The sequence below is a fragment of the Cupressus sempervirens genome, chromosome 10 (assembly GCF_028749045.1).
Source record: "Cupressus sempervirens isolate cs-2001-9-10 chromosome 10, ASM2874904v1, whole genome shotgun sequence".
NCBI lineage: Eukaryota > Viridiplantae > Streptophyta > Pinopsida > Cupressales > Cupressaceae > Cupressus > Cupressus sempervirens.
The window spans coordinates 394,686,047-394,758,135 of NC_143127.1; the positions used below are offsets into that span (position 1 = coordinate 394,686,047).

The following is a 72,089-nucleotide window of genomic DNA, read 5'->3' on the forward strand; positions in this document are numbered from 1 at the left end:
CAAGTGTAATTTGCAGTGAAGTTTTCAAAGGAGATTTTATCTGTCTAATGAGTGAACATGGCATCCACCAGCAACAACAACAAGGCAAAGAAAGGTTCTGAGATGTTGGTGCATGGTGTTGAGTGGAAGGCTCCAAACTTCAAGCTAGTGCCAACAATTGTGGAATCACTTGACCCTAATGGAGCTCAGTCTCAAATTTTGCCAAAGGTACTTCTCATAAATGACATTTGTACTCATTTTAAATGTGTTATGCAAGAAATTAGAACCCTAGAAATGGATAGTACCCTAGCTGAATTATGTGTGAATGGAACCCTAAAACCCAAGCATAAACATTTAGAGGAGAAAGATTTGACCCACATTCTGCACCTGCCAATGAACTTCCAAATTAAGTGGATTAGGTATATTTTGAGCTAAGTGCACAATGGTTAGTTGTGGTTAGAGTAGCCCATCCTAATAACAAAGAAGATGATTCATAGAATCATGGGTCTCCCCATGCTTAACAAGGTTAAGGTTAACAAAACTCTAGGTCAGGATGAGCTACAGAAGAAAACCCTAGCCGAGTGGGATGGTAGAGGACTAAAGATTAACAATGTATCTGACGTGGAACTTAAGTTTGGTATTCATATCATTGCCCATAAGATATATAGCTCCAGTAGATTGAATAGTGTGTTGTGTGAGGCTGTGGACTTAGCTTACAAAGTTGTGAAGAAGAATTTGGAGTATGATTTGGTAGATTTGATGTTGAAACAACTTAACAAGAACATGGAAAGCATAAGGACATCAAAGAATAATCCATGCAAATTTGGTTCTTTGTTAACCTATTTTTTCTTTTATGTACAAAAGTTTTTCTCATCAAAAGGATCGGTGGTATGGAGAAAGGATACCCTAGTTTTGTACCAAATCAATGAGTTTATTGTAGAAATGAGTGAAAATTTTGATAGTATTATGGACAACTATTTTGAAGCTTTCAAGGAGAAAATGAACAATAGATTTTGGATTCCACCTAAACTAGTTGAAGACTACAAGGATGATATTTATTTCATGGTGATTGTGACAGGATATATATTCAGGCAGTTAGGCCTAGAATTGTATGGGTGAAACCTCTTCCTTATGAGATTAATATTGATGAAACCAAGGAGATAATTGAAGTGCTAGTGAATGAGCCAGTAGATCCAAAGTTACCCATCTTTGGAACATATGATGATGCAAAGCAAAGAATAGAGGTTGAGATCAAGCTACCTCAGGCAGTAAGAAAATGTAAGAGGAAGATAGCAAAGCTAGAAACTGCAAGTGCTCCTCTTATGCTTACCAAGGGCAAAGGAGAAGATGAGGAAGAATCTGAGCATGAAGATGAAGAATTTGAAAAGGAGGAAGAAACTATAAGAAAGAAAGGCAAGGTAATTGTCACCAAGCCCCCCAAGGCCTCCACAGCTATGTTCACAAGAACATCCAAGAAGAAAGGAGATAGTGAACTTGTGCTTGTTAAGCCTCCTCCCACTTTTCAAGAAAGACTTAATCAATTAAGAGTAGGTGTTGGAATCAATAACTTCAAAGCACTAAATATGAAACCAAGTCTCCAACAGAACAAAAGGAGGTTGAAGATCTGATCATGGAAAAGTTCAGAAGATGGAAATTCTCTCCTAATCAATTTGCTTCACAAATCCCTATAGTCTTGTTAGACAAAGTCAAGGTTAGATGGGAAGCAGCTATGCAGAAAACAAAAGATATATTTGAGAAAACTTTGAGAAAGTTGCTACCAAATATTACTAATGCTAAGGTTAAGGAAGCAATGAAGAAAAATGAAGAGAAGATGATGATTAGATTTCATACTTGTTTAGTTTTGGTGAAGGAAACTGAGCATGTAGTCAAGCATGCTACACATATGTGGGAAAATGTTTATCATTTTCATAAACCTAGTGAGGATCTAGTTGAAATAAATGATGATGATGATGATAGTGACAATGAAGAAGATAACACACCATGTGTCACTTTTGATGCTAAGGATTATCAAGCATTGAAGGATGGTGAAGAAGAGAAAGAGGAAGAAGCTGACTAGGAAGATAAGGAAGGAGATGAAGAGAATGATCGAATGAGGATAGCCAGACAAGTTATAGCCTTCCTTCCTCACTCTCCACCAAGTTATTGCAACCATCACAGATATCATCTACTCAATCACTATTTTCTCTCTCTCAACTCTAGGCATCACTAATGGAAGTGTCTACCACTTCATCCACCGAGCTCCAGATCTCTTCTTCTTCAGCACTTGAGTCAGGAATATCAGCACTGAGTACAAGTTCTACAATTTTGTCAACTTCAATTTTGCATGCTCCTGTAAGTAGTTCATTTGTAAATACTTCTATCAGTGCTCCTATTGTATGTACTTTAGTTAGTGTTCCACCTATTATTACTTCAATTTTGGGTAGCACCTCAATTTTGGATTCTGTTAGCACTCCTATCAGTATTCCTTCAGTAGGCCCTATTCAAGTTTTCACAACAAACCCTACTATTTCTACAATTGTTTTTGATTCTGAGTCCAAGGTAGTAATGTCAAAAGTAGAACCAAGGACACCCCTAAACCTTCTGCTTACTAGAAAAGAAATTGATGAAGATATAGACTTGGACAAAGAGATTGTAATTCCTAAGTTGGATCTTGATAATGCTATTGTGAAAAAAATGAGATTGGTTAGCCAACTTCTAGAACAAAAGGCTAGACAGAAGTAGCTTAGAGAGGAAAGGGATAGAGAGTTCAAAACAATTGAGAGTGCAAAGAATATTTTGACAGAGGTTGTAGGAGTGGATGTTGATTCATCTCAACATATTTTATTACAGTTGGAGGAAGCAATGAATAAATTCAATGAGGACACAACTGGTCAAGAAAAGTTGTTAGAAAAAGCTGAGAAAAAGTTTGACATTAAGGTGCTTGAGCACATTGATATTCATTAGGTAGAGCTTTCCTCAATTTTTAGAAATCTTGAAAATTCTTTTACCAATGTAACATCTCTTTTTGCAAAAATTTGTGGTATTACTGAGTACACTAAAGAAACAAATGAAAAACTAAATAAAATTGATGAGGATTTGAAGGCTAGTGCCCAAAAGTTGCAGCTTGACCCCAGTTCAAGCTCTATACATCACATAAAGGTCAAATTTTTGTTAGATATGTAAGCAGAATTGTTAGGAGAGGAAGCAAGGATCGGGTCTACATTAATAGACATCCAAAACTTGATCTTGCCAATCATGGACACAATGCAAAAACATATTGCATATTCAAAAACATTGATCCATGATAGCAATTTTTCTATTGCAGACCATATGATTGAACTTTCAACAAAATTTTGCAAGAAAAATGGGATAAGACATTAGCTCTTATTCTCAAGGTACACTCTAAGTTTCTCTCACATTTTAGTGTCTTTGTATAAGTATGATGTGAATAAATGTCTCGCATTATTGTCAAAAAGGGGGAGAGAAAGAGATATTTGTGGAGAAACATATGTACAATACATAATAATAAAGAGAGACTTGTATATACAGTATGGTACTAGTCCTTATATAATATGTACATTGCATGGGGGAGATATGTACAAACGTATATACAGTAGAATTACAAAGACAAATTTTTGAAAATAAAAATAAAAAATCAGCATGACACTATACATATATTTTTGCTAATAAGTGTTTTTGTCACTAATGCCAAAGGGGGAGATTGTTGGCATTAAGTAATGTTTGTCATTAGTGAAAACACTTATTCATAATTTTGTATGGTTATCAAGTTCATCACTCAATCTCTAGTGTTTACCAAGCATTCAGTGGTTGCCAAGTAAGTTCAGTAGTTAAGCAATTCATACCGAGAATTCCAGAAGCTACCCAGTGAAAACAAACAGTGTGCAGTCCAATAGTTATCACCGAGGTGTTAATGGTTACCAAGCTTCACAGTATTTACCAAGTCATTAATTACTATGATGTGAAGCCAATATCTATTGAGTGGTGGAATAAGTGGTATTTACCGAGTGCAAGCAAGGTAAACATAGTATTTAGTTTCCACCAAGTTACACTATATCTACCAAGTCTCCAGTGTTCACCAAGTTCTAAGCTACATTGTGTGATTAGTATGGACTGAGCCTCTACTTCTACTGAATGCATGACAATGCCGAGTAATGCATTGGATACCAACTATTAGAAGGTCACCAAGTCAGCTATTTAGAACTTGAATTTCTACATTTGGCCCAACTTGGTAATATTTGTGTTAAGTTATGTTTTGGCCAACCTTGCAAATATGAGAATTGGAATGGTATATATGTAATGCATTATATCATACCTAATGCATATGTGTGTGTATGATGAGGTATATTTAGAGAAGAGTGAATGTGAATCAGTAGCAAAGTAGAGTATTCAGCAAGGTCTATAAGGAGCACTCAAGTTACATCTATCACAAGAGGTGATCAACATTTCAAGGATCTAATTAGCAATCAAGTTGTAAGTAAGATCTACTGTTTCATCCTAATAAGTGAATCAAATTCAAATCCTTTAGTAGGGTAGACTTAACAGTCTTTCTTTAAGTCTCTTAACAAAGTGCATACTTCATTGTATGTTTGTAAAACCTCTAACAAGGTGGACCTACCAGTCATAATTTCTCCTAACAGGGCACATCATTAGAAGTGATCATTGTAAGCCTTAATTGGCCAACTTTATACTACAGTATTGAAATTTTGTGAGTATCATTCGCACCCTAGCTTTACTTTCTATTTGGAAGGTTACTGGGTCACCAAATATTGTTTTCATGTGCTACGAATGTTTATCTTTCAATTTCTCATGCATGCAGTAGTTTAGATGATTAAATGGTGAATGGATAATGTTGATTAAGTGCTGATTTTGATAAAAGTTTTGAGGTTACTAATTCATCCCTCCCCTCTTAGTAACCTAGCTAGTCTTGATTATTTCCAACATACATATATGTGTGTCTATATATATCTATGTGTGTGTGTGTGTGTGTGTGTGTGTGTGTGTGTGTGTGTGTGTGTGTGTGTGTGTAATATTTAACATGACAAAAAAAATGTAGTTACAAAAGGTGCATTGAATCCTTCACAAAAGACAATAATATTAATAGATAAAAAAAGAAAATTATTTACCATTCTATTAATTATTTCAACATTGTATTTTTATGGTTTTAATTTTACTTTCAATGATTTCCACTTGATGGGATGTAGTGAGAGAGCTATTGTTGTCATCGGTAGAAACTTTCTTACAATTAGAGGAAGTAGAAAAGGGGTATTTCCTTTTATACACATGGAGAATCTCATGATTGTCAAAACCTACTTTCTCATGATCAAAGGAAGCATTTCTATAATGAACTATTTTCAAACCCGCCATAAAAAGTAGGGAAACATGGGTTTTTGGTACGATCATACAAACTATGTTTTCAAGATGATAAGAAGTATAATGGAAAGGAAATGCACTTATTCTATCTAAAATGATTGAGCATAACAAAAATTTAACAAAAATATTGCAAAATTTACCTTATAGGATGAGATAGTGTATAATTACCTTGAGAATATCTCCCCACAAACTCTTGAGATAGCCTCTATCAAAATTCACATCGATATTCATTTTTACTTTGTGTCTTTCACTAAGCTCAAAAATGGTTTCCAGAATTTCATTGGAATGATTTATTTCTCTGTAAATATGCATGCCCTCCACTAGTGTTCTTAAGACCATTGAAATTAAATTTTCATAAATCTTTAATTCTACACCCTACACTCTTAGAGTACCCTCTTTTAACCCTTCAATAAATGTTTACAAAACCTAGGTGTCCCTACCATGAATCCTTTCCGTATGGGAGTTGTTAATCCCCCTTGTGTTCATTAAAATAATCTTTATTTGAAGAATGAAGTTGATCTATAAAGTCCCTTCTCATCAATACTTCTTTGTGTAGACTCAACTAGATATCAAAGATGTTTTTCTTATCTCATGTTTGAATCATAATAGGTCATTTTTCAAGTTTAGACTCCAAGAAACATTATTCTTTTTTATAATCTCTAATTTTAACACCAATGAAGGAATTATGAGGAGAGGTCTTCCATATAGTCTTTGGATTTACCTCTATAAATGACTCCTTTACAACCTCTCTAGGATAGCTAAACTCCATTTTTAAAACCACATCCCTATTAAAATATAATTCTATGAGATATTGGTTGCATTAAGTATCATCCATAAAGGTAGGGGATTCCACTACAATAGGAACTTTTGAGACTTGATTCATATGGGGAATCTCTTAGCCTAAAGTATAAGAAATATCCACCACCAAATTTATTTTAGGGACACTAAGAGCCTCTAAATTAAAAGGAAGAGGATTTAATCTAGGAAAATCAAAACTAGAAGGAGGGATAAGATCTACTACATTGGGTACCAAATCATTGATAGGTGTATTCCTCCAAAATTTCTTAAAAGCTTTAGCCTTAGCCCAATGACCTAATATCTTTTAGTGGAAGTAAAAAAGTGGAATATATTCAAATTAAAGAGCTCTTGAGCACAACCTCCTAATTTAGAGTTAATATAGACTCCCATAGGTGTGTTTTATTTCTTCTTAACATTGGCACAAATGTGAGAATACACAAGATTTCTTTTAGAAGTAGTTATGGTATCCATAGAGACAAGCTTTCCTAAATAGGTTTCCATCCCTAAAAGGTTCCTTCCTCCCAAATTTTAAGGTGAAGACCCAATAACCTAACCCAAACTAGAGAAGCATCACTCACCAAATCTTTAGCATGACACTTTGGTTCCCACTCTTTTAGGGAAAGAGTGAAACAACGCAACATTTATATTCTTCCAAAAACAACATCATCTAAACTCTCTTCACATGTAAAGGAAAAAGACAAAAATCCTTTAGCCATGAAAACAACATCAACCTTGCCCTTATTCCATTTTCTATTTGCCCATACACAAATTTTTTAATGTTTAGATAAGGATGAACAAATTTTCCAATAACAAAATAATTCATTGAAGAAATGCCCTTATCCATAATACATTATGAGACTAAAATAGAGAAGGATCCTTAAGTGAGATCCACATAATGAAAAACTGGAGAAAATGTTTTATCTTTAAGTTGAGCTCCAAAGAGTTCCAATCACTTCCAGTTTTGTCAACATAACGAGAACCCTCTAGAGAAGGAGTAATATTACTGGGGCTCTCCTACACCAATTCCAAAACCACCGAGGAAGAAAGTGAAACCTTTGTAACAGAAAGGGGGATAATATGGCATCCACTACCTTGATGGAATTTTATTTATTTGTAGTAGGGTCAAAATATCTCCTCATCATCACCAACACTTACACAAGGACCCCAACCTTCATCCATGTAGATTATAGATATTCATGCCTTTGAAAATTTTGATCTCCCAACACCAATGGCAAGACCAGTCAATGCTTCCTCTATTACTTATGTTATAATAACATGACATGTGTTATTGATAGGAAAATTCCTAATTTTCAATTGGGAAAAATAAATAGCAATGAGTATGTGCATTTTGAATTGAACCCCCACAAAATTATTGTAAAAATAATCACTTCAAAAAAAAAAGTAGTGGTCATTAGCCCCTTCCCTTTGTGACTCAATTTTATATATTTTCTTGTCCAACATAACATAATCCAATTCAAAAGAAAGAAAAAAGTTGGATTCAAAATTTTATCATCGTATCTTTATGAGATATTATAATGCAACTCATTTATTGAAATTTATAATCCTAATACTAAGCAATACTTTATAAGTAAATCTAGAGTATTATTCCTACTCTCCCTCAAAGTTCAAAGTTCAAGTGGAAGTTCAAACTCCATTAACAACTTAACTTCAATTTGTTTAAGCTCAACTTCATGAATTCTCCTCATAACACAAATTCAACAATAATTTAAGTCCGACTTCAAGTAAATATTCTTCAAAAAAATATTAAATCAAATTTCTAGAAAAAATATTATTATAAATCAGATTGTTTATATTATTTTGTTATGTCCAATTGAATTTGAAAGAAATAATGATATTATAAATGAACATATAAAAGTAATTATAAAAAATATATATAAATTTTATTACAAATAAAAAAATGAAAATATATGATTGATTTCGAATGAATTTACAAGATAAGATATCTACAAAACATAGAAAATCATATTAATTGTCAACATAGTAAAGAAAATATATGGAATAGAATTTTTTTTTAAGGTCTCTCAAGCTAAAGTCTAATATGAATTTAAAATGAAAATATATGATTGATTTCAAATGAATTTATTAAGCTAAGAGGCTTTCTATAGTCGCAACAATCTTCAATGTAAACATTTTCCATTTTGAAAAAAAATTGACGTTCATTTACAGGTCAGAAAAATAAAATAGAAATAGACTAAATATAATTAAAATTGTCAAAATTACAAAGAGGAAATGGAAGTGAAAATGAGGCAGATCAAGAGTCTCGATGATGAAAATTATGAGACTATGAAAATAAGTGCCTCGAGAAGGATATCTCTAGGCTTATTATATATATATAAGCTAGTAAGATAAGATATCTGCAAAACATAGAAAATAAAATTTATTGTTCATGTAGCTAAGAAAATTTATGAAATAGATTTTTATTTTTTTTTAAAGGCTCTCGAGTCAAAGTCTAATATGACTTTAAAATGAAAATATATGATTAATTTCAAATGAATTTATAAGATAAGATATCTGCAAAACATAGAAAACATTATTAATTATCAACGTAGTTATATATATATATATATATATATATATATATATATATATATATATATATATATTAGAAATATATTTTTATTAAAACTCCCAAACGAAAGTCTAATACGAATTTTTATGAAGAAATCTCTAAGACTATACAACATGAGAAAAATCAACCTCTTACTTTCTGTCTTTATTGATAGATATTTAACAGAGTAAATAATATTATTTTGAAATAAGCTGTATTTTATACGGGAAAATAAATTTAAGAAAACACAAAAAGTATTTATATACATTTACTTTGAATGAGTTTGAAGCACATGTTAAAAGAACATCCAATCATGTAAATGCAAGCTAGATGCACTTAACATACATGCCTTCATAGATAACATTGTGAAGCCTATATCGATCGAACTTCTATGATCCTGTATATCATAGTTCCAACCTATAGCTGTCTTACAATGAAAGAGAGCTGAACGTGTAACAATTATCATGCATAATCTCAGCTAAAGTAGTACTTATCTTTTCATGCAGTGGAATCTACTTTCCTTCGTTTAATATGACATAAATTTAATTGGATTTCTAGCTTTTTAGTAGAGAATACAACATTATAATTTGTCATAACAATCTTATACTTTATATAAATGTTCACAATCTATTTTAGCCTCCATTTCACTATATTTCCAAGCGATGGAAATCTGATGAACATTTTTCTTCAAGAGACCCGCTTAGAATCATCTCCATATATTCTTTATAAACGATTTCTCTATAAGCAAGCTTACAACCATTCAGCATGAGAAGCTCAGGAGCAGGCCTGATAATGGTGTCCATAGATGGACCATACGTTGTCACTACAGATATCCGATTTGCTCTTCCATTAACGATCGCCTGGTGCTCTACGCTCTTGTATTTCCCATTGCTCAGTACCTGTTCCAAATTTCATCACAGAAAACACCATTTAGAAAGACAAAGAAACCCCTGATGATGATCTAAATAAAGGAAATAGTGAAAAAGTAATATTGTTGATAGCATCATTCAAATTCTATGTGGAGTATTATGATCGTCTAGTCTGTATCTACAATATTAAAACTTTCACAAGCTTTGTGTTCCTTCGAGACTATTGGGCTCCTCGTATGGAGTACTCTACTAAATGCTAATGCATGTTGAGGATGAAATGCCCAATTTGCAAATATCTCACCTTATTTGGATCAAGCTAAAAATTCTCAAGGTAAAAATGAGAAATTGATTACCTGGAGTACATCGCCGAGATTGATAACAAGAGCAAGGGGAATAGGTTTGACTGTAATCCAGCAGTCTTCACGGAGGACCTGTAAACCAGTGATGTCATCCTGCATCAATGACGTTATCCAACCAGGGTCTGTGTGACTCCCTACACCAAGAGTGGACTCGGGCTCTGGACATCTCGGATAGTAATTGCACACCATAGTCTGAGAATACTCTCCAAATGCTTCTTCAATATACTTTTTTGGGAGTCCAAGGCTTTGAGATATTGCACCACAAATCTTCCGTACCAACCCATGCATCTCGGTACAGAAATTTAAGTTCCCTTTCCTACAAAGATGCAATGATTGTCAAGAGTCCTATTCATTCTTGTTCTTATAAGAAATAGTTTCTACTAAACCATTATTCATAAAACATAAAGAAACAAATTTCCTTACAAACATACAATTAATCATATTTTAAAAATTAAGATCAATAATAAAATAAAATAAAATAAATGTATGCTTTAATATAATATTAAATGCCTCTTCCAATGATTGATATATCGTTACCTAAATGAGGAGGGAGTGCTGGGCCAGAAAGATATGGCGTCATCCAGAGGATGACAGTTGTAACGAATGAAATCTCTCCAGCTATGAATTTTATCCTTCTGCAAGTTGAAGCTTGATGCATAGCGAAAATTTGACATTGTATCCAACGTAAAGTACTTCATTTTCTCTTCATCTGGTAACTCAAAAAACTCACGAGCTGCCTCCATCATTTCATTCATTGTGGACGGCGCAATTCCATGATTCACCACCTGCAATAACTTTTTATTCAATAAATATAGATTTTGACATATATGTTTGTCTGTGATGTCTTGCGTGAATAGTGCATGATCAGCAATATATCTAGTGTTTTTGTCTGTTAAATGCAAGGAAAAAACATGTTTAGTTATTAGGAGATATAATTTCTATAAAGATATTTTCATGTTCTTTTGAAACAGTGTGTTAACTCTGCAAATCTGTGAGGGAAGATTTCAATTGAGAGATTGTCATCCATTTGATTGAATAAAATATTAATGCGTGTCAAAGACAATATCTTTTTATTGCTGTAATTCTTTCTTGTTGCCGTTTGTGTTGAATATAAGATTATTTTTCTGCTAATAGTTTAATTATATATTATGATTCTTCATTAGAATGAATAAGTCTAGGAATATAAGATTGCTTTTAGAATGAATAAACAGGCAAAGAGACGTGGATTTAAAATTAGTAAACAAAATAAGAGAATCTACGCTTAAGATGACATTCCATAATCAAGAGGAAAAGCAAGCGAAATGAGTTTAGTTCATGATAAATAAACAAAATAAGAAAATTGTATTACTAAATACAATCTGATATTTTGATAAAGAAAAATGATTAAACAATCTAATTCAAAAATTTACAGAATAACGTTATAAACTATTGAACAATTCAAAATGAGCAAGAAAATGGACTTAGATTCGAGATGAGTAAGCTGGATAAGAGAAGAAAAAATAAGCAAATGAAAAGCATTGAATTCACGATAAATTAACAAGACCAGAAAATTGTATGAAATGAAAAATGATCAAAAAATCTATGCCAGAAATATGCAAACTATTATAAGTGTGAAGATTTCAAATTTTTATATTCATGTTGCCCAAAGCTAATGGCTGCCCAGACAGTAGAGCATAAAAATGAAGAGAGAAGAGAGAGCAGAAGATGATGAAGTTGTATGCCTGAAAGCAGCCCCATTCATGACAAGCTCGAGCGATGGCCTCCACAAGATTGTGAGAGAGACCAAAAGGACTACTGATATCCGCATCCACTCCATCGTGGAGATCAATAACTGGTATGGTCTCCTGCTCTTCATCCTCTGAAACATTTGGACGCTCTTGGAGGGTTCTTACAAAACGTTGAGGAACTCGATCCAACCCTTTTTCTATCATGCCTTTCACTCCCATAAACTCCCCCACACAATTGGCACTCTCCATCTCTTGAACGATTAAGAAGATCAAAACAATGAAGAAATAATATATTCAGAAGAAAGATCCACATAAGTAGATTCTTAATATTTGTCGGATACAGAGAATAAATAATAAAATAAACAGTGGTATTCTGAGCCTTAAAGGCATGCGCGTTTTTGCATGTCCTCGATGGTGATTGTCTACCAGTCAGTTTGACTAATGAATGTACTAGGACGGTATAAGGCGTGAAGGTAATGGACCCAAAGATTATTTATCGTAGGCTCATGTTTTTCGATGGAACTACGTGTCACATATACTCTTTTATTTTTATTTTTATTTTTATTTATGGAGGGTTTAGATCTGCAAGGCAGCCCAACGAGCTACCAAACAGCAAAGGCCACCACATAGACTTTTTGGGAATCTGATACGGGCCCACTCGTGCTTGAAACCTCTTCGGTTTAGAGCCAAGGATATTTTCGGTCTTAGAAAATATCTCAAATCACTTTGAATAGTTGTTTATTTGTCAATTTTGGGTCTTACAAAATATCTCAAATCACTTTGAATAGTTGTTTATTTGTGAAGTCTCATTCTTTAAAATTTTTTCTCTCAAATCTATGTGGTTAAATACGATACCTATCACACATGTCTTTCTTGGTCAATGTGTTTGAAAAGGTCACAAAGAGAAGTAAGACCTATAATTGTGCACAAAGTCACATTTATTGGGTTGTTGATGTGGCATCATATAATTTGTACAATTTTCAAATTTAGTAGAATATTTTTAAGGATATGTATTGAAATGCCAATTCATGTGCACCACTAGTACACTAGTTGTATTCAACCATCATCATACTATAGGACCCATTCTCTTAGTTTATGAAAGTTAAACTTTGCATTAATCACTTTCAACAACCAAGTTGTGGAGGCTTGTCCATCATTAGTTGTCACCTTTGTAAAGCTCAAATGTCTTAATGCTATATGCACCTACACATTCTAAATGTATAATTACCAAAAAATAATGGACACCTTCGCACAAGCTAAAATGTGTTAATGCATATACACCTAGAAATTCTAAATGTATAATTACCAAATGTTGCGTGATGGTTTTTTATTACCATTGTATATGTGATGGGATGAAAAAATTCCAATATTCTGCAGGTGTTAATTGAATAGCCATTTTTCATGAATAGCCATTTCCATTAATAAATAGTTTAAGTTACACTATTCACAAAAACAAGCAACGGATACAAAAACACCCCTCAAGTGTCATACAAACAATGCTCAAAAAACCTATATTGATAGAACTACAAGCAAAGCAACTAGAAAAGTGGATGAGGGAAATAGTGGAGGATCTATGTCGTCCTTATGAGCCATATATCAAAGAGGTCAAGAATGTCCTTTAGGAGGGACCTCCCTTCCCTAACAACAATATCATCTTCTTTCTCAATCTCCTTCCTAGTTAAGGATATTGAAAAGTGGTGTAGAAGCACCTAGGCTAACTCCTTAGATTTGTTGTTTTTTTTGACTTGTATTGACCCTAGCCAAGTCATTTAAGTTTTTCTTGGACCTTAGAAGGTCAAGTGAGTTGTTACTAGGTGGATTTGACCATGTTCAAACCACTCTAGGTGTTTTAGCTTAGTTTTGTTGTTTAGTGTTTTAGGTGGCAAGGTAGGGTAATGAGTCTTACACCTTAGAAATGGTAGAGAAGTTGGATTTGAGGTTACTATGTCCTCTTGGATGTTCTTCCATCGTTTTGCATAGATTGGAGGTCATGGTTCATCATTTGGCTAAATAGTGCAAAAGTTGTCCATTTCTTACAAAAGATGTGAACTTGGGTCTATATGGTCAAAAGTTGCAACTTGATGGCCTAGATGATAATTCATGCCTAGAAATCATAATTAGGCCATACTGGAATTGCTTAAAGAGTTCCAAATTCAAGGCTCAAAAATTGCAAAAATGAAAAAGTTGTCAGCAACTTTGAAAACTTGCATGACATCATTTGTGCAAGATTTAGACATATCGTGGATTAGAGGTTAGTGGTTATTCCAACTTCCTAAACCCTCTTTGAAAAGATATAAAACCACAAAATAAACACATTCCAAGGGTTGGGAGTTGTAAGCAATTAAGTTTTTTCAAGAAAGACTATGGAATACAATTGCTAGTTACAGTTTTGTCTTTCTTAATTGCTAGAATCAAATAATTGGATTGAAAGATAAGTTTTTCTTTGGATTCTTAAAATTTATGTGATTATAGTGCTTTTTTAAAAAGAATTTAAGTTTTTTAGAGTGCATTTGTTCATAGTTTTAAAATCTTTTGTAGTTTGCAAGTTCATTGGTTCAGTTTTGACAAGTTTTGGAAGAATGGCTCCCCCATAAAACCTCATTGTAAAATCATCATGGTTCTTGGGGATATGGAAGTAGAGCCTTTGCACAGTGTACATATCCAAGAAGAGGCCTGAGAAAGCAAGGCATATATTTTTAATGTGATGCCCTAGGCAAACCTTTGATGCATGGCTAGGTGGTCATAGAGCTAGCAAGTGGATTTGAGTAGATTGAATGCATCAGATGGTTCAATATGTGAGTTGTAGATGGAGAAGAGATGTGTAAGAAAGCCCCATGTGAAAGGGAAATTTTTCATTATCAATTTTTCTAAGGTTTTCAACAGACCCTAGTGAATGCTGACAAGAAGGCCTAAAACCCTTGATTTTAGGTACCTGTGTAGGAAGGAGGTGTGCAGATGAATTGGGAACTTGAAACCAAAAAAAATCTTTAAGCTCTCCCAAAAGGGTATCCAGATAGTGAATCAGATTGCCATTTTGTTAAGGTCAATTCGATAGTACAATAAAAAAAAACTAGTTTAGAGGCCTAATTCAACTAGGTTTGATTAAGCCAATTTAGTCTAAATTGGTGAAATCGGTAAAGAAGATTATGGATTTTGCGACCAGGAGCATAAGTGAGGTCCAAAACCCCTAGGATGAATCTATCACTCCTTGTAGAAGGTGGAAGGATTAAGCTTGGTGAAAATGGGAGATTGAATAGCTTGTTGAAGTGACTCAATGGTGAATGCAAGTGGAAAACTCATTGGTGTAATTGGATGGGAAGGTGTAGAGGATAAATTAGCAATCCTCTAAGATTAGGGTGAAAAGGGGGAACCCTAGTAGGCTAGGAGTGTATCCAAGTAGTTTCATAGTGAAGGTAAGCGCTAGTGGAAGCCATCATAGCACATCAAAAAGACACACATGAAAGCCATGCAAATGAGTTGGGCTAATTGGTATCATCTTTGGTGTCTAGATAGCTAGTTCCACCACTGGTAGAAGGGCTTGCACCCCCTACATTCCACTTGGAAGTATATCAACTACATCACAAAGAGGTGGATCAATAGCACTAAAATTATATTTTCCACGAAAATAGTGGCAAGGCAATTTAGAACATTGGGTCTGGGAGCAACACACTAAGGAATTATGGTTACACTACCTACCATAGGGTGAAGATTGGTCATGCTAGATTGATGGGTGTAGAAAAAAATTTAGCAACCATATAAGGGGCATTACTCTAATGCTACTTGATCTCCTTCAACTGGGACACCTCAAGTGCAAGTTTTTTTTGGCTTGTGCTTGAATTGGAAGCATCACATTATTATAAATACTTACTTCAATAAAGAGAGAAATGTAAACATTGATAGATCTATGGGAAAAAGATAATAGAAACCCTATATCTTTCTATGAAGTAAATAGTGTTATCATTTTGGAAGTGTACCATAGTCATGTGCATTTAAAGGTAGTCCAAGGAAAATCCCTAAAAAGTATCATATGTTGAAAGAAGACTCATGCTAAAAAGGGTGAAAAGGGTTATGAATCTATGTCCACAATTGTTGATATCTTATGCAATAATAAAAGAGGTATAAAAGTCTCTGATTGCCCACAAAATAGGTAGCAACATTTTGGTGTGCCCAAAAGCCCCAAGAAAGATTCCAATAAAAAACCTTGGAAAATAACACGCCAAGAAAAGGAGCTAGCTTAATCTAAACAATAGCATCTAGTATAGTGTGAAATTTTTGATGCTATAAAGGTTGAGAAAATTGCAAGTTCTATCTACTATTCAAGGATGTTCATATAGAAAATTTTAGAATCAGTCAATAATAGCCTAATTATAAAAATATTTATTAGGAAATCACCATCATGGCTTGTTTAAGTGGATGCCTAGATTATGAAGCATATTTAGAGATAATAGAGATCTATGATAGGATCAATTGTTTTTTGATAATCCTAGTACAATGCAATAGCTTGCAAGTAAATATAATATACTGTTCCTCCTCTCTCTAAAACTTCAAGTGGTAGTTCAAACTCTATTACCAACTTAATATTGATTTCTCTAAGATCAACTTCACTTATTTCTCCAAATAACACAAATTCAACAATTGTTTAAGTCAGAGTTTAAGTAAATATTCTTGAGAAAATATATGAAGATTAAATTAAATTTATCAAAAGAAATTATAAATAAGGTTGTTTATATTATTTTGTTATGTTGAGTTCAATTTGAATAGTCGTCTTACAATTAAAGAAAATAATATAATATAAGAATTGATATTATAAAGTAAAATATACAAATAATCATATATATATATATATATATATATATATATATATATATATATATATATATATATATATATATATATCATAATGAAAATAATTTAGCAATTTCAAATGAATTTATAAGATAAGATATCTGTAAAATAGAAACAAAAGTATTAATTTGTAGATTAAGGCATTTTTGTAAGGGCATATGCGAGTAACTATGGTAAGATCTCAAGCAATGAAGTAGAGGCTATGGGTCTATTTTGGGATTTGGAGATTGTTATTAATTTGGGCATTTCGAAATTGGTAATCAAGGACGATTATCTTCTTGTCATTGAGGCCATTAAAGGGGTAAGAAGGATGAGTTTGTGTGCCACAGGGATAATTAGAGATTCTCAGATCTTAATAAATTTGTTGCCACCACTATCCAACATGTATATTGTGAAGGTATTCATGTTGTTAATAGCCTGGTGGCGTGTGAACATGGTTTTATTAATCGACAGGTTTGGGAAAGGGAGTACGATCTTTTGATGATAATCGTATTGCAAGTGCAAAAAGATTAACATTAATTATTAATTGTTATGATGGGGTTTTTGAATTTATGGCATGTGAGTTGTAGGGTTAATTTGGCGCCTAGCTTGGCAGATGGTTATATTTTTGGAATTTTGAATTGGGTTGTCATTTCAATAAGTATGTTAATTACTCTTGATTATGGAAAGGACATATTTAGAGTGCAAGGTGGGATATGGAGCGATCTTTTACAATCCTAAAGGATAGGACCTTCCAATTTTTGAAGGCCTAGTATTCCTCGTTTATAAGATGGCTACGAAAGGGGAATGAAGTAGCACGTGGGGAATATACTTTATTTCTTTTTAACCTATGATATAACAAGTGTTACCATAGTATTAAGAACCTAAATATTATAGTTATTTATCGTCACTTGAGAAAAAGGTGGTTTACTTGGTTTTCTTACCATTTCCTCTAGTTTCCCTAGTCTCTTAATCATGGATATGTTAGAAATCTCTAAAGATTTGGTGGTTGAGCTTGGTGACGACACAACCATGGAGAAAAACACTTTATATATTGAGCCACCAAGGATCAATGAGGAATCCATTCAGAAGGACAAATCCACTTGAACCTACCTCCGAGAAGGGGGTTTGATTCTAGTTATGGAGTGCATTGAAGGCCACGATGAAAGGGTGTCCATTAAAATTTTTGACTCTTGGAGGGAATGATGGGTGACTATTACTGGCGTGTCATTTGAATTTAGTGCAGAGTTCATTGCGAATGCCATGGGGCTATCCCTGGAAGGGAATTACTAGAGAAAACAAACTAGGGTTGTGGATGAAGCAACTATGAGTAAGTTCCTTTGATTGGGGGAGGAACTAGAATGGTCTCGTGGCTAATTTATTCGTAAAAAACTTGTAGAGCCTTGGGACATGGCCTGTTATGCTATCATGAAGTACATTACTCTTGAAGACATGTTTAAGGTCTCGTATTATTACCACTATCCCATCCTCAATCACTTTAGGAATAGGGAAAGATAGTATCTAGAATGTGCATAAGAAAAGAGATGAGGGTAAAAGCTATACCATTGAGCATCGAGCTCTTATGTTTCGTCTATATAGTTTTCATAAGGCCCTTAACCCTCAAGTTCAAAATCTAGTCCCCTCGCCTCCTAAATATTATGTTACTCCCCAAGCTTCTTCCCATTCTAGCCATACTTAGGATGAAAAGGGTCCTTGCTCCATCCCTAAGGAAATTAAGATTGAGCTCTTGGATGTGGATAGTGCTACAATTACAAGTAAGAAGAAAATCCTTAGGAACCATAAGAGATTGAGAGGAAAGAATCCCTCTAATCTATCAAGTCAATAGGTATCTATTAGCTCAGATTCTACTAAGAATATTGAGAAGAAGGGCCACCATAGAACTAAAAGGAAGGCCACTAGTAGAAAATATGGAGAATTGGATGATGAGGATATGACCAATGAAGACAAGGTTCATGATATCCTTGCAAGTGGTCAAGACAATGTTATGCCTTACCATTTGTCGACCACTTAAAATTTATTTTTAAAACTAAAGCCAGAACCCGTTAGTCTAAGGTGGGGGGTGAAATTGGTGATCAGGGGACTGTCATTTCCCCTATTTTAAACCTAAAAATTGATACCCAAAATCTGAATGTTGCTAAGAATGGGTGGAATCAATCCAATGAACCTATGGGAGGAGATATTCAAAAGGGTGATAGATCCTTGCCTCAGAAAACTTTTGACGATGGATCCAAGATGGAGGAATCTATCACTACTTTAATCAAGGAGAATGAGGACTCTGAGGATAAGTTTGATAGGGTGGCACATTTCTTTCTTCCTGTTATGCATCCAACAACCACCACCCTCCAACTTTTGTTGGTTGGTAAGGAGGAGATCAATGATGCTAAATACATGGAGACTACTTGTTTTCTCTATGGTTTCCCAGTGGATGACTAGTTGTAACTTCTGTGAGAGATCTTGGAAAAAGATAAGAAGGAAACTTAGCTCCTGGTTCCTTGTTTTTATGGTAAGAAATTATTGTATAGCCCATGTGACCTGTTATGTGAATGCTTGTTGGACTTGGCCTATGCCCAGATGGTTATTTGATATGTAATTTTGTTATTCTAATAACTATAAACTACAATAGATATAGATATAGAAATACTTTAGTTTGGGGGTTTTTGATATTAAGGAAGGGGGTAGGTTAATCTGTTGGTAATGAGTTACAGTTAATGTTTAGCTGAATTTTTTGTCTTTGAGCTAACCCCAATTTTGACTACTTTTATTATCCAAAATAATAATAATTATCAATGTAGTTCCAAAATATATTAATTATCAAGGTAGATAAAAAAATATAAAATACATATATATTTAAAAAATTGCCTCTAAAGTAAAATCTAATAAGAATCTAGAAAATCATGAAAAAAACTCCAACATTATACCACATGAGAAAAATCAACCTCTTGGTCTTACATCTCGCTTAATAAACAAAAGTTTGAGAGAGTTGTGATGAACCTCCTTATAGCAATATCGTGAGAATGCTCGAAATAACAGAATACAAAGTGATAGCAGAACTCAGAATGAATCTACTGATCGCAGGCCACTTTGAGGGGGTAACCTCCTTTGAGCAAGCTCAATACAATAAATTTGTCCGTGCCCATCAAGGGCCTCAACCTATTCTTATATACTGAGTACGATCTAGAAAATTAATACTACCTATGCATGTGGGATAATAAAATATACTCACGGGACGACTTACAAAGCATATGCGTCCAACAACACTACTCTAACAAAATAAACAGAAGGAACACACAGGTTCCTAACATCCCCTCTCCCTTAGAAAAAAGCTTTGTCCTCAAAGCTTAAGGTGTGGAAATTGTTGTTGAATCTGAAGAAGGGGTTCCCAGGTAGCATCCTCTGGTTGCATGCCATGCCACTGAATCAAGACCTCAGAGATGGAGCGAGAGCGAAGCTGGCGAGTGCGCTGGTCAATGATTGCCACCAGCTCCAGGATAATGGATCCTTCCGTATCCATTTCAGGGAGAGTAGTTTGTGCTCTGACAGTGGTACCCAGAACTTTCTTTAGACAAGAAACATGAAAGACTGGATGAATGCGGGAAGAAGGAGGAAGTTCTAGTTTATAAGCAACTGAACCAATCTTCTGCAGAACCTTATAAGGCCCATAAAATTTTGGGGCCAGCTTATGACGCCCTTTCAGCTTTAGGGAGGATTGTTTGTATGGCTGTAGACGAAGAAAAACCATATCCCCAACTTGAAATGAGCGCTTAGAACGGTGTTGATCTGCTTGCTGTTTCATCCGATTACGGGCCATGTGAAGATTATCCTGTAAGGTACGAAGAATCTGATCCCTGCTGCGGAGAACTATGTCAACTGCCTGGACTGGTGAGCTGTTGGGAGTGTAGGGAAGGAGCACTGGAGGTGCCTGACCATAGACTGCTTCATATGGAGTCATTTTAGAGGCAGTGTGGTAAGAGGTATTGTACCACCATTCAGCTAAAGGGAGCCACTTGGCCCACTGATGTTGCTGTTCGGAAGTGAAGCAACGAAGATAAGTTTCCAAGCATTTATTGACAATTTCAGTTTGACCATCAGTTTGTGGGTGATAGCCCGAACTCATCTTCAGTTTGGTGCCAGTTTTCTGAAACAGTTCAGTCCAAAAATGACTGGTAAAAGTTGCATCACGATCAGAGACAATGGAAGAAGGGAGTCCATGAAGACGAAATATCTGGTCCATGAAGATTTGTGCAACAGAGGAGGCAGTATAGGGGTGGCTGAGGGCACAAAAATGACTATATTTCGAGAGACGATCAACCACAACCAAGATCACTGTCTTGCCACCGGATTTAGGAAGCCCTTCAATGAAATCCATAGAAATATCAGTCCAAATCTGTGTAGGGATGGGCAATGGTTCGAGCAAGCCAGGAAGGAGGGTCGTTTCACCCTTGTGGCGTTGGCAAGTATCACATTCAGCCACCATCTGTTGAATCGTCTGTTTCATCCCTTTCCAAAAGAAGTTTCTCCTTGCTCGCTCATAAGTTTTGAGGAAGCCTGAGTGCCCTGCAGAAGGAGAAGCATGGAGTTCATAAAAAATAGCCTGATGTAGAGCTGGGTTCTGAGGAAGCACTAGCCGACCCTTGTATCGAAGAGAAGCACCATCCCAAGAGTAATGTGGTATAGCAGAAGGATTATTGGCTAGCTGGTGAATGATTTGAGATAAAGAAGAGTCACTGTCATAGCCCTGCTGAACAGACGCTAACCAATTGGGAATGGGCATAGAAATAGCGGAAAGGGAAGCTTGATTATCAAATGTGCGAGAAAGAGCATCTGCCACAATATTCTCCTTACCCTTCTTGTAGGTGATCTCATAATCATACCCCATGAGTTTGCTGACCCATTTCTGTTGTGTAGGAGAGGATACCCGTTGTTCCAGGAAGTATTTTAGACTTTGGTGATCGGTTCTGATGCAAAAATGACTCCCTAAGAGGTATGGCCGCCACTTCTGTACAGCATGCAAAATAGCCATCATTTCTTTTTCATAAGTAGAGAGGGCTAGATTCTTACCAGAGAGGGCTTGGCTAGTGAACGCAATAGGATGGTCATCTTGCAGGAGAACAGCACCCAATCCATTGCCGCAAGCATCACTCTCAATAGTGAAGGGTTTGGAAAAATCTGGCATTGCGAGAACAGGTGTACTGCACATAGCCTATTTCAGTTGTTCAAATGCAGTCTCAGAAACAGGGGTCCAGGAGAAGGCATCCTTTTTTAACAGAGCTGTCAATGGTGCTGCAATTTTCCCGTAATCTTTGACAAACTTGCGGTAGTAGCCAGTCAACCCCAAAAAACCCCGAAGGCTCTTGAGAGTTTTAGGATGCGGCCAAGTTTTCATGGCATCTATTTTTGTAGAATCCACCCGCACTCCATGGTGTGCAACAATATGCCCGAGATACTCCACTTCCTCCTGGCCAAACACACATTTAGATAGTTTTGCACAGAGTTGATGATTAGAGAGAAGTTGCAAGACAAGCTCCAGATGATGGAGATGCTCAGCCCAAGTTTTGCTATATATGAGGATATCATCAAAGAAGACCAGAATGAATTTCTGGAGGTATGGTCGAAATATGTTATTCATCACTGCCTGAAATGTTGAAGGAGCATTCGTGAGGCCAAAGGGCATGACTAAAAATTCATAGTGACCATCATGTGTGCGGAAGGCAGTTTTAGGTATATCCTCCTCATTAACCCGAATTTGATGATACCTAGAACGAAGATCTAACTTGGAGAAAAAATGAGCCCCATGAAGTTCATCAAGAAGTTCATCAACAACTGGAATGGGAAACTTGTCCTTTATAGTGAGATGATTAAGTGCGCGGAAATCAATGCAGAGTCGCCATGACCCATCTTTTTTGCGAACAAGCAGAACTGGAGAAGAAAAGGAACTGGTACTAGGGCGAATAATACCTTGCTTCAGTAAGTCACGGACAAGTATCTCGATTTCGGTCTTCTGATGAAATGGGTAGCGGTAGGGCCTGATGTTGGGCGGAACACTGCCAGGAAGGAGCTGAATACGGTGGTCCTCTGGACGAGAAGGAGGTAATCCCACAGGTTCAGCAAATACACCAGAATACTTGTCCAAAATGTGTTGGAGATCGGCAGGAGTGCTAGAGACTGCTGATGGCTGCATCTGAATGGAATGGAGTTGAGCGATGACACCATGTGAATTCTTCTTAAGAAGTTTTTCCATACGGTGTGAACTGATGATGCTGAGAGACCCTGGTTGTAAGCCTTTCAAAGTGTGTTGGTGCCCCTCGGCTGAAAACTGCATCCAAAGTTCAGCAAAATCCCAGAGAATGGGGCCAAGAGTGCGTAACCATTGGGCACCCAAAACCACATCACAACCACCTAAGGGTAAGGCAAACATGTCAGAGCGCATGTTATAATCGCCAATAGAGAGACGCACATTGCGACATTTCCCTTTACAAGGTAAAGTGCCCCCATTGGCAATCATGACTTCAAAGCTAGAGCAGGGATGGATAAAGCAATCAGCCTGTTTGGCTATTCGTGGATCAATGAAGTTATGAGTGCTACCAGAATCAATGAGTATAGTAAGAGGGATCTTCTTGAAGAAACCCTGGACCCGCATGGTTTGTGGAGTAGTGACTCCTGCCAAAGCATGGACAGATATCTCTGGTGGAGCTTCTGGTGAAGGAGGTTCAGGCTGGTGAGGCTCAACCTCATCATCCACTGTTTCCTGAGCATCTACATATTCTTCCAGTTCCGGTGGAGAATCCACATCCAAGAGATAGAGCTTTTGCTGAACACATCTATGGCCCCGAGACCATTTCTCATCACAATTATAACAAAGTCCTTTGTCTCGCCTGACTCGCATCTCTGTTTCAGACAAGTGCTTGATCGAAGTAGTTCTGGGAGCTGGTATGACTGGAGGGTTGTGAGAACCTGTATTTCTGAATGGAACAAAATTAGATCTGGAGCGTTGTAGAGCACTAATCTTGTCTTCCGCTAACTTAGCCAACCCAAGGGCTTCCATCATTGTAGTAGGTCGAAACATTTTGACTTCTGAGCGAAGTGCATCCTTCAGACCACTGACAAAACAACTACGGAAGAATTCATCAGACAAGCTCAGATAGGAAATGGGTGTTCGACGGGTGGTGGGAGACTATCTGGGGACAAGGGAAACAGAAAAATGAGGGTTTCAAGGGTAGGGAGGCAAAATGAGGCGAACAGTCCAAGAGGGATAAGGGAGCAAAATGAGGAATTGAATCTTGTGGCGCAGTTTGGTGGCGATTGGATGAGAGGTGAAAAAGATAGGGCAAACCCTAAAATTAGATAAATGAGGGATTTAGGGCTTTGATATGTAAAATTTGGGGTTGGGTCGCCAAGGAAGGAAGTATGCGAAATGATATTGCAGACGTTCTGCGGAAGTATGAGCAGAAACAGAAAGCAAACAAGGAAGCTACGACTAAAAAACAGAAAAAATTTTACTCTTTTTTTTTTTTTTTTTTTTTGAACAGTCGACTTAGAAAAATTCACTCACAGACAGAACAACTGAAAAGAGTTATTGCAATAACAAGAGATATTAGAAGTGAGAGGAACCTGAAGGCCACGACAGAAAAAAAAAATTTGATGTAATTTCCACCCAGCGAGCCCAAGAGAGTGCTCTGATACCAGATGTGATGAACCTCCTTATAGCAATATCGTGAGAATGCTCGAAATAACAGAATACAAAGTGATAGCAGAACTCAGAATGAATCTACTGATCGCAGGCCACTTCGAGGGGGTAACCTCCTTTGAGCAAGCTCAATACAATAAATTCGTCCGTGCCCATCAAGGGCCTCAACCTATTCTTATATACTGAGTACGATCTAGAAAAGTAATACTACCTATGCATGTGGGATAATAAAATATACTCACGGGACGACTTACAAAGCATATGCGTCCAACAACACTACTCTAACAAAATAAACAGAAGGAACACACAAGTTCCTAACAAGAGTAAACAATATTATTTTGATATAAGTTGTTGCATTCTGAAAAGGAAAAGAAATTTAAGAAAAGACAAAAAGCATTTATGTACATCTATTTGAATGAGTTCAAAGCACATGTTACAAGAACAGTCAATCAAGTAAATGCAAGCTAAATGCTCTTAGCATACATGCCTTCATAGATAACATTATGAAGCTTATATCAATAGAACTTTTATTATCCTGCATATCATAGTTCCAACTTATAGTCATACATTCAAATAGTTATTGAACATGTAACATTTATCAAGCATCATCTCAGCTGAAGTATTACATATTATTTTACAAGAGGGACTATTATTCCTCAATTTATATAATATAAGCTAAAAATGGATTTCTATCTTTTTTAAAGAGAATACAACACTATAATTTGTCAAAACAAATTATATATAGATATATGTTCACAATCTATTTCAGCCTCCATTTCATTGTATTTCCAAGCGATGGAAATCAGATGAACGTTTCTCTTCAAGAGACCCACTTAGAATCATTTTCATATATTCTTTATAAATGATTTCTCTATAAGCAGGCTTACAACCATTCAACAGAAGCTCAAGAGCAGGCCTGATAGTGGCATCCATAGATGGACCATACGACGTTGCCACAGATATCCAATTTTCTCTTCCATTAACGATGGCCCGATGCTCTACACTCTTGTATTTTTCGTTACTCAGTACCTATTCCAAATTTCATCACAATTAGCACTCCTCCTTAGCTGAAAGACAAAGAAAACCCTAATGTTTGTGTAGATTAAGGAAATAAATAGTGAGTGAAAAAATTAATATTATTTGATATCATCATCCAAATTCTATGTGGACTATAATGATCGTCCACTCCATATTTCCAATATTGAAACTTTCACAAGCTTTGTGTTCCTCATTATATGGAGTATTCTAGTTAATGCTGAGGATTATATTCCCAATTTGTAAATATCTCGCTCAAGTTTTACTACCGAGAAGAATAGAAATTAATTACCTGGAGTACATCACCGAGATTGATGACAAGAGCATGGGGAATAGGCTTGACTATGATCCAGCGATCTTCATGGAGAACCTGTAAACCACTGACGTCATCTTGCATCAATGAAGTTAGCCAACCTGGGTCTGTGTGACTCCCTACACCAAGAGTGGACTCAGGCTCTGGACATTTGGGATAGTAATTGCACACCATAATCTAAGAATACTATGTAAACACTTCTTCAATATACTTTTCTGAGAGCCCAAGGCTTTGTAAAATCGCATCAAAAAGCTTCCTTACCACTCCATGCATCTGATAACAAAAATTCACATTCGATTTCCTGCAAAGTGAGAATAATGTGTTCTTATTTCTGTTCAGTAGCCAAGAATATAATTGATCATATAGTTCGACATTTTTAAATTTAAATAATAAATAATAATAATAATCTTAGAGAAAAGTATTGATCACCTGATGTCATATTATTGTTTTGGAGAGGATAATTTTAACTTATAAATATGTAGATATTAGTCATGTCTTAATTATAATAGGTATCAAGATAAGAATGGCTAGAGATTGGAGAGGCTGATAGTATTTTCTTAATTATATCAATTGTTAATGTTTAAGTGTGTAGACAAGTGTCATATAATGGCATGTATTTACCATAATTTATAATAGCTTAATTAGACAGATTAGTAAAGTTAAAACTTTGATAAAATTTTATTAATATTATAAAATTTGATTAATTTTTAAATTATTTAAATTATACTTTTACATTAAAAATTTAATTTTTAATTTAGAAAAATAATATTTTTAATTAAATATATATAATTAAATATAAATGGCATTGTAGTATTAAGTTGTATCTTAAAGTATTAATATTTTATTTAAAATAAAAAATTATTATATAAAATATAATCACAACTTATTATAAAAGAAAATATGTTATTAAAATAATTGTATAATATAGTAAATATTATTGATTTAATAGTTTTACATAACAAAATATTTTTACATTCTAAAATATCAGTGCTTGCTCCTATAAGACTCAAATTTATAAGTCAATAAAATTCAAGTAAAATAGATTTTAAAATTTTAAAAATTAAAAATCTCATAAATAAACAATACAACAATTAAAAGTTCAAATTAAAATGAAATGTACTAATTAGTTGAGATAGAAAAATTTAATAACTGATTGCAATAGTATAGCCTATGATACAAATACAATAATGGTAAGGGTAATATGTCACATGTCTTGATTATATTAGTTATCAAGATTACAATTGCTAGAGTTTGGGGAGACTGAATTGTTTATCCGTTACAACTAAATTAGAATTTTTAAAGATTAGTTAGAGTGATACTCCTTGAATATATCAATCACCAATTTTCAAAGATGTAAATAATGGTTGAGTATATCAACCACCAATTTCTAAATATGTAAATAATGGTTGAGTATATCAACCACCAATGTTCAAATATGTAAATAATTTTTGGATATATCAACTACCAATGTTCAAATATGTTAACAAGTGTCACATTAAGTAGTTGCTTTCATTTGTAGTAAAAACTATTAACAAATAGTAATGTAGAATATATTAATAACATGAATATAGGTAAAATTTTAAGATTTAAAATCTAATTAATAATTCTAAAAATATTATGTATTCATCTTAAATAGATTTTAATTAAAGAACCAATTACATAGTAGTACTTTTTCTATCAAAAGTACTAACAAGTGCCACCTAGTCGCTTGTATTTGCCATAGATTATAATAGTTTTAATTAATTAGAATAATGAAGTAAAAAATTGATAATATTAAATATAATTTAATTACTATTTGATTAATATTTGATATATATTTTAAATAAAAAATTAATATAAAAAATTCAAATTTCACATAAATGCAATGATACTATTATAACTAATGAATTGTATTTTAGTATATTAGTATATTAATCCATTAATATTTTTTTGACTATAGATAGCTAAACATTTATAAAATAAATTGTATTAAGATGTAGAGATTTTAGCCCTAGATAATCATAAAATTGTACTAGATTTTAGTCTAATAACAAAGTATTTTTAAAAAGATATAATTATTTATACTATAATTTTACCTTTTCATTTATTATTATACCCTTTTTCACAAACACTATATTTAATTTATACATTAGTTAATTGTCATCTTTCACAAATTAAAGTATTTAAAATCTAATATAGTCAAATATTAGAGTAACTGGTGATAAAATTAACATTTACAAACCCAAAACTATTTATTTTCATACAATGTTAATTTTTTTAAGTGAATGCTAAAATTATGGGTAGTGCTTCTAGAAAAATTGCTCTTATAAGACCCCAAATATAAGAGCCAATCAAGTTCACGTAAAATATTTTAAAGAAATTTAGATGCTGAAAAATTCGTATATAAACAATCCAAAAATCAAAACTTAAAATTAGAAAGGAAAATAATTAGATCTAATTGGTTGAGATGTAAAAAATTAATATGTTGAACTGTACAATAGTATGAGCCTATAGCAAATACAATAATGTTAAGGGTGACAAATTTCAACGATACTAAAGTCATCAAGATTAGAATAGATAGAGACTGGTGAGGTTGATGGTATGTTCATTAATTAAGCAATTTAGTTTTTTGCTCAAAAGTTTTAAGACCATGTTAGTTAAAAACTCATTTAAATTTTTTTTCAATTTTGAATTATTCATTTTGATACTTTCTTTTTAGCATTGTAATTTGTCTCATTTTAAAAACTTTTTAAAATTCCAAATATGTATATTTGTAGATTTTTTAAAAACATTGTAAGATAGAAATTCTATTAAAATAGATTTTTTGTTAAGATATAATGCACAAATATATATGAAATATAAAATATGTAACTTTTTTTTAAAAATATTAAAAATATTATATTATGAATGACTTAATTAGATTTAACATTAAATATTATAGAGTTATTTAAATGTGATAAGGAATAAATCATATGATTAAAATTTTAATGTAAATGTTAATTTATTTATTTTTATGATAATTATATATTTAAAAATTTATTTCCTTTTCAACGAGTTTAGTTTTGAACTTTAATTTTTCTTAGAATGAACTTGTAGAGGTAATTTTGATTGCTTTATAGAATGACACATTTTTAACAACGTTGATTTTTTATGGTAAACTCTTTAAAGAATAATCTTTAAGAGTTTTGACAATGCTTATTTCAAAATAATTTTCATAATTCCTCTTACATTCCACAACCTATTGCTCATTTTTAGATGTACACAAATGGTTATATCAAGTGTCAATATTTAAATAGGTAATGATTTGTCTCCTAATTATATCAATTATATTAGAACTTCTAGAAGTTGAAATTAATGGTATATATAACTACTCATGTTGAAAACAATAAAGATGATAAGTATCTACATTTCTTGATTATAACAACTATAAAGAGAGAATTGTTTGAGATTGATTAAACTGATGAATTGTTAAAAAATGATTAAACTGATAATAACATGCTTTTCCACTATAACATCTATCAAATCCACACCCGTAAAAGTCAATCATGAACAAATGATAAAGATGGGATAAAAATTGACCAAATAGATACCCATATTGGTTGACAGATATAAATATTGGGATAACATCAATGAAATGAAATCACTGTATTCAGTAATAAAATAATTTTAAAATATTAAAACTGAAAACCTTTTTTTTCTCTCGTCTTCTTGCTAAAATTATGATTATTTTTCAAAGCTAAAAACATCAAATATGGCATACGGACATACAATAATCATGATTATGTTTTGGCAAGCGGAAGAAAATTTGAATATTTTCTGTAGTAATGAAAATTATTTAGCTTGATTACAAGAAAATTATTTAGCTTGATTACAAGAAAAAGGTTTCACCTAAAAGTTTAAAATTCTTAAGACTCTTTGCTATTTTATAATCTTTCCTTGTTTTTTGTTTTAGTTTTGTCAAAATTCCATCAATGTCAGCAGTGTTCAATGCGTTCTGCGTGCCTTATTCCAATTTTCCTTACCACCGTTAGAAATTTATATTCGATTTTGATTGAAAGAAGAAAGAAAGGTGGTTTTATAGTCCACGACACTATGCCATAGTTTTTGAGTTTACATATGGTGACAATGATATGGGACTACCTCATACTCTTTTTCGAGAGGTGCTTGGCACTACAAACGAGGCATACATACCCTACCCCCCAGTGGGATTTGAACTTGTGACCTCTCTTTCAAGAATACAAGTTCTCTACCCCTAGGCCAACTCAGGTTGTACAAAAATTTGTAGCTAAACATAAATTTGTAAAAACTTGATGAAAGTAACTAAACATAAATTTGTTAAAGATGTAGATAAAAATAATAAAAAATATGGTTACCTAAATGAGGAGGGAGTGTTGGGCCAGAAAGAAATGGTTTCATCCTTCTGCAAGTTGAAGCTCGATGCATAGCGAAAATTTGACATTACGTCCAAACTAAAGTACTTCATTTTCTCTTCATCTGGTAACTCAAAAAACTCACGAGATGCCTCCATCATTTCATTCATTATGGACGCTGCAATTCCATGATTCACCACCTGCAATCATTTTTACTCCATAAATACAGATCTCGACAAATGCATTTAAATTCAAAAGCCACTCATATTTTAATTTGCAGTTTCCAGGTTTTTCTGGATTAGATTATGTGATTATTTTTATTTTAGTTTTTATATTTTAATTTATACTTCTTTCTTATAAAGAGATGGGTAAAAATGGAAGCAGATAACTATTTATAACCTATCATCAAATTCAATCAACAAAAAAAAAGTAAGCTAACGTTATAAAATCTGAAATTTTCATTTCTTACTATTCATGTTGTCTACAGATATTGACTGTCTAGTGAGTAATGAATTATTTTTGATACACACAAATGTATTTGTATTAATCCAATGAATCACAAGATATTGTTCACATGATAAAAGATGAACCGAATAAATGATCAGGGGTATTAAATGCATTACGGTAGTCTTACTTAATAGAAGTCTTTGAAAACAGAGAACAAATTTTAGATCTTGAAACCTCTGGTTGTAATGCCCCGCCAAGGGACCCAAAGAATTAACCTAGAATTTCACTAAGTTTAGAAGCAATTTTCTTTTTATGATAGTAAACATCACATATAACTTTTGCACAATAACGGAAGCAATAGCAATGTCCATCGGAAAGTAAACATAACATAAATAACAGATTACATTCTTTAAGATCCCTTAACGTTGAATTACATACATGAATCCATCTAGTACAACATCCACATGAAATAATAATGATACATCCAATATACAAATGTCCATTCTGAATTATATTCTAGAATACACATTCATCCACTGTACATGTCACAGGGTATGATAGGCACAAAGAATATACATATGTAGAATAAGGTACATTATCATATTCTAATCCATGATACATCAAGTAAAGACAATCACATGATACACCATCATAGAAGATATAAACATGCATCATAAGATCAAACATAATAAACTAAGTGCACGATTCCTCCCAACCGTCAATAGCATCATTAGACCATCGTGGATCCTAGCCATCCCTCCGTGCGTAACATTCCAAATCACCAAAGAGATCATCGGTACTAACATAGTAGGAATGTCACTCCTAATATATACAACATCATCTGTAGAAAGTAATCTAACATGCAAATAAAAGCATAAGATAATATCATCTAACATATGCTAATCATCAATGAAAAAGGATACACATCCACCATCATGAAGGACACATCAGCCACGATGTCTCAATGAATCTCAAAATGATAAGAGTGGAAAATACACTACCACCCGACCGCGTGGTACCAAAGTGGTCCACTCCCACTGTGCTAAGGAGATAATCTCAAGTCCCGAATAGGCTATCAAAATCACATAGCACAAATCTCCATAAGTCCAGGAATCCTAAAAGTATACTAACTCAAAGGTTCCAATCACAAAATCTGACATCTAATCCCAGAGGCACACAATGACATGTAGGAACCTACTATGCAAGCGAAAAAGTTTCATCACAATTATCACGTACAAGTTACCCTGGCAGTTAGCTAAAATCCACGGGTCCATACTGATTTCATGCGGCCACTAGTATCCTCTCATACAGACGAGGCATACTACAAAATGCAAGGTCGCAACCATGCATCTCACTACTCCCATCCTAGCCTGTACAAGCACTCAAGGCATGGGTGAGAACAAAAAACTTATCTTTTTAGGTTCATTCGGTTAGTATTAGGTGTGAAAGTTATCACTTATTAATCCAACTTACAATGAGTTACCCTGGCAGCCTCTTAGAGACCCGTCCCCCATTGCAAGCCACTTCCCGTCACTACATGTAGATATCCTACCCTAATGCTCATGGAATCATAAATCTCAAAATCACAAAAGATAATCTATAATAAAATAATCAAATATGCATAAAAGCATCAAATCTTCATGAGCAAACATCCATAGAAAATCATGAATACAACAGCTCTCTATTGGCAACTAAAGTATCACTGATAATCAAAGTATCCAATGGTTCTCAATAACCAAAATATATCTCAATCATACTGATCAAAGACTCCAAAAATGGTTGAGTCAAACATGTCACATCATGACATCATCAAGAATAAATCCACATCTCAGTCCCATCATGGGGACTAGAAAATAATCAAGGATAATTGATCGATGACCAAAATAATGGTTAGGTCAAGAGTCTCATACACAAGAATCTCAACTATAGCAATCAGTAATCACAACCAATACATACAGCATTCCATCACATAACCATGGTTGGGTTTATAAAGATCGAGATTAAAACATCATCATGACATCACAATCACATAACCCCCAAGCCTCTGGTAGACGTCCTATACTAGTCAACACTAGTCAACCCAAAACCCAAAACAATAGCATAAAGAATACACAATGTAAACACATGTTTTGGTTTTGCTAAGTTTCCAAATTTGAATTTAAAAGTCTCAGTTTAGGTTTTTTCCAAATTATATTAAGTGGAAAAATTTCACCTTTTTCCCTAACCCATGTATTTGTTTGATAGATAAAAGTTTTTCCTTCTAACTCTTAGAATTTTAATTTTCTAAATATTCAAGGACTAAACGTTACTTAAATAACCACCCACATTGTGCTTCAAATAACATGGATGAATGCAAATATTATCTATCTTCCACCCTTAGCAAATTAGCTTTGTATCTTTAAATTTGATTTATGTTAATGTCTAAATAATTAATTTACTTTTTTCTACTATGAACAAATTCTCATAATTTGTTTATCAGTGATTAGTTAAATTAATAACCGTTGTTCATCGATCAATATCTTATAAAATAATAATTATCTAATATATTAAATGTCATTTAATATACTAAATAATATTAACTAAGGCTAATTATAATAATATTTAATCGTTATCGCTTTACTCTAAATACCCGATTAACTAATCAAAAACTTATATTGATTGAATTTATTATAACTTAAAAAAAACCTAATCACGAATTCTATCCTACAATCTCTAATATAATGTCGCTACCTTATCAATATACCTGCCCACGTATGATGGTCATGCGACCTATCTTAGCTGTGCGGCAGTATATATGGAGATTGTTTCTCCATGCGTACAATACCACAAGCTGCGAATAGTAAGAAAGAAGATGGAGTAAGGGGTCATCCCAATAAATTTAATTGCCTTCTAAGTCACTGCGGACACTAATACGTGCGGTCTGTGGGTCATAGGCCCTTTGTGAAACTCGCAGTATGATGCCGTCAGATATGGAATAAGAGGGGGGCATGGTAGTATTCAGAGAGACCCACCCCATTCGCAGGTACTCTGCGATGTGCAGGTACCTTGCACATTTAAAGTCGTTAGAGTACGAGGTCGTGGGGGTGGGTGCATTTCGTCCCACCTCCAGTACATATCTATTTTTATATATATATATTTTTTGTAAATTTTCTTTTATAGATAGAACGTTTCATTGTATGTAACTTTTCCTAATTTTCATTTTCAATCAAATGTTTATATATATATATATATATATATATATTGGAATTTTAATCAACAATAAATAATTAATTCTTGAATCATATACAGATACATGTACATCGAGTTCAAAATCAACTCTGGGGTATGAAAGCAACATATCCAATTTCTCAAATCTACGTAAGAGGGTTTTCTCATAAAAGATCTTAACTAACCATGGCAATAATGCATACAATCAAAATAGGAAAATCTTTAGAAAACATATGGAAGACACGAAGAAGACAGGGAATGCAAGATGCGGAAATAGCATAAGTAAAATCACAAGAATCTACCTGGATTCTGATGCTAATTCGCTCTTCCTTAGAAAACCCGTAGAGCAAGCTCCCCTCTTCAGAGTTCTCGAGTCCTCCAATGCTCCAATTGCTCTCCAATGCTATGTCTAAGCTTCTAAGAATGCTTCAATATAAAGAGCTCTCAGGAAACCTCTAGAATGCTTCTAGAAATAGCTAGAAGGTGTCACCAACTAAGCATGGGTCTTTTCCAACCTTTTTGATGAGCCATAGGGTTGTAGACACCATGTGCTTAATTAATGCACTAACCTCCGTGTTGTTGACACCTGAGAAATAGAGAAGTGCGTTAACTCCCATGCAAGCTTATAACTCCAATCCACTTTTTATATAATTTCTATTTAAATATTTATAACTTTCATTTTAACTTTTATAAATTTTATTATTATTATTTATTTATTACTTTATTATTATTTTATAATTATTATTAATTTTAATTTCTAATTTTCTTTTATTTAATTCATTTTCCTCAATAATTCTCATTTAATTAATTACAATCAAAATATCAAATAACATGGTATTTTATATTAATTTTCGCAAATAATTAATTTATTAATTAAATCTATTTAATAAGACTTAATTAATAGAAAATTCACCATAGACCTCCAAGATAAAATATGAAAACCCATCATAGAACAAATCATACAAAATTAGTCTAAAGGGTTAAAAATCACGAATCATGTCATCCGACACATTCGGTGGGTAAAATATCCAAATCCTTGTCCTACCTCTTTAGGACAATTGGTTTAAAGGTTTGGGATTTGGACTTGAGAATTAATCTACTTTCTCTTATCATTGAGATAGTATAATAGGGTACGCTCATCCTGGCAATTCAGGGAAGTCGATACCTGGTACCTGCAACCTGCAAAAAAACCATGCATGTACATACAATATATATAATGCTAAGCTAAACAGACAATGGCAAGAAGTGGTGCATCGTGTAGATCTCGACTAAGCAGGTGACTATGACTCCCTTCCTTAACCACATCAGAAACACCATACAATAAGAAAACACGCACACCATACACATGCAAGTATGGGGTAAGTATCCATACACATGAGATAATATACCATCTAACTAATCATCATTAATAAATGAAAACAATGTAATGATCATCATACATACATGAAATGTAAAGTCTAAATGATCTCATCATATATCAACTGAATCCATATCATAATATCTGATAGTGTCAAAACAATACCACTAATCCATCAACATAAAAGTAGTCTATTAAAGTCTGATAATAATAACAATGTCCAGAAAAGATGTGAATGAGGGTAGGCACTACACTGGTACAATTCTAAATTTACATGCAAAATCTATATTTAGAACAAAAAAAATTTTTTCTCATTTTTTTCTCATTGTCTAGCAACTTTTTAGCATTGTACTATATGATTTACCATGAAAATGTAAGAGAGCCAAAAAGAAAAACTAAGATTGTAGATTGCAGATTTAAGAAAAGAATAAAAAGACGAAGAGGAGGGTCAGGGAAAAGATCAAGAAAACACACTTTGAGGCTAACAAGATCAAAACCAACCAAAAAAAATTTCAAAATAGAAAAAGTAAAACAACATCAAACAAAGAGAAATTAAACTTATGTATGCAAACATGTATGAACATACACATAACAAAAAAAATAAAAATTTAAAAACCTATATATATATATATATATATATATAGTTGTAAAATTAATATTTCAACAATGTATTTATCTAAACTTAATGCACAATTGTTCTTTTATATTTTAATTTAATTTTCCACTGTTCATTTTGAGAGATTAGAATCAAGATCTAAGTAAGCATGATAAAAGAAATCAATACTTTGAATAACAATCAATTGGCCATTGTGTGGCTCTCTGCAGGATCGGTTGGAAATTTCTCAGATATTGGCTTCTATGGAGTGCAGCTCACTGCAGGAACCTGATGTTTTGGCTTGGGAGGTGCTTCTTCTAGCAAGTATTCTGATTCTTCTAGGTACCTTGCGTTGACGAAGAAACTTTTTAGCGAGGTGGAGGTCTCTTGGTGGAAGAAAGTTTGGAATAGTTTTTCCTGGCCTAAGTGTAACTTTTTCCTCTGGATTTTGGTTTACAATCATTGTCTTACTTGGGATAATCTTTGCAAGTGAGGCTTCCAGGGCCTTCCATCTGTGTTTTCTATCATAATAGTGAAGAGACTGTATCTCACTTTTTTTTCCAACGCCCCTTTGCCAAACAGATTTGGCACTTCTAGTGGAGTGTGTGGGGATGCATGTGCTAGCATGTTTCCTCTTTGTTTGAATTCTGGGACCGTTTGGGCCATTCCCCTTCCAAAACTTGTTTTCTTCAGGTTGCGTGGACTATCGGCCCTTACCTTATTTTATGGCATGTTTGGCTTGAGAGGAATAGGAATATCTTTCCTGATTTGCAGTTTGAGATCAGAAACTTGTGGCGAAAAATTGTTAATTCTCTGTAGGAAATTCTCCTAGCTAAATGTGATATTGGTGGGGATATGGATCCTAGAGATGTTGGTATTTACTCTCGCCTCTCCTTTCCTCTTCAGGGCTGCACTCCCTTAGTCCCCCACACTCGCTTTAGGAATAGAGCTAAGAAACACTCTCAACATATTAATCGTCAGGGACATTGGTCTCCTCCTAAGGCGAGCATTCTTAAAATCAACACTAATGGTTCTTCTTGGGGAAATCCTAGTTCAGTTGGTATTGGGAGAGTTGGGCATGATAGTTCTAGTGATATTCAGTTTCTATTTTCTATACACAAAGGTTACCATACTAATAACCTCATGGAAGCCCTAGCTATCTTGGTTGCAATGGAACTGTGTTGTCAACGTGGCTGGAAAAGAATCATCTGTGAGACTAACTTGCAAGTGGTTGTGAATTTATTGAATAAAAGGGACCTTGTGCATGTGGATTGGCATTTGGCTCTGGTTATTCGAAAAATCATTCAGTTATGCAATTCTCTAGATTCTGTGTCTTTTATGCATATCCCTTGTGAGTGGAATCGTGTGGCTGATTGTCTAGCTAAATGGGCCTCGGAGCAAGGGCTGGCTTGAGATATTATTGATCATAGGATGCTTCCCCTTGATTTATCTTAAATGCTGGTTCGACTTGTGGACCAAGATAAAACTGTATAGTTCCCTTTGTTTCTTATTTTGTTCTGCTCTCTTTGATATTCAATAAAAAATTTATCCACCTTTTAGTTAAAATAATCTATTATCAAAATGAATAAGCAATCTAAGAAAATAAGATTCAATGATAAATAAAATTAAATAAGTTGTATACAACTTTGATAAAGAAAAACAGTCAAACAGTCACAGTCAAAAGTATGGAAACCGTTAAACTATAATAAGAAATTCAAAAATCTTAATATTCATTGCTGCTGCCGAAGAGTAATGGCTGTGCAGACAGTAGGGCATAAAAATGAAGAGAGAAAAGAGAGGAGAGGATGATGAAGTTGCATGCCTGAAAGCAACCCCATTCATGACAAGCTCGAGCGATGGCCTCCACAAGATTGTGAGAGAGGCCAAAAGGACTACTGATATCTGCATCTACTCCATCGTGGAGATCAATAACTGGTATGGTCTCCTGCTCTTCATCCTCTGAAACATTTGGACTTCTTAGAAAACGTTGATGAACTCGATCCAACCCTTTTTCTATCATGCCTTTCACTCCCATAAAATCCATCCCTTGAACGATTAAGAAGTTCTAAAAAATGAAGAAATAATATACTCAAAGATAGATCCACATAAATTGATTCTTAATATTTGTCAGATACAGAAAGAATACGTAATAGAGTAAATAATGGTATTCTGAACCTTACAGGCATGTGTTTTTTTCTTTCCAGGTGGCTTGCATGTCCTTGATGGTGATTGTCTATCAGTCATTTTGTTGACTAATGAATGCGCCATAAAGGTCATGGGCCAATGATCATTCATTGTAGGCTCGAGTATTTGGATGGAATAACGTGTCATATTTTTTCCTAATTAGCTACTTAGGGAAAGAGTTAAATACTCTATCACTTCTGGGTCTTATAAAATATTACAAAACACCTTTGAATAGTTGTTTATTTGTCAAATTGTATTTATTAGGCGGTTGATGTAGCATTTTCAAATTTAGTAGAATATATTGAAAGGACACTTCTTGTGTGCCACTAATAAACTAATTGTATCCAACCACCATTGCACTATAGGACCCATTCTCTTAATTTATAAAAGTTAAACTTTGCACCAATTCTTTTTGAGCAACTACATGATAAAGGCTTGTCCATCATTGGTTGTCACCTTTGCACAAGCTCAAATGTGTCAATGTCATATACACCTAGACATTCTAAATGTATAATTATCAAATGTCCCATGATGGTTTCTTTTTATCATTGTATGTGTGATGGGATGAAAAACTTCTCATAATGTACAAGTTTTAATTTAATAGCCATTTTGCATGAATATGCATTTCCATTAATAAACAGTTTAAGTTACATTGTTGACAAAAACAAACAGGGGATACAAAATCAGCCCTCAAGAGTCATACAAACAATACTCAAAAAGCCTAAATTGACATAACCATGGGCAAAGCAACTAAAATAATGGATGAAGAAAGTAGTGGACACTCTATGCCATCCTTATGACCCCATACATCAAAGAGGTCGAGAATGTCATCTAGAAGGTACCTCCCTTCCCCAACAACAATATCATCTTCTTTTTCAATCTCCTTCCTACTTTGAAAATCTCCACAAGGGAGAAGATTCAAAGTAGCTCTAAGAGCTCAAAATATAGGGATATAGGATAAAGGAATCCCTCAAGCCTAAATGAGATTGAAAGAAATACTATCCTTCATTCTTTCCCTATCCTAATTGATCTAAATCTTAACAGCTTTATAGGCCTTCCAAATACTTTTAACATCAAAATTGTTCCTAGATACACTCAGCTACTTTTATCAAAAGAAGTGCTTGAAAGTCAATTCCATTCCACATAACATTATGAGCTAGGTAACCTAGAGAAATATAATGCTTGAGAAGAATTTTCTAGACCTCATTGCAAGAAATGACACAAATATCTAATTTGGTACAAAAGGAGAGGCCTTGCTTCTCATAAAATAACAAGAGGAGACCTCCAAACTCCCTAGAAAGATAAACATATTCCCAAATGACTTGGTGAAATCTTGTAACACTAGGTTTTATGCTATTAGATCCCTTAACTAGAAACCAAACAAATAGTACTATGCAATGCTTTAGAGTTCCATCTAAATATTATGTTAATCTTTAATCCAAGTAAGGAAGGAATCGTCTGTGAAGTGGTCATTGACATTTTTTCAAGGTGGTTCGTACTACATTAATAGTAGAAGCAAGAAGTTGGACAAGATCCTCAATAACTAAAATATACAAGGGGGCCAAAAGAAAACCTTGGTTAATTGAACTAGACATGTCTAAAGCTAAAGACTACACCCATTATTGGTGGTGCAATCCCTAGCATATCCAATGTGAATTTGCATGGATTGAATTAAATAAGTGTCAACCTCAAAGGCTTTAAGCATGTAGTAAGAATTAATGGTCATTCAATATAGTCATATTGCCTTAGATAAATTACTTTTTGCAAAAATGACATTTTGTTTTAATTGATCGGTCAATTCCATGCCTTCCAAAATAATAGTAATGTTTCCTAAGATAAACCTAGATTTGAAGAAGCCAATATGCCCAAGATGAACAATTTGTTGAAGAAGATGGTGGATCTTAAGGGTCAAGGCTTTACAAATTATTTTGCATGAAACATTGAGTAGAGTAATGGGTTGCCAATTACAAATGCATTGTGGATTTTCTACATTAAATATGAATATTATGTTAGAGAGTAAAGTGCACCAATATAATTTAGAGGGGGGGATGAATTAGTTATCCAAATATTTTGACATTTATCAACCTTTTTAATCCTTGAACATGTGAGAAATATAATCAGCAACCATAACAAGATACTCATACATAATGACACCAAATATGTTAACTAGGGAAACCCTTGATTAGAGGGAAAATCTCGGTGGCAATGATACCCACAAAATGATGTACTTTAATATAAATGTTTCTTGTTAGAGGATGGACCCTATTAGGAGTTAATGAAATACATTTAGTACATATCAATCCCTATTAGGAGACTTTGGATCCCTGTTAGGAATTGTAGAAGGTAGATAGACCCACTATCCAAATAGCTTCAAGGGTAAGATCACTGAACTTACTATCCAACTGATCTCCATATTATTCCTTGAAGAATAATAGAAAAATTTAGATCCTTCTCTACCCTCTAACTATACTTCTCCTCTTCTTATCTTGCTACTAGATCATCAACTTTGCATCCAATAATCCATTGGATTACTTACTCACATTTACCAAATACTTTTCATATTCTTTCTCAAATTCACATTGATCACCACAAGGAAAATACCCTTCCTTTATACCATATCCTCAAAATAATTCCTTGAATCAGCCTTGAGGCTTTCCCAATTAATTGTAATAGGAACTCTTTAAGATAATTAATTATTTTACAATTACACAACATTGTCAGCTCACAATCTTTAAAAGTTCTCACATTGGTGACCTTAGACCTTGGACACTTGTTGTCATCAATAGTTTGTCTACTAACACTATCTAACTACATGTGTCATGATTTTATCTTTGTTAGGAGATAAAATCTAAACATTAGAAACTTCTTCTCAGGTACTCTATCTATAAACTATCCTCTATAAATATAATATATCTTTTGTATGTCTTTGACTCTCTATATGTGCACTTAACCACTTCATCAGGACATAATGTAGAAAGTTTCCTTAACTTTTTTTGACCTGACCATCAATACATAGTTTGTATGACCTCAGTCTTTGTCTGCTACTCTGTCAGTCTTCACAAAAACAGTGCTCTATTGTCATCAATGATAAACACTAATCATGAATGAAAAATTTCAATCCTACTAACAATATCCCATGTCCTCTACAATTCTTAGGATACTCACCCAAAGAAATACCATCAACGTTCAGGCTAACAATCTACCCCTTTTGGCATTGATGGAAACATAGATGAAAAACATCTAGGTTCCAAAAATACCAAATCAAACTCTATTGCTACTCTCTTCTTTTCAACTCCTCTTCATCAATCAAATCTAAAATCCTCTAGAACATTGCTTTGTTTGCATCTTCTTCTTTAGTATCATCATCAGTTGTTCACACTCTAACTCTCGGGATCAACTCTCATTCTTGCATGGATGGAAATCAATTGTTCACAACTTCTCTCCCATTCAATGTTTCTCACCATCAATAATACTTCTCTCTCATACATAGACATTTTTCAATGTATGCACTCTCTCCCCCATTAGAGGATCTTCTCCCCCATTCGTGTTACTTCTCTCTCCTAATTAATAGGATAATAAATTCATGTATACCTATCCCTCATTGCAAAATCAATGACAAATGCTTCATCATGTCAATCATCTCTTGAAGTCTTCAAATAGCTCAAGTGTCCAAACACATTGTTTGAAACCATATATCAAGAGTCCTTGATGACTCTCCTCATCTTAGATACTCCCCCATACAAGAAACATCGATATTTAGTCTAGTCAAATAATTGTGTTATGTACCACTGGACTAATGCACTCTCTGTATCATCTACTTAGAAGTAGGAAGGGGCATAACCCCAAGCATACCTTGCAAGTACTCAAATGCATCTTTAGGAAAAGGCTTCATAAAGATATCTACAATATGCTCTTTTGTACTTACATACTCTAATATGATTTCTTTCTCTACAACTCCAATCTGATTATAATTATTTGCTACTGCTACATATTCTACTTTAGTTGTACTCTGTGAAATCTAGTCCTATTTCTTTCTTAGCTAAGAAATTAATCTTCCTCCAAGTAAAAATGCCCACCACTAGTACTATTTTTTTCATCCATATTGTTGGTCATATCTGCATTAGTATAAGCACATAAAGTAAAATCACTTGATCTATCATACCATATTCAAAAATTAGGTGTACCCTTTAGATATATGAATATCCTCTTTACTACTCCATAAGGAGATTCCTTAGGATTAGCTTCAAATCTTGCTACTGTCCCAACTACATTTTGTCTCTGCACTGCTCTTTGTAAATCACTTATAGCTTCTGTACATCTTCAACTTAGACCTTGTGCATTTAACCTCATCATCAGTTGACAAGGTACAACATGTCCTTGACCATACATCACTAGATAATCAAAACCTTTTCCATATAACTATGATCTATGTCTACTACTCTACCAATCTTCACAGACTTATTGCTATGTTGACATCAATGAAAGACACCATAATGAATGCAACATGTCAATACTCTCCAATGCCTAGGAGACTCCCCCAAAGGAATACCGTCAGCATTCATGCTAACAATCTTCCCTTTTGGCATTGATGGAAATATAGATGAGAAATATCTAATAAGTTCCAAGAATACCAAATAGTACTCTGTTGTTTTTGATGTTGTTCTCATCTTTTCAAATCCTCTTCATCAATCAACTCTAAAAATCCTTTGATAAATTGCTCATTCTGTATCTTCATGTTGTGTATCTCCTTCATATATATATATTCATGAATCTTTCTAAATCTCCCTAATATGCACTTAGGACACTCTTCTCCCCCATACATGCTTAGGAGATGTTTTTCATGCATTCTTCTCCCCCATTGATATCAATGACAAAAGACCTCATTTTAACTAGCTCAAGTCTCCAAATACACTATTCAATACCAACTGTCAAGAGTCCTTAATGACTCTACTCATCACAAATACTCCCCCATGTGAGAAGCATCAACATTCAGTCTAGTCTAATAATAGTGCTTTGTACCACTAGACTGGTGCACTTACTACATGATCTATTCTGAAGTAGGCAAGGGCATAACCGCAAGCCTACCTCTCAAGTACTCAAATGTTTTTTTTGTTAGAAATTTTTAAAGCTATCTACAATCTAATCTTTAGTACTTACACATTCCAAGAATTTCTGATCTCCTTTTCTATTTCCTTCTCTCTCAAAACATGATACTTAATAGATATATGCTTAGTCTTAGAATGCAATACAAGATTCTTAGACATACTCATTGTACTTGTGTTATCACAATATATGATAATAGGTTCTACAAAATCTATCCTAATGTCTTTCAGCATCTACTTCATCCACATTACTTGATTACAATTATTTGGTGTTGCTACATACTCTACCTCAACTATACTCTATGAGATACAATCTTGTTTCTTTCTTAGCCAAGAAACCAATCTTCGTCCAAGAAAGAATGCTCCACCACCGGTGCTATTTCTATCATCCATACTATTTTCCTAATCTGCATAAGTATATGCACATAGAATGAAATCACTCAATCTATCATACCATATTCCATAATTAGACATCCCCTTCAAATATTTGAATATCCTTTTTACTACTGCATAGTGATACTCCTTAGAATCAGTTTGAAATCTAGCTACAATCCCAACTACATTTTCTATATCTAGATTGGTGTGAGTCAAATATTGCATACCTCCAATCATGGATCTGCACTTCTTCTACTCAACTGTAGGTGTCTCATCTTTGCTAGATAACTTGTGACCAGTTATCATTGGTGTACCAACATGCTTACAACTTTCCAAGCCAAATCTCTTCAATAAATCTTTCAAATACTTAGCTTCTGAAATAAAAATTCCATCACTATTCTGCACAATTTGTAAACCTAGGAAAAAATTCATTTCTCCTATCATACTCATTTCAAATTCATTCTTCATTTCTGCTAGAAAACTTATCACTTGCTTCATCATCACCTCCAAATATTATGTCATCAACAAATATTACTATTATTAACAATCCATTCTCTATTTATTTCAAATACAATTTACTATATGTTGTAACTTTAGCAAATCCTTGCCAAATAATTGTCCAACCTTACATACCAATTTCTAGGTGCTTGCTTTATACCATATAGAGTTTTCTTTAGTCTACATACCATATCTTTTTATTCTATCAGAGGGAAACCTTCAGGCTTCTCAATGTACACCTCTTCTTCAAGTTCTTCATTTAGGAAGGTTGATTTTACATCCATCTGATATACTTTGAATTTCTTGTTGGCTAAATAATCCAAGAATATTCTTACTACTTCTATTCTAGCTAGAGGGCCATATGTCTCTTTATAGTCTATTCCTTCTTGTTGTGAATATCCTTTTCACACAAGTCTAGCCTTGTTCCTTACAACTTTGCATTGCTCATTCATCTTGTTTCTGAATACCCATTTGGTTCCAATAACATTTTCGTCTTTAGGCCTTGGAACTAATTCCCATGTTTCGTTCTTCACAATCTAATCTAATTCTTCCTTCATTACTAGAATCCAATGATCATCTTTATAGGATTCATTTGCACTCTTATGTTCAACTTGAGAAATTAAACATAATTCACATACTTCTTCATTTACTTGATTATTGTTTCTTCTCCAACGATCTATTCAAGAGGTCGATTCATTGATATGCTTCTTCTTGGAGTTGTCAACTCAACTCTTTCTTTTGCTCTAGGCTTAGATATATGTTCTTCAATCTGATTCCCATTCTGTAAATTATTCTCAGTCTTAATGATAACTTCCACATTTTCATGTTTAGCCTTTGGATCAACAATAGTTGCCAAAGCTATTTCTACTTCCTCTTTCTTAAATAGTTCAGGCTCATTACCTTTATCATCACACACATTCAAGAATATTTCAATACTTTCTTTAAATTCTTCATCTTCACCAGAAAGTGAACTCCTTCTAGATTCTTTTACTCTCTTAGGACATCTAGATGAAAAATAACCAAACTCTTTACATGTCCAACAAAAAAAAAAGTCCATACCTTCTGGCTCTCTATTCATAAATAGATCAATACTTTCTTTGATCTTCATGTCATCATTGGATATGGATCTATCTTTACTTGTGTTTCTATTCTTTTGTATGCAACAAAAGTATTCTTGATCTAGAAACTCAATACTCAGTTTTGTACACAATTTTGATATCTCATCAAGAATATCCATCTTCTAGGTGTCAAAATTTCCTCCATTAGACTCAGGACTATCCTTTTTGAAATTACTTACCAGATGTATCTGGTGAGTTTCATAAGGAATACTATAAGAAATCATCTTGTGAGGAGAAGAGAAATAGAAGAAGAAAAAGTGTTTTGCAGGTGTGTTGTAGATGTTCAAGATAGCCATGAGAGTTGTAGGATAAAGAAAAAAAAATCAAATTTGAAAAGATGATTGAAGTCAAGAAGATTTGAAGACATGAGGGTTTAAATACATTGAGGCATGAGATGTCTCAAAACCTTTATTAAAAAAAATTGTATAAAACCCCTCCTCGTATGTACATATTCAAATATGAATTAATGTTTTATGGATTAGGTGTCCTAATGAAAAGTGAAATCAGTTGATATGTTTATGCTTTGATACTCTGTGATTCAAGACTTACTACATTATTCGATTATTTAACCAGTGATTTTTACTAATGATGATATGAGGCATTTCAACTTATGATGATGATGTTAATTATGGTACCTTTATGATTAGGTTATATGCATTTAGATAGTTAAGTATTCTTTATTGATGATGTTTTAGGTATATGCATGCCTAATGATGATTATTCTAGTATTTTAATTCAAATTAATGAATAGGTTATGTTATATTGATTTTGAAATTAGTGATGATTAAATGTGTGCAGAATTGAGAAATGGTATTTAAAGGAAAGTTTTAATATTTTGATCAATGTGATTATGCAAATTTGGTTTCAATATGTGAATGTGATGTTATCAAACTACCAATATTCGAATTGAGGGTGTAGGATAATTAACCATGGAATTTGTCAGAGAATTGGAATTGACCCTATGTGTAAAGTATAAGACTAAGGGTTAATCCAATAAAGTGATTCGAACCTCATTGTCAAGTGTTTTATTTATATCATAATTTGAATGTGTAAATGTATCATTTTCTAAATTGAGACATGTTGAATGCTATGTAAAATTGAATCTTATGGTGTCACTTTACACTCATTATATGCATACGTGTTTTGACATGTCAATTCATGGTTAGTAGAGTAACCCATTAATTTAAGACTATTTAGTTGGTAACCTACATTAATTACCCTAATTAGGGTTTAGTAGAAAGGTTACATCCTTAGGTTTTTAAAGATCAATTATTTCAATCTATTTATATCAGTCGTAAAATGATCCTAGAGGCCAAATTTAATGTAATCCAAGTGCCCAAGTGGTATGTGTATGAGTTGGGGACCTTTTCCACCCTTCTAGAACTTCCTAATAGCATTTATGAACCCTAAAATATCTCATTTTTTCCTTTGTACGAAAATGGACAATCTCCAGGAGGTTAGAAAAGTTTACACTTCTCCTAAAAGTTTTTCTTGATGGTAAGAACAAGTGGGAAGACCATAGAAGGCGTAAGTCAAGTTTGGACCTATTGCCATTTTGGGTGGGTGAGTTTAGAACCCTATTTAGTGGCCATTTTGAGAGTCGAAGGTTGTTTGCCCATTCTCTACATTTAGAAAAGTCAAGCTTTGAATTAAAGAGGAAGAAAGATTTATCTTATCTCAAAACTCCATTTTCCATAACCTTTGTGAAGGTAGGATTCTCCATGGCCATGGTCTTCATTCATTTTTCATTGCTTGCTTATGTAAATCTCTTGAATGTGTGTATTTCATGTCTGTATTGTAACATGTGAGGGATGGGTATTTGTCGGTTTTCTATTTATTTTCCTTTCATGTTTTCCTTTTGGTTTTTTGTTGAGAAATCTTTGAAGGGTGTGTTGGCATTACTCACCCTCAGATAGGGTAGAAGCGGTCATGTATGGGAGAAGGGCTTTAGTTGGACTCCATGTCAGTGTAGAGTCTCTTCTCATGATGAGAAGAGGGAGAAAGTAAGGTGTTATGGGCCCTTACTTGTCAATACAAACTAATTTTTATGGGAAAATAAGGAGAGAAAGAAAAGAATTTTTATGTGATTTGGTAGCCTTGGAAGAGGCATATGATTTGTTTTCATGATTGACATCTCCTACTTGGAAAAATCCACAATCTCCCTAGTCATAGGTTCATTATGAAACCTATTGTGCATTCCTTGGATATGAACTACATGTTGAGTTGTGCCAGTTTGATTATTTCTAAATGTCACCTAGTTGATTATTAGTTCTCCTAAGCTCAAGGTGTGGCCTCACATCGAGGCCTTGGTTGAGAGGTGAGTTCTCCATGGTTGTCTTTATGTATTTTCATATTGCTTGGATGGTACCTTATAGTAGAGAAAATTAATTGTTAGATTTTTTCTTGGTGTTCTTGAGTTGCTATCATGGAGAATTCCCCATTTTGATATCACCCTTCTTGCACATTGTAAAATTTGAAATTCAAAATGTATGTAATTTGATAATTTCCTATGTAATGGATCAATTATTGAAACACGCTAAATTGGAAATGTAAATATGTACTATTGCATGGAATAGAGCGTGTGAATTGTTAGGAATAAGGTGTCTCAACCTTGGATAATTCCTATTCTTATTATTTGTTTTGTAAATGTATTTTTTTACAAATAATGTAATTAAGTATGAGTGTACATGTCTAGTTGGCATGTTGATTTGTCAGTCCACTTGCATGTGTCAACATCTTGAATTGTGTGTATGGAGATCATGACTGAAATGGTTGTGACAGATTCCTATGATATGTAAGAGCTATCTTTGGAAGATATGATAATGGGTGAAGATGCGAAGACATGTAGCAATTGGTCATTGAGTACTATACACTCGAGTCTCCATCTAGCATACGAGGTTTGAGGTATCACCCGAAGAAAAAAAATTTGGGTTCCTACTTTCCGAAGAAAGGTAAAACCATAATATGGTTATTCTTTGGAAGTTTCCCTAAAAATGGAAAGCACAAGTAAGCATTTTTAGGGTTGTAGATAGGAGAGAGTAAAAGGTGTATTGTCGGTTGCTGTTGGATTAGTTTTATGTTTTCTTGAAAGAACTTGCATTGCAAGTGTGTTGTAACCTTTACATTGAAGATAATACATTATGTAGGTTTTGGAGGGGTAGGGTTGTTTTATTGAAAGGTTTTTCCCCACTAGCATATCTTTATGTTTATGTATTTTCTTTCTCTAATTGTCTTTTGTATTCATGGATAACTACAATATTATTGTTTACATAATATTGAATTTGAAATTGTAAGGATTTAATAGGAATTCGCACAATACTTTCCTTAAGGGATTAGTGTAGGAAGTTATTTTTGGACCTGAGTTTCCTTACATGAATGATAGGATTTTCATGAGTTGTAAACTTTGTCTTACTCTCAAATTTTGATTTACATAAGTATCAAATGAAAACTACATAGTTCCTTTATAATTCATTAGATTAAAAATATATAAATCAAGTCCATGTTATGGATATCTTTTAATAGGGAAACTTTACAATTCAATAAAAATAATGCATCATGAAATTCCTAAGTATATTAAATGTTGAAATGTAACTACATCCTATTTATTTTACATATCAAAACACCTAATTTATTTTAATGGTAATGAAATAAGAGTATTAAACTCAACCCTAGAATACACACTATAACTTTTAAACATCCCTTACACCTATAAAATGCACTCATATATTGTTTCCCAAGTGAAGAAATAGCCAAAAAGATTATTGGGAAAACCTATGCAAATTTTCTCCCAAAATGTTCTCAAAATTGTCAAAACATCCACCTACAAGATGTTGTCTTTGGTATGGGAAAACTATTAAATTTTCAAAATTTATGATAGTCGTTACTTTGAAGTTTTTAAAAAAAAATTCCTAAAATTCTAAGGCAAACATATATCCCCCAACCTCATAACCTTTATTGAATAACTCACCTATTGACTCTTTCTAAGGGTCATCATTTAAACATATTAATAAAACAAAACAAAAATCTTATATAACTAAAACCATTTAAGGAGAGGGGGATGGGACATCCATGGTCCCCACTCCCACTCACATTCCCCTTCCTCCAAAAGTGGATGCAGACCTGCAAACAAAGGGCAAAGTCAACAAAAGAAATAATTTTTGAAAAAAAATTAAATAGAAAACTAGTACCTTATACTTAGCACGTACCTTTTTTACATTATTACCTTATGTTATGTGATCATGTCCCCCAAACCCCCACCCCTTCCTTTTTTCCAATTCCCCATGTGATATGGGTGCAGGACTGTAGCAAGGGAAAGCTAAGTCAGCATGGACTTTTTTGAAAAGATGGAAAAATTTATGTTTTCCTACCCCCCACCCCCACCAACAAAAACACTTGAATATCCCTCTTCTTCCCATGCATTGAAGGCTCTTTGTATTGCTACCACACGTTACCATGTTCCACCCCTTTCCAACATTCTTATCCAAATGTACTCCTTGGCATGTGTACCCACCTCCATCCACTTGGGCAGCCTACTCACCTTGGAAACTACCCTCCCTTAGTTGACTTTGGGCATGTGTTTAAGGAGAATAAAGGGGAATTTGAGTGTAAGAAAAAAGGAATGGTGGCAGGGGTAGGTTAGGAAGGGTGTGATGTTGGTTAGGGTAATTTCTTTAATGTTAACTTTTGCTAGTAGACTTAGGAGTAAGGTTAGGTATTAGGGGTTAGTTATTTTTGATAGGATAGTTAGGATTAGGTTTTGAATGTGTTATAAAATTTAGGTTTACCACAAAGGTAATTCTAGTTTGAATATTTAATTTAAAGCGGAATTTTTTTTAAAATTTTTATTTAGTAGTTTTTTTTTTTTTAGTTAGAATTTAGTAGGATTAGGTGATGGTTAGATTAGTGTTAGAGGTTGCTAATATTGTTTTGTTTATTTAATGTTGTGTATAGGAGATAGTAGAATTAAATAAAATTTATATTAAGAATTATTTTCCTTACCTTGCAATTGAAATTAAATCTATTATAGTCAGTGTATGATTAAATGGGTTTTGGTTATAGAAGGGTGATGGGTTAGAATTGAATAGTGATAAAGAATGTCAATGAATTTGTGGATTCAAGTTGTATAATGCGTTGGAAATATAGATGGAGTAACTGAGAGGGGGGGTGAATTAGTTACCACAAAAACAAATCCGCATATCCCTTAGATGTCTTAAAACTTAGTTACTGCTATCACTTGGTAGCCACACAAAAATATGTTGTAACTTGGTAGATGAACTGTGTATTAACTTATTACAAAACTTTAAGCATTTACAATTATTAACATGCATGCAAAAGGAAATAACATGAACATAAGAGACACCAGATTTAATGTGGAAACCCAATATGGGTAAAACCACCAAGTAACTAGCTACCATTTTTCACTCTTCTGAAGTAAGCCCTATTAGGATCCAACCCTGTTAAAGGTTACAAAACACACTATTAGGTGTGACATTGCTAGAGGATTTAATCACCCTACTAGGAGTGGCCTTGCTAGAGGACTTTAGAACAATTCAATAGAACTGTCCACCTTGTTAGAGGATTTACAAAAATGGCTACTAAACCAACTCTGTTAAGAGATTTAAAATTTGCTGCTACAATTGTGAGAAAGTAACAATGAGTGACCTAAATGAGAAGCAACTGATCTTTGCTGATACAGATCTTTGTTCTACTTCCCTAGATCCTTACTGATCGAATACACCTTTGTTGTTCCTCAAGGATATTTGATCCTTCTTCAAAATTTTCTCAAACCTTCTTCTTCACACAATTAAATCACTTGCATACTCGCTCATTCATACATTAGAATTCACAACTTGAACTTTTATTTATATCTTACAAATTGTCAAGTCGGCTCATTTATAAGTTACATTTACCAATAAACAATACATCAGTCGGCTATAGTCATTACATGAAACAATTAAACTTTATTTCCCAAATTAATGAAATCCTTCATTGGCCGACCCTGCTCAATAAACACTGCTCAAGAAATGATTTCTAGTGTTTAGCAAGTGAAGCTCGATAAACACTACAAATTCGACAAAGTCCTTTGGAAACCAAGTGAACTTAGTAAGAATTGATTTTCCTTTGCTGACCTTGTGAGCTTGGTAGAAACTAACTTTCCTTTGTTAACCTTGGGAGCTTGATTAACACTAACTTCTGTCACGGAATCCTTTCACGCCCAAGTGAGCTCAATAGAAACTATCTTCATAGTGTAATATTCAAGAACGCTCAGTAGACTTTGTAATTCACTTTGCTGACCATCTAAGCTCGGGAGACTCTGACTAATAACTAATATGACATTTGTGTAACATCAAAGACAACACACAATTGATCAATTGTATCCAACATAATGTTGAATTATAAATCGACAACTTGAGATCTCAATATTTTTAGGACATGTATAAAAAATAATAGTTAATTATTTAAGGCTTGATCTAGTAGCTTTATCCTTAAAAGTTACTTGACCTGTTAGAACTTGGGTTCCTTCATTCTTTTCTATCTCATCTTTGTGTTCTCCAACTGTATCACCCTTATCATTTTTATTGTCCTATATATTAACTAAGATTGGAATACCTTGCATCACTGCATTGATAGTGGAAGTTGTTGTCTCCTTCCTTTGATATAGAACAATGGGCAATGTAGATTGCATTAATGTGAATTAAGGAGGGGTTGCTGATGTCTCTTTATTTTGTACTTCCTCCCCTATAGATACTTTTTCTACCTTCTCAATTTCATCAACACTCACCAGTATAGGATTTTCAAAAAGTTTGGCCTAGGTAGTGGATTCAACTAGTATCTTCTTCAAGTCGTCCTTTGTAAGGGGATTGATGTTTTGAGTGACAGTATTAGAAACATCCTTAATCTTTGCATTGTCACATTTTGTATGCACCTCATGTTGAGGATTGGCACTCAACACTAGTGTATCTTGTACACTTTGTTGTGTCTAATGCTCTTCCTCAATTGGTGCCTGTATTTCTTCATTTGTTTTAGTTCCTTCATCTTGTGTAATTTTCTTTGTGTCAATTATGATTACCTCAGTTACTTGTTGCTACTCCACTTTGTTCTCACCTACCTCAATAAGTGCCTTCATAATTTCCTTGGGTGCTATCAAACCATATAATGATTTCCAAATCAAAGTTATCTTTTGTACAACATCCTCAACCTTGTTCTAAAATATGTTGAATGCCCTATATTTTGGTGCAAAATTTTCAGAATGCTTCTTTAATTCCTTGGCCATTTTTTCCCTATCCAATTCTGGCATTACTTGTGCAAGTGTAGTCTCTCTGATTCATCTTTGTATTTTTAGAATATACTACCACTTCTACTCAACTCTATCGAATAATTCCTTTGCTAGAGAGTTGGCAATTTGAATTAGTGTTTGTTTAAATGTTCATGGCATATATTGACTCCTCTACTTGGTTCATCTCAACTTTTCCAAGTGTATCAAATTTAATATGTGTGAGACTAGATAAATCAACATTATTCCTTATGTTCTCACATATATTGTCTAAATCTAAAGGACGATGACTTACCACTTGAAATTGGCTATTGTCATCAGATTTTGTCTTTTTTTCATCATATTCAACTGGAGCTATGCATTTTCTCCTTGATCTCTTCTAAGGCTCCTCTTCATTGATAGCTGGTCTAGCCTTCTCTTTTGGCTTGTCTTCTTCTCTAGCCTTCTTTGTAGGAGCCCTTGTGTTTGATCTTGTAGAGAGAACTATAGGCTTAGGATTTGCAACCTTCCTTGGTTTGCTAGTAGCTTAGCTTTCCTCTTCTTTTTCTCAAGTGCTTTGTTGGCTTCTTCTCCCTCAGAACCTTCTTCAATTTCTACTTCTTCTACTTCTTCTACTTGATCTTCTCCTTGACCTTGAGTTAAGTCCAATGGTGCTTGAGCTAGTATATCCTCTTCTTCTTCATCATCATCTTCTTCTTCACCAAATTTCTATTTTAACTTATTGACAATTTTTTTCTTCTTCCTAATGACTGAAGCATTCTTCAAATGCATTGTCATCTTATAGTTTGCCATGTCATAGTTACTAAAGGCAGTAGCCTTAGCATCTACATCTTCTACATGCAGCATTGTTATTTTTGCGAAGGCTTCATCAACATTGATTTCATAGCCTAGTGGCCTTAGCCACCTTACCCTTGGAACAATATATTGAACATATGTAAAATCAATGTCAACTAGAAATAAAACATCATTGAAATGTTTCTCAGCTAGTGAATCTAGTATCCTTAGTCTTTTCTTAATTGATTGCTTGAAGTCCTCAAAGTAGCTGGTCATAACTGACTCAAAATTGTTTCCTATTTGCTCAATAAACTCACCTATCTGTACTGCAATGGATCTATTTGTTTTCCAAGAAACTTTACCAAATATGGGGAATGTATTTTGTACATAAAAGAACATACATATGAGAATTGAACCAAATTTATATTGTGCACTTTTGATCTTCCTTATAGCTCCCAAGTTTTTTGACAATTGTTGCATCTACAACTTGACAAGGTCATAGCTATGATCCTTCTTTACTATCTTATAGCACATGTCAATAACAATACATGGTACACTATTGAGCCTTCTTGATTAGTAGAATTTATGTGCTATTATCCTCACTAAAAATACAATTAGAGGATAAAAGATAATATCAATTTTCATGCCTCATTTGTTCCACATTGCCCTTATATACTTCTCAATGACCTCTTTAGATTCACTTCTCATGGTTTTAGGTTGTTCAAGTGTTGGATACCCTGTTACTCTATGTACAATTTTTTTTTTTGATTTTCAATGGTCTGTTATCCAACCATATAGAATTATCATGAATTCTACTCAAGACTATCTTAATCCATTCAGTCTTGAAAACATTTGGAAAATATAGGGTATGGGTCAATCCTTTTCTCTCTACTATTTTGAATTCATCCTTCAATGCTCCATTTTCAAATAATTTCCCATAGGTCTCCCTAATCTCCATGGTGCCTTTGGCCTTGTTGGACAATTTTTGCTTATGTGACTAGTCTTCAATTAACTAAAACATGTGGTTTGACTCAACCACCTTTTTTAGTCACTTTTGGAATGTGTTCTTATGAATTTTCAGCAAAATGTTCATATTCTTGATAGTGGTGACAACTATACCTTGTATTATAATCCCAATTCTAAGAGTTTCCATTGTGCTTTACCTTTATATTCTTGTTTGATGACCATTTAGGCTTGGATCTACACTCATATGCTCTATGTCCATACTTCTAATAGTTATAGTAGTATCCTTCAAATATTTATGTGCTTATGGTCTTAGTTCTACATTAATGTGCCTGATGTCCTTCTTTGTTGCATTTATGGCAATGACCCGTGAAATTCTTCTTAGGATTCTGATTTGCAGTCTTGCTCCTGCAAACATTAGCAGTATGACCTATCTTACCACAATTATGACAAGTAGATTTGGAGTTCTATCCTTTGTTATTTCTTTCTTCACCACTTTTGGATGATTCTCTTTCTTTAGTACTAGTGTATCCCAATCTAGAAGTATCATTGTTGGATCTAGGAGGTATCATCAATTGTTCAAAGTACTTGATGGCTTCACTAGGTTTGTTGAAACTATCAATAAACTCTTTTTCTCTTTTTAGATCATTTCTTAGTTGTTGATTATGCAACTTTAGTGTTGTGATCTCAATGTCCTTTGCATTTAGTTCATGATTTGCAATCATCATTTGACCCAAATTTTCCAATTTCATATTAGTAATCCTAGTTACCTCTAATGTTTTCTCTTCCAATCTGTTGGTCAAAATTTGCCATCTTCAATCATGACTTTTTCTTCTTCATCTTTCTTTTTTTGCTCGATCACCTCACATAGCAATACTGATTGGAATTCTTGTTCTTTCTTTAGATATCTGACTACTTTAGTTAGGATTCCATTCTTTTCCATCATACATGCAATTGCTGAATCAAATTCATTAGAGTTTCCATTTGAAAAAAATTCAGTAGTGTCAATCTCTTAGTGTTGTGTGTCATTCTCTTCACTAGAAATTTCCTTCCTTCTTTTCAATGATCTCTTTACTTCAACTCTTACTTCATTCAGCTGATGTAGGGTAAGTTGTATATCAATCATCTGGTTCTCAATAATCTTTCCCAACTTTTAGACTTCTATCTTCAAGACATTTCCTTAAAGCTACAAGGCTTTACTTTCAAAGAACTATTCTCTGATAAGAATTTTTGTAAATACAATAGGGAAGTAAACTCTGGGAGGGGGATGAATCAACACTTAAAAATTTCAACCTCAAAAATTATTCACCACAGATCCATCTCACAACCTATGCATATAAATTGAAATACCAAATCAAACGTATATATCCATATCATGAAAGTAAAATATTCACCACACGTATGAAACAAGATATTTGGTTACCTAGAAACCCTCCAAGGAGAAGGTAAAACTGGGGTGGGGATGGCACTCGCAAATCTTCACTACTATAGTAATAAAGTGTATCCAATGAAGGTTACAATGTTTTATCATGAAAAACATGATCTACCTTGTGAAAGGTCTGCCCTATTAAAGGCTTACAAGATTGTTAGATCTTAGCGCATTAAAAGATTAAAAAACCTACTAAAAGTGTGCTTGGTAAGAGGAATTTAACTTACAATAAAGTAAGCACCCTATTAAAGGATTTACAATAGCCTAAACTAAGACTACTCTATTAAGATATTTAATTGATTCACCTATTACAATGTCTCAAAATGATCCTTTAGTTAGCACTCTATTGCTTGATGTCAGATCACATATATACTGATGTGTACTTGATCCTTTCTGATAAGATGTATGTATGTTATCCTTTGATTCCTTTCCTATGTTCTCTGGTCCTTTAATTGATTCTGCAATGTAAATCAATTCATAACACCTTAATAACCATGAATTCTCTATTTTCCCATGCAAATACTCTTCAATTCTCCTTAATCATTTGTAATTTTTTTAGAGTTTGTCTTCCTTAAGAAGACCTAGGTGACTTAGGGTTAGGTATGAATCAATGGTGGTGATTCACCCATATTTGTGTTTAAACCTTTCTTTTTTTTGATTGGATGCATGTAATGCATAGGGATTCACATTTAAGATTCATCCTTATCAAAAAAGTTCATAAAAAATCCTTACATTGGCCCAAAAATAGTTTACATAGAAGTTTGTGTCATTACAAACAACTATGTCAAAAATGTGTAACTCAGCACTTGAAGTCCCCAATGCTCAACATCAACTACAACTTCAATGTTGTAACTTGACCTCTAAATGACTTAGCATCCATTAATCACTCAACATATAAAATAGCTCAGCACATACCATCTGCTTGAAACTTGAGTGACTCAGCACTTACTAGTTTCTTAACTCACACTAAATATCTATCACTTGAGATATACTATCTGACAACTTATGCTCGACATGTAGTACTTGCTCAGTATGAACTAAGTAAATGACTTAAGTATATTGTCACTCATATGTCAAAACTATTGGAAATGATTGAAAAGATCATGAATGAAGAGAAATGGAATTGGTAAAGAACACTTCAATCATTGTTTTTTCATTGATGTCAAACATGCTACTTGTAGGAGTGACAATTTCTTGAGTGATCCAAATACTATCAATTGGTTGATTGACAAGGAGGTGGAAATTAATAAGATGTAACTAGAGTACCTGGAGAAAGGTTGACATTATGATGTTTTAATGAAGTATAAGGATCAGCTAAGCCATTGATGAAATAGTGTATTGATGACATACTCTAAGACACAGAGGATGGACACACTGAGACACATGATGAAAGGATTAACTAAGTTCTAGTTAGTGTTGAGAAGATTCTTAGTTGAAGCCAAGAAAGTTCAAATTAGTGTGTGTTGAGCAGTTTTTAGGTGCCAAGCAAGATATAGGTGTCGAGTGAAGATATAGGTGCCAAGGAAGATACATGTGCTGAGCAAGATACAAGTGTCGAGCAAGATACAGGTGCCAAGCCAAAATGCTTCAAGTGTCGAGCACTAGTAAATAATACTAAGAAGCCAAGTAACACAGAAGGTGCCGAGCATCAGTAAACCAATGATGTCGAGTTGCTACATTATTTTGAAAAGTCGAGGATTTTCCAGATCTGAACTGACATGGTAGTTATCTATAATTTTGTGAACTAGATAGAAGATAAGAATGATTAGCTAGTGACATAGAACACTATGTAAATTTTTTTTGGAAAATTCTAATGGATTTATCATGAAGTTCCTAGATAGAAACAAGATATGGGACATATACATTGTATCCTACCTAATCCATTGAAACCCTAAAGTTGGAGAGGGAGATTTGAGTGAGAAATTAAGAACATAACTTCTTTATAAGGAGTTACAGGTCAGAGATCAAGTGCGCATGCATGAGAGGGAGTTGGTCATAAGTGTAATCATGCAAAGAAGCCAAGAGGAGTAAGAATAGAGCATCAAGAATTTGAATTGATAGAGTGACCAAAGAGAGCATAGGCATAATGAGTGGAAGAATTCAAGGAGACAGATCTTGAAGGTTGAATAAGTTGTCAGTACTGCAAGGGAGGAAAGCTAAGAAAAGAAAAGGATGGAAGAGAGATCTGAAATTTGCAAGGTTGAAGTTGCAATCTGTATCAGGTCAAAACCCTTCTAATACTTTCTTACCATTGTATTAGATATTGAAACCCTACATTGCTAGGTTAGCTTAACAGTTAGGTGGATAAGCCTCTGGAAATGGATAAAGAGATCCCCAGGAGAAGGATAAAGAGATCCTTAGGAAGAGGATAGGAGATCCTTAGAGAGGGATGAAAGATTCTTTTGAGAAGGTGAGTGTAAATCTCATGGACTTGGGTGAGCCTAACAACTCTATGTAAATCCTTTAATAGGGTGACATTCCAAGTTGAATGTTCTTAAATCCTTTAACAAGGTCACATATAACAATGCGTTGTAGTCTTTAATAGGGCAGACCATCAGAAGTGGTTGAAATCAATTACCAGTTATTTTGTGGGTATCATCCCCACTCTAGTTTTACCTTCTTATTCCTGGAGGCTTTCTAGGTCATCAAATCCTTAGTGTTATGGTGTGATGCATGTTTACTTTTCATGGTTGTTTAATGTTCAATTGCATGCATGATAATTTCAGTTAAGTGCCATCAAGGATTTGTAGAAAAAGTTGTATTTGGCATCATTGGACCTTGTATAATTGATTCACCCCCCCTCTTAGTTATTCTAAAGAATTCTAACAAAAACCAATATGAGATTAATAGACTAATCTCTAAAATGAAACTATGATTTTTGTAAAGATCATTTCAAGTAAACTAATCACCTAAGTGTGATAGATGAGTCTCTTCCATTCCTTGTGATGCTTGTAGCCTTTTAGATAATTTTTCCTTTCATATTTGCTAATTCTTGAATGATGATATAATGAATAATACACTTTGGATAAACAAAACATCTCATACTTATATCCATCCAAATAGTTGTTACATAGGTCAATTACAACATGAATAGTTCCAAAAAAAATCACCAAGTTAGCTTAGTGCAATAACTCAGGTCAATGTCATACTCAGGTGATACTGGAAATAGTTAGTCACCACTATCTCCTTGACTAGCTCTAGCACTCTATAGATGTTGGGTGCTTGGTTCACATTGATCACTCTATAAACACTTTTGACTTGGCTTGTACTATTCTCCCATCTTGATTATTACCTTGGAATAGGACTGCTCTACTAACTCAGTTCACATAGGAGCTTGGTAGACACAATCAACTCAGTTGACACTAGGGCTTAGTGTGAACTATCAACTTAGTTTCCACAACAACTCGGTTGACACTGCAACTTTCTACAAGGTTTACTTATTTTCTTGGATCCTTTGTGAGCCTGGTTATTAATATTGCATACTAGTGAATTAGTTACAACTATATTTTTATTATGACTAAGATTTTTTACACTAATTGACAATATATCTTGTCATGTGATTAACAATCTCCCCCTTTGGCATTAGTGACAAAAACACTTATCACGAGATTCTTTAGTCAAACTCCCCCATTGAATATGCTTGATCTTGTAGCTCAGTTTGTACTGAAGACTCTACAACTTGGTATGAACTAAAAATTCTATTTTTGGTTTTTCAAAATTTGTTTTTGTTTTTTTTCCTTTCACATATCATTTTTGTTATATATATTTCCTCTTTACATGTATACAAATATGTATATATACTTCCTCTAAATGCATTCCCCCTTTGTAAACTCTCTTTCCCCCTCATTTTTGTTACAAATGTCAAAATATTTACAAGATTATGCCAAAATGAGAAAAAAATCATGCTGTACCTTCAAAATCATAGTTAAAGTCTTATCCCAGTTATCTTGCTATACCTTCAAAATATACATATAAATTAGCATCTCTTTTGATAACTCATACATTTGATCTACAACTAACAAATTTTTGTCCTTGACTAATCTCCTTGCATGATCCATCATTTTCTACATAATTTCCATGTGGGGAAGTAACATACCTTGAATGTCAATAAATGTTTCCCTTTTGTATGTCCCCTAAAAAAAAAATTAGTATTTGAGGTTTAAATTTGACTGTATTCTTCAATTTTTGCAATAAGTTAGGTTTTTTTTTAATAGACGCCATTCGACACACTTAAAATAAAATAAAATAGATATTTTTTTAGTTTTTAATGATTTCTAAAGTGCGCACACAAATATTTCACATTTTTGGGATGTGTCAACTTACTAAATTTGTAAAAGAAAAATCAAATATACATTAAAATATTAGTGGAAGTATCTAGGATAGATTGCATAGTGTTAGGCAACTTCTAACTTGGGTGATTAAAGAATTTCAAAAAACAAAGTTAGCATTTTAGGGGAAGCATAACTAACACTATTTTATGTTTTAGTGAGGGCCTTAAACTCCACCATTTAACAAAAATAATTAGTAGTAAAAATTAGAAACTATAATCAGAGGACTATAGCTTTTGCTTTTGTCATATCTTAAAATTTTGAGTCTAACTATCTTTAATTTCTCGTTGAAGTTCAAAAATTATTGATTTTAGAAAGAAAAAAAGTGGCATCTTAAAGCCTTTTTTGGTACCACATTATTGTGCACTTGCCCCATTCAGCTTTATTATTTATTTATTTATTCCATTTATTCAATCAATCAAACATAACAAAAATGAGAATAACCATTTACAAAATCTAGTTGGTCTTTTATGAATAAAGTCGAACCCTCTTGGTTGTTCCTCCTCAATGAAGCAACTAGGAATAGTGATCATTTAATTTATTGCATTGCATTTCTAAGATACGACTCATATTACCTATATTTCAATTAGTAACTAAATGGTGTAATAAATATAATATGCATGGACCTCTGAGAGGGTTATTTTGTGAGTTATTCATAATTGGATTTTTACTAAAATGCAAATTATTTGTCTACTCATACTGAGGAGTATTTTTTTTTTCTCATATATTTATTAATATCTTACTTCTCTATGTATAATAATTCACAAAAAAAATTACATCTTTTAAATTTAGATAAAAAAGCTATTTATTTATGAAATAATTAAATTATATAATCTTAGATTTACATGGTATCAATTTTTTTCTTATTTCATATTGTGAACTTATATTGAAAATAGTTTTGGTTCCTATGAAATTTTGTTTCTTTTAAGTTATACCATTGCAATTGTCAAAATCCTAAGACCAATAATGATGATACCCATTTGGAATAGGCCTTGTTTGATAGAGCCACTTTGAAAACAAAGACCCCTATCACTAAAACTAGCTATTCTAAAGGTTGAAAAAATGAGGAAAAAGGTTTAAAAAGTAGTCCTTTTAAAGATATTAATAAGGATGAAGATGATAATGATGGATTTAAAACTGTTGAGGAACCAAAGAATAAAGTTAAATTTGGTGAGAAGAGTTCAACTTACTCAATAAAGAGAGGAATGATGATAAAATAATGGAAGAGGTTGTTATAGAAATTAATTTTGAGTGTCAATTAGAAGAAGATGAGGAATATATGAAGAACATAGAAGATAAATATTGCAGAAAAGAAGAGGAATATATTGAGGAGAAAGAGAAGGAAAAATCGATGGATATCATCGTGAATTTAAGTGAATTAGAAAAAAACTATGATATGATTTTATTTTCCCCTACTCATGTTGGTAATAATATTATAGAGAACACCTCAAATTCACCTGATATATGCAATGACAATGATAGCCCTACTCTCCAAAACCAAGCTAAAAACCTCCATACGAGACTTTCAATTCTTGAGGGTTCTTATAACATGTATGTCAGTACTAAGTAACATTTCATCACTACCATTTCCTCTCTCTTGAGAATTATAGATGGCCTTGTGGATTTGAGTCTATTTTGGAGTGGTTACTAGGAAAAGAAAACTCAATTTGGTGAAAAATATAAGGAAAGAGGAAAAACTTAAAGAGGAAAAAGATAATGAAGAAGATATAAAAGATTAGAAGATAATTCTTAACATTACATCTAAGTATTGGGATAGGATTTCTAATTTCAATGATAGATAATTTGATTAGCTTTTGTGTTACTTTCCTTGATGATACTCTATTTATTAATTATGATAGTTTTAGATAATTTATCATTATTTTATGTATTACAACAAAGTGCTTTTTATCTACAATATTGGAACTTTAGATGAGAGAGATATTTATTGGTGCTATTAGTATTTTGAAAGACATAAACTCTTATAGATGTATTATGGTGATAGTTTATGATACTAATAATGGTATATATAGTAGTGTTAATTTTTTTTTGAAGCTGGTAGTACCTTTTTTAAAATTAATATTTTAGTGGGTGGAAGATGGGGGTGGGGATAGGGTTTTCTTTCTATTCATTGTAATGGCCCAAAGTAGGAGCCTTAGTGTTATTTCTTGATGTCTACTTTAATACAATGGGATTAGATCCTTCATCATGTTGACTTAAAAAAATATATTATAATTCTTGTAAGAAGCCCAAGGTGATATTTTTACTTTAAATAAACTTGTTCTTCTATTCTATCTAGAATATAATTTAAAAAAAATATATATATATAATCATATGACAAAGAAACCCCTTTCAAATTTAGAGGTAGGTTGAGTAAAATAAAATATTTACTGATGGTTCACATAGATATTTTCTTCAAGGAATAGAAAAGATAAGCTAATTAGAAGAGTTTGTCATTATAAAAATTTTATATAAAGACATCTAATGTTGTCCATATCCATTTCATTTGTATATAATAAAAAGAAATTTTATTACTATTATGCTCAATTCGTACTAATGGTTCACCATAACAATTTTATAAGTATTTATAGGATATTATGTAAGTATACAAGAACCCCACCAATCAAATTTTTGTCCTTATAAGTAATTTATGATTGCTAATAAGAACTCACTTGAACACTATTCATTGTTTGTTAAAGATGATTTATATCATTGTCATGTGATTATTATGTTGACCATTTTAAAAAGTTTGTGTATTCCTTGTTAATTGTTTCAAAAATTTAATATTATGTTTATAAGTAATATTAAATTAGTACAAAAAAATAACTAAATATTAATGAATCAAAATATGGAAAGAAAAGATTTGCAAATTACGAACAATATTAAAAACCATAAATGTCTATGTTGGAGCTACAATTTTTTTATTAAAAAAAGCATTAATAAGAACTCAACTACCATATAATTATTATGAGTGTTGGTGTAATAAGTTATTCATCTAGTTATACTTTACTTAAGCTTGTTTAGGATAATTAATAACTTTGTAGTTATAATTTGAGTAATAGTTTGCACATTTAGTTGTACATGGTGTAGGAGAAGGTTCACTTTAGATGGTGATACTGATTATCACTTTCTATTTTATTTATTGCCTCCACCTTTAGTGCACTTACCATATTATCACCCTCCCCATATCATATACTTTATTGCACAATGGTAAATGATTCCCCTTTTATGTAGATATGTTTCCAGTTTGCATGGGTTAATAAGTTATCCCCTTCTTATCATAGTTTCTTATTTCCTTTTCTATACAAAGAGACACATCTAAATATATGAGGAATTCATTTAATTAAATTTTTGCATCATAGATGAGGATATAATTTATTTTTGCCCATTTTTCTCTCCTATGTATTTAATATAATTTATTAGCCTCTATATTTATGGTTTATTGGTGTATGAAAATTCATCAAAGAAAAAACCTAGATTTATATATTTAAAAATATTGGCTACAAACTATCCTACACAAAGTAATCAAATTTTTTGTTTGGGAGTTTTTAATCTCGCCAAAATTACAATGTCAGAAAGTAACCATTATGGCACATTTGGAGATTATAATTTTAGAAATTGAGGTGTGTGGCATTAGCATATTTGAGATCATGGAAATGTTATAACTAAATAAAGTATTGATAATGTGGTTATTGAAAAGTGATTGAAATTGAGTTTAACTTATATGAATTAGCCACTACATGAGAGGAGCCAAAACATGGATACCCTAATTTTTAGGGTCCATGTGGTTTTTTGCATGGACCGATGACCCCTTTTTAGTCACCTACGTAAATTGGTGAGTTGGAAAACCCAAATAAATATTTTTTCCCGAGATGTATTTATCCTTCACATGTTTAATTCCTATTTTTCCAAGTTATTTTTGTTGTGGTATTTTGGTTCCTAGATTGGGACATGGTTATTATAAATTGAGTGAATTTTAGGTTAACTTTTTTATGAATTAGCCACTAGGGGATAGGAATCAGTATATGTAAATCCTAACTTTGAGGGTCCAGGTGGATCACCACATGGAACTAGGACCCCTTTCTATTCATCTATAAAAAGTGAGGAGTTGACAAACTCAAATCAATCTTATCCCCATAATGTATTAATTTTCTATTATTTCACACACATTTGTCCACAGTGTATTTGTTATAGAATGTTAGTGCCTTGATTGAGATGTGTGTGAGGCCCACTATAAAATGAAAGTATTTACCATAAAAATTGGTTGTGTTAATGTATGGTATTATGCAACATGGTCCCCCAATGCACCACCATTACTTCCTATGTCCACCTTCCATTGCAACATGTAGTTTCATTTACCATGTATTAAACTACCTTACGTTTAGTTAAGGGATGCCTATTTTCTTTTGAAATCAATTCAATATTTCTAGATCATATTGGATCAATTCATGCCTCAATCATGTCTATCCTTCCCATACTAGAGTCTTAAATTATTTTGGAGCTAGAAAATGCTTTATGTGAAACTCTACAAGTTCACCATGTAGCAATTATGTGTCTAATTATAGACTAGCTACACCATAATTTTTGAAGGTAAAAAATGATATTTTTGCATTCTTTCCATTTTATTGATTTTTCTATACTAAATTATTATAAATATAGAGAATTTTCTTCCTTGCATTTTTTATTTTGTAGATATTCACCTTGTTTACATTTGAGATGGATAGGTTGTTTGTGAACCCTTGGGTTGTTTTGTTGGAAGGGGCTATGGGAGCGCTTTCCTCATATCAACTTTTGTGGAGGTGTGGAACTATCCTTACCAAGGATATTGAAGACCTTTTGAGGAAATAAATTTTGGATTTTGTTATTGTTTCTTGTAGTCTTTCTAATGATAATCTTGTATTTTTTATTTTTTAGATATTCACCTTGTTTGCATCTGAGATGGATAGGTGGTTCTTTTGTTTTGTTGGAAGGGGTATGGATGCACTTTCCCCATGTCAAATTTGCGGAGGTGTGAAACTATCCTTACCAAGGATATTGAAGACCTTTTGAGGAAATAAATTTTGGATTTTATTACTATTTTGTGTAGTCTTTCTAATGATAACCCCTATTGTTTATTTTGGTCATTGTTTTAGTATTTATTACATTTTGTTTGAGTGTTTTTTTTTGGGAATACACATTATGGTGCTTATTAATAGTTATAATCCTAAAAATATATAATCATAGTCATTTCTTTCTAGCATCCCTGACATGTTCATAGTGAAGAGAATTTTTAATGTTTTTGATGTCTACGTCATCATTGTCAATCTTTTGGCTACTATTATGATTATGAATATCATTGCTTGTGTTAAGGGATTCTAAATTTATTTCAATATATCTATTTTAGAGTTTTAATTTTATTATCAAGGGTTTTTACTTTCATTTTCAATGTTAGGGACTAAGGCTTCGAATTTTAGTGTCCATGGGTAAGATGTATTTCAATTATCACTGCTCCTATTTAGAGATTCTAATTTTTATTTTATTTTTAAATCTATTTTACGGTTTCAGTTTTACTTTTAAAGGTGTTTACCTTCATTTCCAATATTAAGGATTAAACTAGGATCCAATTTTAGAGTTGATCTTTTTTCAATGTCATTCTAGATTAAAAATTTGTAAATTATATTTAATATATAACATGACCAAGAAAAAATTCTACTTAGATATGATACATTGAATCCTTCACTAAATACAATAAATTTTATAGATAATGAAATGTTTTCACTTTCTTAATTGATAGAATGGTAAAAACCAACAAAAATAGGTTTCAATTTGGCTATCAATGGTTTCCACTTTATTTTCATTCTATTTTTTGTCAATTGTTAAGGGAATCCACTTTCATTTCCAATTTTAAGGATTTTTTTTTCTAATTTTAGTGTTTATGGGATTTCAATGTCAGTACTAATACTAAGGAATACCAAATTCATTTCGATTTATCTATCTTAGGGTTCCAATTTTATTGTTAAGGGTTTTAAACTTCATTTCCAATGTTAGGTTTTAAGGGTTTAATAATTTATGTATTTTATGGCTTCCAATTCTACTGTCGATGCTTTTTTCATTATCTTTAATATATCTTGTATAGTATTTCAATTTTAGTGTTAAGGGTTCGCACACACATTCCCAATGTTAGGGTTCACAAGTTCCAAATTCGATGTTTATGGACTTTTAATGCCACTACTAATAAGGAATTACAAATTCATTTCAGTTTATTTCTTTCAAGGTTTCAATTTTACTATTAAGGGTTTTTACTTTTTTTTTCAATGTTAGGGATTAATGGGTCCAATTTTAGTGTTAATGACTTTCAATATTGCTAGGAATTGAAAATTGTGTGTGTGTGTGTGTGTGTGTGTGTGTGTGGATATATATGCATACATTGTTGGCATTAAGTGATGTTTGTCATTAGTGACAACACTTATTCATAATTCCGTATGGTTACCAAGTTCATCACTCAGTCTCCAATGTTTACCAAGCATTCAATGGTTGCCAAGTAAGTTCAGTAGTTAAGCAGTTCATACTGAGCATTCCAAAAGCTACCAAGTGAAAATATATAGTGTGCAGTCTAGCAGTTATCACTAAGCAGTTAATGGTTATCGAGCTTTGCAATATTTACCAAGTCATCAGTTACTATGATGTGAAGCTAGTATCTACCGAGTGGTGCAATAAGTAGTATTTATCGAGTGCAAGCAAGGTAAACATAGTATTCAGTTTCCACCGAGTTACACTATACCTACTGAGTCTCTAGTGTTCACCAAGTTTTAATCACCGAGTTTTAAGCTACATTGTGTGATTAGTATGGACCAAGCTTCTTTTCTACTGAAGGCATGATGATGCCAAGTAATGCAGTGGATGCCAAGTATCTGAAGGTCACCAAGTCAGCTATTCAGAACTCGGGTTTTTACATTTGGGCCGACTTAGTAATATTTGTGTTAAGTTATGTTTTGGCCAATCTTGAAAATATGAAAATTGGAATGGTATATATGTAATGCATTATATCATACCTAATCCATATGTGTGTCTATGATGAAGTAGTGTTTAGAGAAGAGTGAATGTGAATTAGCAGTAGATCAGAGTATTCAATAAGGTCTATAAGGAGCAGTCAAGTTACATCTATCACAAGAGGTGATCAGCATTTCAAGGATCTAATCAGTAATCAAGTTGTAAGTCAGATCTACCATTTCATCCTAACAGGTGAATCAGATTCAAATCCTTTAATAGGGTAGACTTAATAGTCTTTCTTTAAATCTCTTAATAGAGTGCATACTTCATTGTATGTTTGTAAAACCTCTAACAAGGTGGACCTAGCAATCTTAATTGATCCTAACAGGGCACATCATTAGAAGTGATCATTGTAAGCCTTGGCAAGCCAACTTTATACTGCAGTATTGATGTTTTGTGGGTATCATCCCCACCCCAGTTTTACTTTCTATTTGGAAGGTTTTTGGGTCACCAAATATTGTGCTCATGTGCTATGAATGTTTATCTTTTATTTTCTCATGCATGTAGTAGTTTAGATGATTAAATGGTGAACGGATTATGTTGATTAAATGTTGAATTTGATAAAAAAAAAATTGAGGTTACTGATTCACCCCTCCCCTCTCAATAACCTAGCTAGTCTTGATTATTTCCAAAAATTAGTATCAGAGCTTTGTGGTTCTTAGGATAAATCTTAACAGCCTGAGCAAAGATCAAGGATAATGGAGATATTTAGACTTAACAAAGCTATTGACAATGAGAAGCTAGATCTTGAGATGGCCATAGCTCAACTCAAGGAAGCAAAAGAGCATCTTTGCCAATCCCTAAAAAGAAGGAAGGAACTTGCAAAACAAATGAGTGACCAACAATATGTTGAAGAAAATATTAAAGATTTTTTTCCCTTCAAGTAATTCAAATGAAGCTAATGAGGCAATCAAAGAACTCCTAGAAAAGAATGGCTCCCTACAAGAAGAGGTAAGAAAATTGAAAAGAGAATAAGAAATTCTGATGCAGGAGCATCCAGAGGTATAAGGGCAATCCTGTGTCACCCAAAAAAATGTACTTAGACTTAGTTTCTATTTTATGTCTTTGCATTTTTGGATACCCATTTGGCTCAAATAAAGGTTCCAACTCTCATAGTTCAACTATCAGTGCATTTAAAAATCCCAAAAAAATAGGAACATGCAATTTGACCATCATTTTGGTGACCTAGAAGGTGTGACTTGGCCAGATGAATGTAATCGAGATTTAGAGCATTCCAAAAAAAGAATCAGGTCAAAAGGCCCCACGGTTTGAAAGTTATTGCAGTTTTTTGGATTTTGGAGACCCCCTAAGAATGCTTCAAAGTCAGGTTTGGGGCATTAAATGACCTCGAAAAGGGTCAAAAAGTGGGGGACGAGCAAAGCTGGTCCATAGGGCTATAGAGCGCTTCGAGAGCTTTCCGAAAATGTAAACGGTTCGTCAATCGGAGTTACGGTTCAAAAGTTATGCCTCCCGGAAGTTCGGCTACCATTTCTGGATTCTTCTAGAATTGCACCGACTTCTAACGCAGCTTTTGGAACCTTCTATTTTGTCGGTGGATGCCTACTAGCACTTTCTAGAATGTACTCCTAGTCCTTAACCCTCCGGGGTCTATTTAAGGAGATTTTTGGCATTGTAAAAGGCAGTTCGGATTGGAGCTTGAGAGGAGGTGCTAAAAGGAGAAATATTCTCCAGATTTATGCTATTGTAAGCCCGCAGGGCATGTTTTGAGTTTATTTTCTCTGCACTATTTGTACCAGCTTATTTTCTCAGTTAATATAATTTCCCCTTTCTATTGTGTCTATTCTGGTTGTTGGGTTGTGTTCCCATCAAGTGGTATCAGAGCGAGTTTTCCTGAGTGTGTAGACAGAGCGCCGACTATGAGGCAGTTTGCACCAGGACTGTGTGGTTGTGGGTTCGAGTTAGAAGATGCCTCCACGAAGAGAGCATGGTGGAAGGGCCAGAGCTGTTGATCCTGAGGAGGTTAGAGCCCTCCAGAGACAGGTACAAGCATTGCAAGAGGAGCTTCGTAGAGGAGCAAATATTGCCGCAGATGACAATAGTGAGGATGACAATGAAGAGGAAGTAATGGAAGTTGACGGGGAAGTTCTGAATCCTGTAGAGGAAAGGCTTTTTAGGGCCATTTCTAGGTTTGGGAAAAGACCTACAATTGAAGTGGGTATATTTTTAGGAAATTTGAAACTAGATGAGTTGATTGATTGGATCAATGAACTAGACGAATACTTTGAGTATGAGGATATAAGGGACCCAGATAGGGTTAAGTTTGCGAAGGCCAAACTAAAAGGCCATGCCAAAATCTGGTGGCAAGAGATTCAACTGGAAAGACTTAGAAGAGGAAAGGAGAAGATCACAAGGTGGGATCGCATGGTGGACAAATTGAAGAAGCAGTTCATTCCTGTGGACTATGAGCTTGATCTGTTTAAAAAGATGCATGGGTTAAAGCAAGCAGGAAGGTCAGTCCAAGAATATACAGAGGAGTTTTACCGACTCCTTATTAGAGCGGGGCATGCAGAGGCAAATAAGGAGAAGGTTGCTCGTTATATCAGTGGGTTACGACCTAGCATCCAGGAGGAATTAAGTCTGGTAAGAATGACCAGTGTTGAAGAAGCATACCAGTTTGCCCTACGAGTTGAAGAGAAGCTGAGTAAAATGTTTGAAGGAAGACAAAGAGGGTGTGGTCAAGGAGGAAGGGGAAGCGGTAGATCATCTGGAGGCCGCAATGAAACTCAAAAGAAAAATGAAGATGAGGGTACTAGCAGGAACCAGAGGAATGAGGGTTTCAACCGCTCCCGTGATCAAGATTTTGGAAATCAAAGAGGAAGAGGTAGAGGACGTGGACAAGGAAGAGGAGGCTTCCGTGGTACCTGTTTCCATTGCAATGAAGAAGGTCATCATGCCTTTGAATGCCCTCAACGACAAGGAAGGACAGATAGGAGACCTGAGGGCCAAGATAGGGTTGCTCATGTGGATGAGGATGCACAATCATCACATTCAGAGGATGCCGAAAGAGGAGAGACCTTGGTAAATGAAAGAGTCCTACTAAGTGGTGAAAATGAACCAGGACAACGGAGGAGCTTGTTCCGTACCAGATGCAAGTGTGAGGATAAATGTTGTGATGTGATCATTGATGGTGGTAGCACTGATAACTTGGTATCCGAAGAGATGGTCTCTAAGCTGAAGCTCAAGAGGGAGAAACATCCCCAGCCCTATCGGATTTCTTGGGTAAAAGATGATCATAAGGTCCTGGTAAGTGAACAATGTTTAGTAAAATTCAAAATTGGGAGTTACCATGATGAAGTTCTTTGTGATGTTATTTCGATGGATGTTTGCCATCTATTGTTGGGTAGACCATGGTAGTTTGATAGACATGCAATACATGATGGACATGCAAACACATACTCTCTGACAAAGGATGGAGTTCGCCACAAATTGAAGCCCATGAAAAAGGAAGGTGAAAAGGTATGTAGCAGTGCTAGGATTTGTCTTGTTGATGGAAGGAAGTTTTTAGATGGCATGAAACATCAGTGCATGTGCTATGCTTTGATTCCTAGAAAAGATAAAGAAGGTAGTAGTGAAATACCATTTGAAGTTTTAGATTTACTAGGAGAATTTGGAGATATTATCTCTGATAATGTTCCAGATGGATTGCCACCAGTAAGGCAAATCAGTCATCAAATAGATCTGATTCCAGGAGCTAGTTTGCCTAACAAGGCTGCTCACAGGATGACTCCTACTGAAACAGAGGAGCTAAATAGACAGGTTCAGGAGCTGTTGAGGAAGGGCTTGATTCGAGAGAGCCTGAGTCCATGTGCAGTACCTGTAGTACTCGCACCAAAAAAGGATGGAGAGTGGAGGATGTGTACAGATTCCCGAGCTATAAATAGGATAACCATCAAGTACCGCTTTCCTTTGCCAAGGATGGATGATCTTATGGACTGCTTGAGTGGAGCTGAGTACTTCACAAAGATAGATCTGAAGAGTGGCTATCATCAGATACGGATTCGAGAAGGAGATGAGTGGAAAACAGCCTTCAAGACCAAGGAGGGTCTTTATGAGTGGTTAGTCATGCCCTTTGGATTGACGAACGCCCCAAGCACCTTCATGCGGCTCATGAATGAGGTACTTAAGAAGTTCTTGGAAAAATTTGTTATTGTCTATTTGGATGATATTTTAATTTTCAGCAAGACTTTGGAAGAACATTTACTGCATATTCGTAGTGTCCTTGAAAGGCTAAGGGAAGAGAAACTGTTAATTAATCTAAAGAAGTGTGTCTTTGCAAAAAGGGAGTTAGTCTATTTGGGATTTGTTATATCACCTGAAGGTCTCAAAATGGATCCAGAGAAGGTAAAAGCCATCTTGGAATGGCCTACTCCAAGGTCTGCTACTGAGGTAAGATCATTTCATGGTCTGGTTAGTTTTTACAGGAAGTTTATTAAGAATTTCAGTGGCATATGTGCACCTCTAACTGATACAATAAGAGGGGATAGAAAAGAGTTCAAATGGACTGCAGCAGCTGCGAGAAGTTTTGAATTGTTGAAGAAGAAGGTGACTGAACAGCCTGTGTTGGCACTTCCAGATTTCAGAAAAGTATTCCAGGTGGATTGTGATGCTAGTGGTAGCGCTATTGGGGCTGTATTAAGCCAAGAAGGTAAGCCTATTGCATATTTTAGTGAAAAATTGAATGATGCAAAGAAGAAGTATTATGTTTATGATCAAGAGTTCTATGCAATAGTTCAGGCCTTAAAGAAATGGAGGCATTATTTATTGCCAAAGGAATTTGTTTTGTATACTGATCATCAGGCATTACAGTAGCTAAATAGCCAAGGTAAATTGAATCAGAGGCATATGAAGTGGGTAGAATTCTTGCAGAGTTATACATTTGTGTTAAAGCATAGAAGTGGAAAATCTAACAGGGTTGCAGATGCATTAAGTACGAGACAATTGTTGCTTACAACAATGCAGGTTGAAGTAGTTGGGTTTGATGAACTCAAGAATTTGTACCTTGAGGATCCTGATTTTGCTGAAGCATGGAAAGCTTGTAAAGAACCTGTTGCTGTAGATAGAACTAAGTGGTTAGACTATTTGATTCAGGATGGCATGTTGTTCAAAGGTAGTCAATTGTGCATTCCAAGGAGTTCCATGAGGGAAAATCTGATTAAGGAGAAACACAGTGGAGGGATGGCAGGACATTTTGGTCGGGATAAGACCATTGCCATTCTTAGAGAACATTATTTTTGGCCTCAAATTACACAGGATGTGAAGAAGTTTGTACAGAGTTGCCAAGTTTGTCAAGTGGCCAAGGGGTTTAGTCAAAATACTGGCCTATATCAGCCATTGCCTGTTCCATCAAGGCCATGGGAGGACATAAGTATGGATTTTGTTCTTGGATTGCCAAGGACCCAAAGGGGTAATGACTCAGTATTCGTGGTGGTTGATAGGTTCTCCAAAATGGCACATTTCATTCCATGCCACAAAAC

General features: G+C 33.8%; 1 protein-coding gene and 1 pseudogene across 1 annotated transcript; both read right to left on the reverse strand.

Annotated features, from left to right (window-relative positions):
- Positions 1–9,317: 9,317 nt before the first annotated feature.
- On the reverse strand, positions 9,318–12,029 carry LOC149534329 (protein DMR6-LIKE OXYGENASE 2-like). The gene is made up of 4 exons (XM_089806912.1): positions 11,687–12,029; positions 10,503–10,750; positions 9,960–10,281; positions 9,318–9,636 (listed from the first exon to the last, which is right to left on the reverse strand). The coding sequence occupies exons 1-4, from the start codon at positions 11,939–11,941 to the stop codon at positions 9,385–9,387; spliced, it is 1,077 nt and encodes a 358-aa protein (XP_089663038.1). The 5' UTR covers positions 11,942–12,029; the 3' UTR covers positions 9,318–9,384.
- Positions 12,030–24,850: 12,821 nt separating this feature from the next.
- LOC149534330 (fe(II)/2-oxoglutarate-dependent dioxygenase 4-like) lies at positions 24,851–37,568 on the reverse strand (annotated as a pseudogene).
- Between the last annotated feature and the right edge of the window lie 34,521 nt (positions 37,569–72,089).

What these genes read in the sequence shown, in the direction of transcription:
- LOC149534329 (XM_089806912.1), bottom strand. Translation starts at nt 11,941, where the DNA reads ATGGAGAGTGCCAATTGTGTGGGGGAGTTTATGGGAGTGAAAGGCATG. An exon ending in AGCACTCCCTCCTCATTTAG is followed by an intron (nt 10,282 to 10,502) that starts GTAACGATATAT and finishes GCATCTTTGTAG; the next exon opens with GAAAGGGAACTTAAATTTCT. An exon ending in ATCTCGGCGATGTACTCCAG is followed by an intron (nt 9,637 to 9,959) that starts GTAATCAATTTC and finishes AATTTGGAACAG; the next exon opens with GTACTGAGCAATGGGAAATA.